The sequence below is a fragment of the Malus domestica genome, chromosome 02 (genome assembly GCF_042453785.1).
Source record: "Malus domestica chromosome 02, GDT2T_hap1".
Lineage (NCBI taxonomy): Eukaryota > Viridiplantae > Streptophyta > Magnoliopsida > Rosales > Rosaceae > Malus > Malus domestica.
Genome location: NC_091662.1, coordinates 27,301,285 through 27,373,373, shown reverse-complemented (window position 1 = coordinate 27,373,373; position 72,089 = coordinate 27,301,285). Strand labels below are relative to the sequence as shown.

General features: G+C 38.2%; 2 protein-coding genes across 2 annotated transcripts; both read right to left on the bottom strand.

Annotated features, from left to right (window-relative positions):
• Positions 1 to 44,170: 44,170 nt before the first annotated feature.
• LOC103407143 (very-long-chain aldehyde decarbonylase GL1-4-like) lies at positions 44,171 to 46,517 on the bottom strand. Its single transcript, XM_070817434.1, has 5 exons — positions 46,418 to 46,517; positions 45,978 to 46,194; positions 44,905 to 45,280; positions 44,612 to 44,719; positions 44,171 to 44,370 (listed from the first exon to the last, which is right to left on the bottom strand). Exons 2-4 carry the CDS (start codon positions 46,136 to 46,138, stop codon positions 44,699 to 44,701), a joined length of 558 nt encoding a protein of 185 aa, XP_070673535.1. The 5' UTR covers positions 46,139 to 46,194; positions 46,418 to 46,517; the 3' UTR covers positions 44,171 to 44,370; positions 44,612 to 44,698.
• A 6,048-nt stretch (positions 46,518 to 52,565) lies between these two features.
• On the bottom strand, positions 52,566 to 59,027 carry LOC103406883 (very-long-chain aldehyde decarbonylase CER1-like). The gene is made up of 10 exons (XM_008345863.4): positions 58,953 to 59,027; positions 58,477 to 58,700; positions 56,304 to 56,536; positions 55,915 to 56,134; positions 54,869 to 55,244; positions 54,396 to 54,503; positions 53,956 to 54,156; positions 53,494 to 53,589; positions 53,096 to 53,269; positions 52,566 to 52,981 (listed from the first exon to the last, which is right to left on the bottom strand). The coding sequence occupies exons 1-10, from the start codon at positions 59,010 to 59,012 to the stop codon at positions 52,811 to 52,813; spliced, it is 1,863 nt and encodes a 620-aa protein (XP_008344085.1). The 5' UTR covers positions 59,013 to 59,027; the 3' UTR covers positions 52,566 to 52,810.
• Positions 59,028 to 72,089: the final 13,062 nt, after the last annotated feature.

The window sequence follows — 72,089 nt, the reverse complement described above, 5'->3', positions numbered from 1 at the left end:
TCATCAAAACTCCTGAATAGCTCGAGAGAACTACTGTGCAACTTAAGTCGGAATTTAAGATGAAAGATCTAGGAAAGACTTGATACTCTCGGTCTTGAGATAAAGCAACATTCAGATGGAATCTTAGTACATCAATCGAACTGCACCTAGAAGGTGATGCGCCACTTTAACGAGGATAAAGTGAAGCCTTCAAGTACTCTTATGGTCGTTCGATCGCTGATGCAAAATAGATACCTTCTATTTGAAGGAGGATGATGAAGAGATTTTGGAGCCGAAAGTTCCTTATCTAAGTGCGATAGGCGCCTTATTGTACTTAGCTCAATGCACTAGACTCGACATCTCATTCGCTGTTAATCTTTCAGCAAGATACAATAATGCACCGACACACAGACACTAGATTGGTGTTAAAGACATCTTTCGTTGACTTAAAGGTGTTGGAAGTATGCCCACAAAGCCACTCATTTGATGTAATAGCTTTTTGGAATACTTATTGTATTAAACTTTTATATGTTTAATGAAGGGCAAATCTTATTGTTAATCACTATTTATTGTATCATGTGTTTAAGCAATAAGGGCATCCAAGGAATGTATTTGTTCTAAGAGATAAGTGATCTAATGAGTTAGATTATCGAGACCTTTCTCTTATGTTCATTCCTAAAACGTTCCTAGCCATAGGATTGCTAATTGGGCATTGACAATCCGCTAAGGCTAGTATGTGTTATGTTGACTCAATCGTGAGTATAACTAGTCTCAAGTCATTTGGTGTTGGACACTAAGACAAACACATAGGTGCTCGAAAGAGTACTCGAGTTCACTGAACGACGATCAAAAGAGAGTTCGAACATACATGTCATGTATGAACTCTAAGGTTGCAATATGCAAAGTAGTCCTTTGACCTGAGGCATCATCGATGTCTAATGATTAGGTCCTTGATCTTTGATCCTGTCAACGGCATTCCTTTGGAGTGTCCACGGCATTGTTAGGGTCAAGCTATCTAGTCATGTAGGCATATGAATGCACAACAAGGGATCTCTAACCTTCCATGGTGGAGGGAGAATGCTCTAAGATATGATTCTAAAGTCTTTGGCCAAAGCAAATGAATATGACTTAGGAAGTTTGTTCCAAATCATATTCAAGGGAATCATATAGGAAAGTATCACATTGGATAGTAGACATGAAACAAACTATCACTTAAACAATGTGATTAAGAGTATTGTATTAGAGAAGGATCGTATTGCATTGTAGTTGTAACTGGATAGGTTCTCCAACCAATTCTACTTAGCTTGGGTAATCATGATATGCTGCTAGGCGTCACTCATGGTTTGTGGAAGCCCTAATGGTTATCAAACACTAATCAACAAAAAGGTAGAATTGAAATGTGGTTTCAATTCACAATCGATCGTTAAGAGTAACATCGCCCACTGCCTCGCTAAATAGAACCTAATGGATCGTACACCGAGTAAGGATGTATGTGAAGAAATTAAATGAGATGGATAAGCAATTAAATGGTTTAATTGAAGAATGGTCAAGATTAATTAATTAGTTAATTAATTATACGAAAGGTTCGTATTGGGCTTATATGTTGGTTTTGGGTTTCGGGGCCCAAAAGCGTTTTGGTCCACAAGGCCCATTATGTTTAAGTTGTATGACAACTAAAACAAAATGGGCAAATTAGCCCAATAACAAAGGATGGCCGGCCATTAGGGTGGATGGGCAAAGTTTGCTTAATTACAAGTTTGCCACTCACCAAAGAAAAGGTTATAAATACAACTTTATAGCTATTTTCTAATTAGGGTTCTTCTTGTTGAAATTGGGTGAAACATTTTCTCCATTTTCTTCTAAGGAGGCCGGCCACTAAGGGGAGGGACATCTAGCAATCTCTTCTTCCCTTAGTCATCCATATCATCTTCACAAGATACAACCTTGGTGAAGAGACTTAGAGACATCAAGCTTTTGGTGTTTTGGAGAACAAATCCTTTTTCCTCAAATCATCAAAGGAGCACTAAAGGGAGGAAAACACAAGGAGGATTCAAGGAGCTTGGAGGTGACTTGAAGGCCCTCCACTTGGGTGAATCCCTTGTGTAATCAAGGATGAGCTTCAAGGGTAAAGAATCACTAAATCTTTACTTCTCTTTAATGTTGTTAAAGAGTTTATTTTGGTTCACCATATACTAGGCTTTGAAAGTCATGGGTTTTATGAATTGTTTTTGGATGCATGCCTACTTTAAAGTGTTAATAGCTTGCATGTGTATTCAAATGTTCATACTTGTTCTTAGCTAGGACAAAATTTTTCCTTCAAGTGGTATCAGAGCCTAGGCCTAGTGTATGGTGAATCCTTTTGGGTTTTGTGATGTTCATATTTTGTGATTTAAATGTTGTAAATGTTACAAGCTTTGTTCTTGCTTTTGAATATATAAATTTTGCTAGAAAATTTAGCATCTCAAATGTTGTAGATGTATTTCATTTAAGCATGAATATTGGAACTAAAATTTGGTGCCATGAGTTTTGGGAAATTCGGCCAAATCCTTAGGGTGACTTTTTGGGTTCATGTTTGTCTTGTTAAAATGGTTTTAAGGTGACTTTTGGAACCCCTAAGTACCCTAGGATATTAGCCCTCTTTTGAGTGGTGAAAAATTGAGTTTTGGTGAATGAAAACATCCATGGAGCTATTATGAGTTTTTCATGTTTGTTCTTCATGTTCTTGAAGTTCTTGCCAAGAACAAAAAGTTTTGAAGTTTTGATTTAAAGGTTTTATGTTTTTCATAAAGTTTTGGTTTATTAATTTTGTATTATAACTTAAGGGTGAAGAAATGAAAATGTCATTAATGTTTACAAAACTTTTTCTTACATTTTCTTACAAGTCTTTAAAGTTTGCAAAGACTTTCTTCACCAACCAATCCACTTGCTTAAGTACTTTAATCAACTTTCAAAAACTTTTTCAAAAATTTAATTTTTCACTTGTTCACTCCAAATGGCCGGCCACCCCTAGTGGGGGTCCTTTTGGGGCCTTTTGTGCAATTAACATAAAGTTTTGATACTTTTGTGTTTTTTGCATTTTGGCCCAAAAGTTTACGTTTTTACGTTTAGGCCCTAAAACTCTAAAGGACAAATTGTTTTGATCCTTTAATGATGTTTTTACATTATTAAAATTTTGGGATCTAGTTGTATTTACATGAAGTTGTGGACTATTGTGTTTATACAAAGTGACCCAAAAGTTTTTGTATTTGCATTATGGCCCAATTGTTGTGGTCATAGTTTCCTTTTGGCCCAAATAAAATGAGAACAAAATTGTTTTGTCTTTTTAATGAGAATTGGATTGTCATTTCATTTAGTTCCATTTAGATCAATTCTATGGATCCAAAAACCAATTGTTTAAGTTGCTTTCTTAGTTAATGTGATTAATTGAGAAAAGGGTGATTATGAACCAAAGGCCTCGATAATTGAGCTATGTGATTGGCCGCTTTACATTATGAATGTTTGGGTTTTGGTAGTGTAGATTTGAATGTAATTTGATTAATTCAAGTTGTTGTAAATGGACATAAGTCCATCATTTGATTTGTGTTGTAAAAGGGCATAAGCCCTTATTATTATTTCATGTATTCCTTTTTGTTTATATGTATGCAAAATGGAATAGTTGGGTCCAACGCCCAATAGGAAATAACGGTTTAATTGGATTAAACGCGTAACTAAAATCAACAACTATCTACCTTAAACCCAAGGTCCAACACAAGGCTCGTGTTGGATCAAATCAAACGGTTCATAATCATCCTAAAACCTAGGCTCATGTTGGATCAAATCAAACGGTTCATAATCATCCTAAAACCTAGTATGACTATATAGTCCATATGAGGATGCAATGCATTCGTTAGTAGTTCTATATAGTCTCGCTTGTTTCTTCGAAATAGTGGGAGTATTATAAACTACTAATTCATATTAACTTGGACCAATGGTTGTGATAGGCCCAAGTTCTTTTAATGTGATTAAAATGTTTTGATGTAGCCCAAAACTACTCCCTCAAAACGAATATTAAGTTGATAAGCGAGAGATGCTTTGAACATCTCTTCGTAGGCCTTCCACCGTGGTGGGATCCAATCGTTTGTGACTCATGCACCGGCTTCACCCTATAATGATGAAGTACAAAGTATGTGCTTACATCCAGGAGGAACCCATAAACATATGATGAGGTGAGTGTAGACAACGAGTATGACCAACATGATATAATTCTGAGGTTGTGCTTGAACCTCTACATAAACTAAGCATGGTGGGAATGACTTAACTAAGTGCAATGGTGCCAACATGATATAATTCTGAGGTAATCATTCTCTAGAGGCCAAACAAGATGGGTAATTACAAGAGTTGTAAATGAATAATGCGTTATTCTCTCATCATTATTTTTGCTAACCAACATGATATAATTCTGAGGTGGGCTTGGTAATGGTGAGTCTCCCATAACCCGCTAAGAGTTCAATATAACTCTCGAATTCTATTGAGGGATGTGGAATTTGCCAAAAATAGTGGGTGGTACTATTTGATTCAAAGACCCAATCAAATAGTTTTTAAACAAACAATCTAATACGATTTCTGTTATGTTATGTAGTGAACGACATGCCTAAAATTATACCCACCATTATACTTGACAAAAGGGGCCTTAAGGGCCAACGTTTCCTTGCTTGGTATCGCCATATTGAGAATGTCTCAAAGGTGAAAGACATATTGTATGTGCTTAAGCAATCCCCTCCTCGTGTACCTCCTACGAAACTAGCTTCAAAGGAGGAGTGTCAAAATTATGTTAGACACTATGAGGATGACTTACAAGCCAAATGCTTAATCCTCACTTCACTTAGTGAGGAGCTTATGAAGCTACATAAGCACATGAACACTTCTTGTGCCATGGTTGAAAGTTTGCATAAGATGCATGACATTGAGACTAGTAATGTACGATTCTCAAATGTTTGTAGTCTAATGAATGCCAAGATGGCAAAGGGGGTATCGGTCCATAAACATGGACAAAAGATGGAAAAGATATTTAAAGATCTTAAAAGTTTAGGAACTTCCATCGATGGGAAAATGGCCCAAGACTTTTTCCTTGCATCTCTCTCGGATGATTTCACTAAGTTTATTGTAAACTATAAAGTGAATAGATTCGATCATTCTTTGAAAGAGATGATTGACATGTGCTATAAATTTGAAAAAGGTTTCAAAAGGGACAGTGGGAGTGAGAATGCAAACACAAGGAAAAGGTTGCATAAGAAGAAGGCAAAGAAATCCAAAGGAACATGCTTTCATTGTGGAAAGGATGAACGTTGGAAGAAGAAATACAGGGTGCACATTGCGAGCCTTATGACACGAACTTTTGAAGAGACTATTTCTGTCATAGAGAGTGCTTTTACAGTGAGCTCCAATTCCTGGATATTTGATTCAGGCGCTAGTCAACATATTTGCAATACGTTGCAGGGACTAGCAGGGAGCAGGTCACTGCGCAATGGGGAGATGGTTGTGCGAGTTGGGAACGGCACTAAAATCTCTGCAAAAGCAATAGGCACCTACATGCTTAACCTACCCTCTGGGGAAGTCCTGGAACTTAAAAATTGTTTATATTTTCCTTCATGTATAAAGAATTTGATTTCTATCTCTAAGCTTTTACGAGATGGGCACTCAGTATTGTTTGACAAAATGAGTTGCACTTTATACTTGAACGGTCGTATTATCTCTCATGGTAATATGATAGAGGGACTTTTTCACCTAGAGACGAATAGTGGGACGCACTGTATTGAAAGCGGGAATACCTCAAAACCCAAAAGGGCTAGAGAAGAAGTTAACCAAGAAAAGATGTGGCATCTTAAACTTGGACATGTGAACCTTGATAAGATTCGCAAGATGTCGAAAGATGGATATATCTGCCCATTAGGTAATGACCGGATGGGTACTTGTGAATGTTGCTTGAAAGGGAAAATGACCAAATCTCCATTTACCGGAAAAGGAGAGCGTGCCACTGAAATTCTAGGGTTAATCCACACTGACGTTTGTGGACCTATGTCTACTACGTCGAGAGGAGGCTTCTCCTACTATATCACATTCACCGACGATCACTCTCGGTTTGGCTATGTGTATCTTATGAAGTACAAGTCAGAATCCTTTGAAAGGTTCAAAGAATTCAAGAATGAAGTTGAGAAGCAAACTGGGAAACAGATAAAGACCCTAAGATCGGATCGAGGCGGTGAATATCTGAGTAACGAGTTCCTAGATTATCTCAAAGAGTGTGGAATTGTATCACAGTGGACTCCACCAGGAACTCCTCAACATAACGGAGTTTCTAAGAGGAGAAACCGAACCTTGATGAACATGGTTCGTTCTATGATGAGTTCAACTGATCTACCAATATCATTCTGGGGATATGCACTACATACAGCAGCTTATTTGCTAAATGCAGTGCCCTCTAAATCTGTTCCACAAACACCATATGAGATATGGTATGGGAAGAAGCCAAGTCTTAAACATCTTAAGATTTGGGGTTGTCCAGCATATGTTAAGAAACAAGATGCTGGAAAGCTTGAAGCGAGATCCGTTAAATGCTATTTTGTGGGGTATCCTAAACAGACTTATGGATACGAATTCTATCACCCTGACGACTAGAAAGTCTTTGTCGCCAGAACTGCTATATTCATGGAAGATGAATTCGTTCTTAAAGGAACTAGCAAGATAGAATTGAAAGAAATTAATGAGATTAATGATGAACCACAAACAAGCACTCGACAAGTTGACAACCCTGTTCCTGAACCCCTAACTCCACGTAGATCTGAACGGGTTAGTAAGCCACCTAAGAGGTATGGCTTAGACAATGACTTTGATGAATTGTACCTTCTAGGTGACAATGAAACAAAGGAGGACCCTAGAGACTACACTGAAGCAATGTCCGACATTGATTCAAAGAGATGGCAAGAGGCCATGAAATCCGAGATGGATTCCATGTATCAAAATCAGGTCTGGACTCTTGTAGACCTTCCAGAAGGTATTGTACCTGTTGGAAACAAATGGGTCTTCAAGAGGAAGATAGGTGTTGATGGGAACGTGGAGACTTATAAGGCTAGACTAGTAGCCAAGGGTTACAGGCAAAGAGAAGGGATTGACTATGAAGAAACTTTCTCTCCTGTAGCCATGATTAAGTCCATTCGGATTTTGCTTGCGATAACTGCGTACCATGATTATGAGATATGGCAAATGGACGTGAAGACGGCCTTTCTGAACGGCTACCTAGAGGAAGAGCTCTATATGACTCAACCCGAGGGTTTCGTGTCCAAGTCTGAAAAGACTAAGGTATGCAAGCTTCAAAGGTCCATTTATGGACTTAAGCAAGCCTCCAGGAGCTGGAACATTCGTTTCAACAATGAGATCAAAACGTTTGGTTTTACTCAAAACGAAGACGACAATTGTGTTTATCAAAAGGTCGTTGGGGATGCAGTTGTATTCCTAGTGTTATATGTAGATGACATATTACTATTCGGGAATGACACTGCAGTACTTTCTTCTGTAAAAGTGTGGTTGTCCAAAACCTTCCACATGAAAGATTTGGGAGATGCATCTTATGTACTTGGGATAAAGCTCTATCGTGATAGATCCAGAAAATTAATTGGATTATCCCAATCTATGTACATTGATAAGGTGCTAAGTAGGTTCCAGATGGAACAATCTAAGAAAGGTTTTCTTCCTGTTGGACATGGAATTCACCTTTCTAAATCCATGGAACCTAAAACTCCTGAAGAGATACGGCAAATGAGTTGTATTCCTTATGCTTCAGCCATAGGAAGTCTCATGTATGCCATGATATGCACAAGGCCAGATATTGCATATGCTGTGAGCATTACTAGTCGATATCAATCTAACCCAGGATCAGAACACTGGGGAGCTGTCAAGACGGTCCTTAAGTACTTAAGAAGAACTAAGGACATGTTCCTCGTGTATGGAGGAGCATCAGAGTTGCGAGTGGAAGGCTATACAGACGCAGATTTCCAATCTGACGTCGATGATAGAAGTTCCAACTCCGGATATGTATTCACTCTGAATGGTGGGGCTGTCAGTTGGAAAAGCAAGAAGCAAAGTGTAATTGCTGATTCCACGACAGAGGCTGAAAATGTCGCTGCAGCTGAAGCCGGCAAAGAAGCGTTCTGGATGAAGAAGTTCATCACTGAACTTGGGGTGGTTCCAACCATTACATCACCAGTAACTTTGTACTGTGATAATAGTGGGGTCATAGCTCAAGCCAAGGAACCCAGGGCACATCAAAAGAATAAGCATATTGACAGACGCTTCAATATCATTAGAAGATATGCTGCCGAGGGGAAAATCAACATCCTCAAAGTTGCTTCAGCCGATAACGTAGCAGATCCACTGACAAAGCCAATGTCTCAGATCCAGCTTGACCGTCATATGGAAAAGATGGGTATTAGATACATGGGAAGGTGGCTTTGAGTGCAAGTGGGAGATTGTTGGAAGTATGCCCACAAAGCCACTCATTTGATGTAATAGCTTTTTGGAATACTTATTGTATTAAACTTTTATATGTTTAATGAAGGGCAAATCTTATTGTTAATCACTATTTATTGTATCATGTGTTTAAGCAATAAGGGAATCCAAGGAATGTATTTGTTCTAAGAGATAAGTGATCTAATGAGTTAGATTATCGAGACCTTTCTCTTATGTTCATTCCTAAAACGTTCCTAGCCATAGGATTGCTAATTGGGCATTGACAATCCGCTAAGGCTAGTATGTGTTATGTTGACTCAATCGTGAGTATAACTAGTCTCAAGTCATTTGGTGTTGGACACTAAGCCAAACACATAGGTGCTCGAAAGAGTACTCGAGTTCACTGAACGACGATCAAAAGAGAGTTCGAACATACATGTCATGTATGAACTCTAAGGTTGCAATATGCAAAGTAGTCCTTTGACCTGAGGCATCATCGATGTCTAATGATTAGGTCCTTGATCTTTGATCCTGTCAACAGCATTCCTTTGGAGTGTCCACGGCATTGTTGGGGTCAAGCTATCTAGTCATGTAGGCATATGAATGCACAACAAGGGATCTCTAACCTTCCATGGTGGAGGGAGAATACTCTAAGATATGATTCTAAAGTCTTTGGCCAAAGCAAATGAATATGATTTAGGAAGTTTGTTCCAAATCATATTCAAGGGAATCATATAGGAAAGTATCACATTGGATAGTAGACATGAAACAAACTATCACTTAAACAATATGATTAAGAGTATTGTATTAGAGAATGATCGTATTGCATTGTAGTTGTAACTGGATAGGTTCTCCAACCAATTCTACTTAGCTTGGGTAATCATGATATGCTGCTAGGCGTCACTCATGGTTTGTGGAAGCCCTAATGGTTAGCAAACACTAATCAACAAAAAGGGAGAATTGAAATGTGGTTTCAATTCACAATCGATCGTTAAGAGTAACATCGCCTACTGTCTCGCTAAATAGAACCTAATGGATCGTACACCGAGTAAGGATGTATGTGAAGAAATTAAATGAGATGGATAAGCAATTAAATGGTTTAATTGAAGAATGGTCAAGATTAATTAATTAGTTAATTAATTATACGAAAGGTTCGTATTGGGCTTATATGTTGGTTTTGGGTTTCGGGGCCCAAAAGCGTTTTGGTCCACAAGGCCCATTATGTTTAAGTTGTATGACAACTAAAACAAAATGGGCAAATTAGCCCAATAACAAAGGATGGCCGGCCATTAGGGTGGATGGGCAAAGTTTGCTTAATTACAAGTTTGCCACTCACCAAAGAAAAGGTTATAAATACAACTTTATAGCTATTTTCTAATTAGGGTTCTTCTTGTTGAAATTGGGTGAAACATTTTCTCCATTTTCTTCTAAGGAGGCCGGCCACTAAGGGGAGGGACATCTAGCAATCTCTTCTTCCCTTAGTCATCCATATCATCTTCACAAGATACAACCTTGGTGAAGAGACTTAGAGACATCAAGCTTTTGGTGTTTTGGAGAACAAATCCTTTTTCCTCAAATCATCAAAGGAGCACTAAAGGGAGGAAAACACAAGGAGGATTCAAGGAGCTTGGAGGTGACTTGAAGGCCCTCCACTTGGGTGAATCCCTTGTGTAATCAAGGATGAGCTTCAAGGGTAAAGAATCACTAAATCTTTACTTCTCTTTAATGTTGTTAAAGAGTTTATTTTGGTTCACCATATACTAGGCTTTGAAAGTCATGGGTTTTATGAATTGTTTTTGGATGCATGCCTACTTTAAAGTGTTAATAGCTTGCATGTGTATTCAAATGTTCATACTTGTTCTTAGCTAGGACAAAATTTTTCCTTCAAAAGGTACTATGGATCTGGACTTGTTCTATCCCTACGGATCCTCGAGTGATGCTGCACCCCCTTATCTTGAATCGATTCTTGCCTTGTTGGTTATGCCTATGCACGTTACTTATTTGACCTGCACAAGGTGCATTCTCAAACGGGTTATGTCTTTACCGTTAGAGGCACCACAATCTCTTGGTGGTCAACTAAAGAGACCTTAATTGCCACTTCATCTAACCATGTTGAAATTCTTGCCTTACACGAAGCAAATCGGGAATGCCTCTGGTTGAGAACAGTTGTGGGCCATATTTGAAGCTTTTGCGATCGTTACCCCCTCGTTGACATCCAGATGACAATCTATGAGGACAATGCAACATGCACACCAAGCACATTGCGCTGAAGTTCTTCTTCTCACATCAACGCCAAGAGCATCAGCAGATTAAAGTCACGCAAATCCATTCATAAGACAATCTAGCCAACTTCTTCACCAAATCACTACCGAATGTGATGTTTCAGAAGCTTGTTCAAGGAATAAGTAAGCGTAAACTTTTTGAGTTGTAGCATTATTAGTTCTCTTTGGAATTATGTCAAACTTAGGGGGAGTATCCTAAATTATACTTGCTTGATATTAATGTACTCTTTTTCCCTACGATTAGGAGCATTTTTCCCTTTGGCTTTTTGCTACCTAACGAGGTTTTGATGAGGCACCCACCTTAGGTTGGTCATATCCCTGATGACGTCCCGTAGGCATTTCATTTGACTTTGCATCTTCTCACATATTTTTCCTTAGACTATGGGTTTTGTTCCTACTTGGGTTTTACCATAGCCATTGGGTTTTTTGTGAGACTTAGTTCCATATGCAAGTTCCTACTTTACTTTGAGACTAGCGTGTTCCCAGAATCAGTGCTGATGAGTTGACTTCCTCAACTCTACATGATGCCGAATCTACTTGAGTATTTACACACTCAAGGGGGAATGTTATAAACTTTGTATTTAAGTGTAATTGTCTAAATCCTTGGAGGATAATGATTCTTCCCTCTCTTATTACTATAAATAAAGGCACTGCGTAGGGGAAATAACACATCCTCTATACAATCCTGCAAACACATCTCTCTCTATTCTCTCTCTGTGCCGCCGACCCTCTCTCTCCCTGTTAAATAAAATAAGCCATAATAAATATTTGTGTATATTATAATTTTTAATAAAATATTAGATATAGTTGGAAAAGTTGGAAATTTTTCAGAAATTTTTTACATAGATGCCTAGGCACCGCATTACCATCACGATTCCCTTGGCCAACAAGTAAGGGTTGAATAATGACCCAAGACATGGGTGTCCGGCATCTCTACGGGTTCATTCAATGTTGACTCACATGATAGGTCAACTCATTCGTCTTAATTGCCCTATAACTACTCATAGATGGAGTAACATCTCCCTCGAAGTGAATGAAGCCTTAATGGCAGAGCTCTCAGTAAGTAATATTTTTTTTAATTTGAAATTTTTTTAATTTTAATTACCATAGATGATTACTAAATGATTGTATTTTGATAACTAACACTTGTTTTTTTTTTTAATTTTTTAATTTTATCTATTTCATACTAATTTCAATATCAACCTGGAAGACCTGGGTACGATGTACTACATTAATTGGCTGCAAACTACGAGATTCATAGAGTGGATGTTTGAGTTGTGCACCTAGTACATGAATTTTGCAAGTTAAGAAGAAGTTATGACCAATCCGCCCCATGAATTTGCAAATAGAATGGACTAGCGGCTTTACTGGTGCACAGCTAGTCCATTCTATTAAATATGTGAGAAGATGTGAGAAGATGCATTTAGTTAATTATTAATTAAATAAATTTGTTTAATATTATGATATAATATAATAACATTTAGTTAATTATTAAATTTAAAAAAAATTATTATTTTTAATTTAATAATTATCTTGCCCAACGACCCTGTTCGTCGGCCAACGATATCAAGTAATTATTTTTCGTCTGTTAAAGGATCACAAACCCAACAACATGGTTGTCAGTCAAAGTTAACAACAATTATTTTAAAAATAAATTTAGTTTTTGCACGACGACCTGCTTTTGTCGAGTAAAATGTTGTCCATCAGGCCTTTGCGGCCAACGCATACTTCCCTGATTGAGGTTCATCTCTATGTTCATTGGACAAGACCTTATTGCCTAATGAATATTTGTATCCGTAGGCAAAAATGTCTTACGACGTCCTTTGCACGACGAACTTTACCCGACGAAATTTCGTTACCTTACCATTGTCGTGACAAACGTTGGCTTATTTTCTACCTATGTCACATCCCGGTCCGGGCCCCCACCACATTCCAGGCTCGACTCCACCATAGCACGATATTATCCACTTTAGGCCCCGACCACGCCCTCACAGTTTTGTTTCTGGGAACTCAGACGAGAACTTCCCAGTGGATCACCCATCATGGGAACTCCGAAGCTAGTGAGCTCCCAAAAGGCCTCGTGCTAGGTAAAGATGGGAATATACATATAAGGCTTACAAGATCCACTTCCCTAGGCGATATGGGATGTTACAATCCATCCCCGTTAGGGGCCCTATGTCTTTGTCGACACACTTCCAGCCAGGGATTGGCTCTGATACCAAATTGTCACATCCCGGCCCGAGCCCTTACCAAATCCTGAGCTCAACTCCACCATAGCACGATATTGTCCACTTTGGGCCCCGACCATGCCCTCATGATTTTGTTTCTGGGAACTCACATGAGAACTTCCCAGTGGGTCAACCATCATGGAATGTTCTTGTGCGAACTCGCTTAACTTCGGAGTTCCGATGGAACCCGAAGCTAGTGAACTCCCAAAAGGCCTCGTGATAGGTAGAAATGGGAATATACATTTAAGGCTTACATGATCCACTTCCCTAGGCGAAGTGGGATATTACAACCTAAGTCGTTTTTTTGGCAGTGTATATTACAATCCAAAGTTAGAGATAGATTCTATAATTCGAAACAAGCCGAGCATTTCTACCTAGCTTGAAAATAAATTCTACCTTCAGCTACCATGGTCACAAAGTTAATCGTTCTGGTATTCAAAAAATTATGATATTTATGTGATTCGACTGGTTTCCGCCTTCTACTTCCTTGAAAGTATATCGAGTGTGCCAAATATTTTCTGTTGGGTAGTACGTAGTAGCATAGTACATATCAGTCAAGTTGTAGTGAGATGATTCGAGTAAGGATGGACAATGGTTCTGGGGGACGGGTAAACGCGGTTATTTACCTATAACCGTTTATACTCATACCCGCATAAGGATGGGCAAATACCCATCGGTTATGGGTAACTGCGGTTATCCGCCCATTTAAATTCAGCAGTTACAGTTATGGGTAACCGTTTAGATAATTACATGGTTATGGGTATAACCGTTTACCAGTAAAATTTAAATGGGCGGTTATGGGTATTAACCGCGGTTATAACGGTTACCCGTTTATTTTAATAGATGTATAAAATTAAAAAACAAAAAACTTAATCTGTAAGACGGTAACTTGTTCGTTCTCTCCATTAGGAGGTCAGGACTAGACTCCGTCCGCCGCTTGTCTCTCTCTCCTCATTGCTCCCTCTCATCTCTCTCCTCGCTTCATCTTACTATAGATTTCACATTTTGGGCTATAATGGTGATGTGCATCATAGTAGCTAGGTGATGAATCTAACTAGTATGTTTAATTCACTTTTAAATTGTTGCCATGGGAACCGATTGTGGACCTGTGGTACGAATACGATGTATAATCTGAGGTCACATTCACTAGTTATACCTAACTTAATGCGTTCTCTTCTAGATGTCATTTATAATCCTTCATACATATTTCCTACTATATGCCAACACCTATGGTTAAAAACATTTCTTTTGGGATACTAATTCAATTTATACGTTTCTTTTGTATGCCTCATTTGGTGACAACGAGTCGATGGGATTTTGTGATTGAATGTGCTTAAAGCATTAGTGTTCGAAAGTGTTTAGTTTTGAAATATTTTGGAGCTTTGAATCATCTAGTATTCAAGATAATGGCTACCTTGAGTTTTTAGAAGCTTTACTTTGTAATCATATGGATGTTATAATTGAATACTTGCTTGGGTATAGAAGAAAAATATGTCGAAAATACATGAATTTTCTTTCCAATATGCTTGCTCAAGTAATGAGAGGTATTTTGTTAGTAAAAAATCGATTATTAGCAAAAAAAAATGTAAATAGATGCAAAAAGGAGTAAATGGGTTAAAAAATGGATAAACGAGTAAACGGGTATGGATAAACAGGTATATGGTTACAGTTAAATGGGTACGCGGTTATGAGTGTGGTTAACCATTTATAAACGGTTATAGGTATGGGTATAACCATTTAGGCAATTATCCAACAGGTAAACGGTTATGGGTAAATAACCACGGTTACCCTTCCGCCATAACCATTGCCCATCCTTATTTCTGACAATGTTGGGATTATTGATCAAGGTAATCAGATTCGTGATTTGTTTCGTCAACATGATGAGTGTTTGTCAACTAAGAAGGCCTTGGAGTCAGAGTTATCCAATTCCATTCAGGAACTTTAAAAAATTGAAGTTGAAGAATTGCCTGTTAAAGAAGCAGAAGAGGTCGCTCGTGTTCTTCGTCATCAATATGATTCCGGAAGACTTTCTGTCAAGCATCGAGTGAGTGACCTGAAAGCTTGAATTAAGCGACAAAAGAAATTGGATGTAGAACTTCGTCAGTCCCGGATTGATGTGAATGAGGGGCTTCTCCCGGATGTTGAGCTTGCTGAAGCATTGAACAAATCTGCAGAAGAAGGAATTTTGAACTCAATTGCTTCCCTGCTCCACTTTTGCAGCAAACCGAAGTAGGATTCATGTTATTTTCCTTCTATTTCGCACTCCTGCTATTTGGGATATTTATGTCAGCTATTCCTCTTCTTTTTTTTCTTTTTTCTTTTGCAGACTCTTTTGAGCAAACTTGGTTGATAATAATGGGTTCATTGAACCTAGTATGTTTGAGATTTATTTGAATTTTTTATGTTTATTCAAATCATATTCCTATAACCATCTCCTTTGCCCCGTTTACGCTTCGTGTTCAACTTCAGCATGCAGTACTTATATATATATATATATATATATATATATATATATATATATATATATATATATATATATATATATATTGTATTCTACATAAGTGAACATCACCTATGCTTTGTCATTAAACTCTCGCATGCGAAGAGTTCAAACAAATGCCAGCATATGACAGTTCAAACAAATGCTTTTGCCGTTCTCAATTTAACATCACTTTTGGCGGCTTTTGCCTTGATAATTATTGAAAACGTTAGCATATGGCAGCTCAAACAAATGCTAATTCCCTTGGAGGAAAATATAATTTTTGATGAGTTATGGCTACATCTAATTTTGGCGATCAGATTGCTCACATACCCTGTGAAGAGATCAAGCCAAATGTAGTTTGTTTGTACCAGACTTGACCAACCCGAAACTACTGAGCACTGGTCAACGTTATACCATCAAGGACCCAAAAGAGTTTCCCTCCAACCAGGAGGCCAATCACAGCGTGACACGTGTCGACATCAGGAGCCAATCATAGCATGACACGTGTCAACATCAGAAGCCAATCACAACACGACACGTGTCAATGTCAACAAATCTAGAAACTCTCTTCTATAAAAGGAGATCATTCTCCCACAATATTTCCTAATGTCATTTGTACTAAATCATTCACTAGTACTTACTAAAGGAGAGCTTGAACCTCTGTACTTGTGTAAACCCTTCACAATTAATGAGAACTCCTCTACTCTGTGGACGTAGCCAATCTGGGTGAATCACGTACATCTTGTGTTTACTTCTCTCTCCCTATCCATTTACATACTTATCCACACTACTGACCAAAACAATCTAGCGAAGGTCACAAACTTAACACTTTTTGTTGTACTAAAGTCCTCACCGATTTTGTGCATCAACATTTGGCGCCGTCTGTGGGAACGACACTTATTCCCACTCTCTTCAGCTTTGTCAAGCTGGTTTCCACCATTCGTACACTCTCTTTTGACCAAGCATCCATCTCCAACATGGGGAGTGAAGGAAGCCACAGCACACGAATGACACCTTTCCTGCACCTAGTGCGAAGCAACGAAAGAAGGAAGGAAAGAGGGTTGCTCTTCAAGCTAAAGTTGATGAGCTAGAAGCTCAGAACAATAAGATAGCAATGAAGAATGAGGTCCTTCAGGAACATTATGAGAAACTCTTTAAGACGCTCCACGAAACTAGGCGTACTCAAACACGCGAGCTCGTTGCCCCTGTAGACATCAACCATCATTTGGGTGCCCCCCAACACGGAAGGTCACCTTCCTTCGACATGGGTATCCCTAATGAGGAACGAGCTAATCATCAAAACATTGATCAATATGAGACTTCTCTCAACCCATGATAGGAGCATATTTATGCGACTTAGTTAGCTTGTTTCTTGGCATTTATGTTGTTAGTTCCTAGTTATTTTATTATTTTAAGCTATTTTCGTGTGTTTAAAGGTCCAAAGGGCTAAAGTGGCAAGAAAGTGTATTTTGGGGCATTTTGGAGCAGTTCTGGGCTTGGAATGGATAGCACATGCATGGAGAAAGATGGATGGACGAATTTGAAGACCAAAAGAGACTAGGAATGTGCTAAGAAGATGAAGGAATTAAGTCATGAAGGAGGGAACAATTTGGAGCCATGTGTTCCCTTCCATGTCCCCTTGTTGCATCAAACTTTACCTTTCACTTTGTGTCATAACTTTCCCTTTCCCTTTCACTTTGTGTTATAGCTTTCCCTTTCCCTTTCACTTTGTGTCATAGCTTTCCCTTTCCCTTTCACTTTGTGTCCTAACTTTCCCTTTCCCTTTCACTTTGTGTCCTAACTTTCCCTTTCCCTTTCACTTTGTGTCATAACTTTCTCTTTTCCTTTCCCTTTCCCTTTCACTTTGTATCATAACTTTATCTTTACCTTTCACTTTGTGTCATAACTTTCTCTTTCCCTTTCACTTTGTGTCATAACCCTTCCTTGTCCCATTTGCCTTTCCTTCTCCTATAAATAAAAGCATTTGCCACACACCATTGGAAGAATCCATCCTTCACCAGATTTCATAAACCCATCCTTCAACACCATCCATAACCCCCAAAACTCACCATCAAACCTTGTGCCGCAGCAAGAAGGAAGGAGGAGAGCCCTTGGACGGGCTTGCCATTCGAGCTAGGATTGCTGGAACGTTTTAGGTGTAATCTTTCTTTTGTTTTCAATGTTTCAATTCAATAATCTTTGTTTTGTGAGTATGAGGAACTAAACCCCTCTTAGCTAGGGGGAATTCGAAACCATGTTCATACTTGCAATATGATTTGATTACATCCAGTTGTCATTCATAAGTTGTGAATTCTATTTACTTATGTGTTTGAAGTAAAACTGATTTGTGTGTGTTAGTTGAGAGTGCACGCTTAATTTTCATGCATAAATCTGATGCCTAATCGTTATGAACTTATATTCATAAGTAGTGAAGGTTGCTTGTCACAATTGCGTTAAGTAAATTCTTGGCATAAGTTTCATGCAATCCATAGTTACAAATGCCTCGTCAATGCTTATGATTTTCATAGAACTTATTGATATTTGCTCGTATCTTTATTATGCAATTCATGTAGGGAACTTGTGAAGAATGCTTTAGGTTGTTGTATGCAATTATCCAATTCAATGAAATTAGGAAAATCTGAGGGTTAATTAGTGCAATTCACAGTTAATCTGAGGCGTTGAGGATTCATGGGTATTGAAAAGCAACTGGAAATCATTTTGTTTGCAAGTGTGTCAAGGGTGGAGAATAACCTCCTAGCTAGCCTATCATCCATAGTTTTACCCCAAATTCGTCCAAATTTTGCTTAGTTTACAATCTGTTTGCTTTGTTTTCAAATTCACCAAAACCAAACCCCCCCCTCTTTTACTTTAGAGTGTCTAATTAGTTAGAATCTGTTTAGTTTGTGTTTTTAAGTGTTTTGAATCAATATAAAACCAAAATTCGTCCAAAAAGTGTGTTAGAGTCAGAAACTGCCTAATTATTGTTTTTAGGCAGTTTTGAGCGTTTTTAGCTTGTTTTGAGTCTTTTAAGTTTGATTTGGGTTCTTTGAGTCTAGTTAAGTGTTTTTAGCCTCTTTTTATATATTTGAGTCAGTTTAGAGTGTTTTAGCAATCCCTCATAATCCTCGGTTTAAGAACGATTCCTACTTATTCATACTACAATTGTCAACAAGAGGGTTTTAATTTGTGTGCTAAGTTAATTTTCGCATCAACCCAGCTGCTTCAACCTGAAGCAGGAGAAGTGGAGGAAGACACCTCCTTGTAGAAGGGTTGGAAGGATCAAAAGCCGTTTATCGTGACTGCCGAGACTTCCAAAAGCAACGTCGAGAGAATCCCCTCCACATATGCTCGAAGATCAATGACCCAAGGGTTTCTGAAAGACTCGGTCCCCTCCCACGATCTAGGCCAGCTGCCAATTTAGGGAAGGAAGGACAGGTCCCAGAGGAACATGAAGGTACAGGGGACTCTGAGGTATTCCGATAGACTCACCCTAGAAGTCAGTAAGACGAGTCTAAGGAAAAATCACACACCCTTGCTCAAACTTTCCTACTTCCAAGAGGCGATGGAGACTTACGAAAGAAAATCCCAGTGATACATGACTCCACTCAGGACCCCCTTGTCTTACAGCACATTGAGGAAGTAAACAAGTTGAAGGTCGAACGTCAAGCCGAGATACATGACTGGAACCAACCCAGGCCTGGCCCTCTCACAAGGAGGATCCTCAACACCCCCTTCAAGCGAAGACAAAACAAAAGCTTGGTTTACAACTCTATACTGGAAGGGAGGACCCAATTGAACACTTTAACTTCTTTGAGTCCACCATGGCATATCAGATGCATACTGACGAAGAGCGATGTCTTCTCTTCCCTTCCACCCTCTCTGGCGGAGCTCTAAACTGGTATTGCTGTCTTCCACCTGAGATAGTAGACTCATTTGAGGAATTGAGGAAACTGTTTGTCTTTCAACACATCTTCCAGACCGATCGCTTGCATTCTGTAAATGACTTGTACACTATTCGCCAGAAGCCGGACGAGTCACTACAAGAGTATGCCGGTCGTTTCAGTCATGAGTATTCTCGCTGCGCTAAGGCAGATGACAAGACCGCCCTCAAGGCCTTCATGGCAGGCCTACGTGATTCTTTCTTCAAGTACATGATCAATGCCAACACTTGGAATACTTACTCTGAGGTGATGGCACATGCTTACAACCATGCCTCCATTGAGGCAATGACATATCAAGGGAAACCCCTCACAGCCACCCTTTATTAGCAAGTAGGGAGTGGAAGCCAGATTCAACCAAATGAGAAGACCTCGACCTTCCAAACGGCAGCGGTGCCTCCCCCTGCCTTACTTAATACTTTTTCAAGTCAACAGAGATATCAATCTCAGGGAAAAAGGAAAGATTTCCATCCTCACCAGTTTCATTTTAGTAAAAGGAGTAAGGGACACTACCGCGATAACCAAGGGTATCGCCATGATAATCCCCGACCCCAGGCAGTCTACACAGTGGGTCAAGCACGTGCCAGGACAGCCCCTACCCCGAGATATAAAGCATACACACCTTTGAACGCCACATGCGTGGCCATTTACCCCAGCATAGCACACCTGATACCGAAGCCAAAGTCGAGGCACCTGGATTACAAGCCCACGAAGAACACGGGCACGTTTTGCTGCTACCACGAGCATAACGGCCATGACGGCGAGAAGTGTATCACCCTTCATGATCATATTGAAGCTTTGGCACGTGAAGGAAAAATTGATTAATTCTTCCTTCACCCTCTAAGGGGTAACCGTAACCAACGCCAGATGAATGTGATATATTCCATAAGTGGTGGCACACCCATATCTAAATCTTCCAACAGAGCCATGAAAAATAGTGAACGAGCTTTAAGGTCTGGCCTCCAAGTGTTTCACGTGGAAGACATCAGGGGAGGTAAGTATCAAAAGCCTAACTGTGATCCAATATGTTTCTACCCTGAGGAAGAAAGAGGTATCATCTACCCTCACAACGACCCACTAATCGTGGAAGCTCACATAGCTAACTTTGAAGTACGACGAATCCTGGTAAACACTGGGGCTTCGGTCAATATCGTGTTTGCTGAAGCTTTCAGGGCATTTAATGTAGCTGAACACTTGCTCGATCGATCGATTTCCCCTCTGATAAGCTTCTCCGGTGATATCGTGCAACCTTTGGGGAGCATACACTTACCTTTCACCATTGGTACAGGCCCTTACACAGCTACCATTACCACTAACTTCCTGGTGGTTGATTGCCCAACGGCATACAATGTCATCTTCGGTGCACAAGCATCAATGATCTCAAGGCCATGGTATCCACACATATATTGTTGATGAAATTTCCAACCCCCTATGGCAATGGTTACATCAGAGGAGATCAACTTAGTGCATGATCATGTTACAACACTTCGGTCAAGCAATACCACCTACCTGTGCCCAAGGAAACCCTTTCTATGCATCACCAAGTCATAAAGACCAGCCCAGACGAAGCCAACTTGGATCTTCACGGTGGTAATAGTTAACCCGACGATCCTCGAGATGACTCTTTCACCCAGCAAGCACAACCCCCTGAAGAGTTGGAGAATGTCTCTATCTCAAAAGATTATCCAGATCGCATGGTGAAGATTGGCACCACCTTGTCACCACCCATTCGGTTAACATTGATCTCTTTTTTGCAAGAGAACACTGAGGTCTTCGCCTGGTCATACGAGGACATGCCAGGCATCTCTCCCGATATCATCTGTTATCGCTTAAGTATTGACCCCAAGACCAAGCCAGTGAGACAGAAGCGAAGATCTTATGACGCTGAACGGTACGAGGCAATAAAGGCAGAAGTTGAAAAAACTCAAAGGCATAGGCTTCGTCCTTGAAGTCAATTACCCAACATGGGTAGCAAATGTGGTCCTTATTAAGAAAAATCTGACCAAAGAAAGTCTCTTGCTCCAAAAGGTCTTGTGGAGAATGTGTGTCGACTACACCAACCTAAACAAAGGATGCCCGAATGATAGCTTTCCTCTTCCTCTTATTGATTGACTTATAGACTCTACGGCAGGGTGTGAACTCCTGAGCTTCATGGATACTTACTCAGGATATAACCAAATCCTCATGAACCTTCCGGACCAAGAACACACAGCCTTCACTACTGACAGGGGACTATATTGCTATAAAGTCATGCCCTTCGGCCTAAAGAATACAGGAGCAACTTATCAGAGACTAGTCAATTCAATGTTCGCCTAACAGATTGGGAAGAGCATGTAAGTTTACGTTGATGATATGCTAGTTAAGAGCAAACATGCTGACCAACACATCGCTAACCTATCTAAAACTTTCATCATTCTGAAGAGGTATCGAATGAGGTTGAACCCTAACAAATGTGCCTTCGGCGTAGGCTCTGGCAAATTCTTAGGCTTCATGATAAGCCAACGAGGCATTGAGGCTAATCTCGAGAAGATCAAAGCAATCATCGACATGAAGGAACCGGTAACTTCAAAAGACATCCAGAGCCTTACTGGCAAGGTGGCAGCTTTAACTAGGTTCATCTCTAAGGCCACAGACAGATGTACTCCTTTCTTCAAAGCACTTAAGGGAAGTAAGAAGCACAGTACATGGACTGATGAATGTGCCAAGGCATTGAAGAACCTCAAAGACTACATAAGTAAAACCCTTCTGCTCTCCAAACCTGAGGTTGGTGACACTCTCATTATCTATCTGTCGGTATCGGCTTCAGCAGTAAGTTCTGTTCTCATTCGAAATGATGGTAATGTTGAACGGTCTGTCTACTACCCTAGCAAGGCCTTACAAGATGCAGAGACACGATACTCCAACATTGAAAAATTGGCTCTAGTATTGGTCATGTTTGCTCGAAAACTTTGCCCTTACTTCCAAGCACACTTCATCATCGTGCTTACCAATCATCTTCTTCGACAGATACTCTACAGTCCTGACACTTCGGGACGAATGATAAAATGGGCGATAGCATTGGGTGAGTTTGACATCTCCTACCAACCAAAGCCAGCTGAGAAGGGCCAAGCAGTGGCAGACTTCATATCTGACTTCACATATCCTGTTGACATTGCTTCTACGCCTAAAGAAGTGGTTGCATTACCCTTGGAAGCTCAGAAAATAAAACCAACAGCCTTATCATGGAGTCTATATGTTGATGGCTCGTCCAACCAACAGGGTTGTGGAGCAGGACTAGTCCTTACGACCCCTGACAAAGTGGCGATGGAGTATGCTCTTCGTTTCAAATTCAAGGCGTCGAACAATGAGGCCGAATATGAAACCCTCCTAGCAGGCTTACGTTTTGTTGGAAATATGCCCTGAAAGTCAATCTTTGGAAGAAACCTTTCAGGACAATGAATGTGTGTATAGATGACTCTTATACATCAAAAGGCAAAGATACTAATTAGGACTATCTCAATAAACGATATATGTCCTAAATAGTGAATCCATGGACAATGGATCGATGTAAGAAGTAATCTAATGATGTTAGACTACAGAGACCTTCTTCACATAACCATCATGTCCAAAAAGGTTCCTGGTCATATGATTGTCAAAGGGATACTGACAATGCAAAGACCAGTACATACTGTGTCCCCTTCAATTGGAAGGATGGAAAGTCTCATCCCATTCGTGTAGTGACACTAAGACAGGAATGTAGGTGCTCATTAAGGGAATGAGTTCACTGAACACAATCGAACAAGAGTACTTGCATGGAGGTCTACTCACATGTCAAGAAAGTAACTCTAATGGTTGGAATAATGTAAGTAGTCCTTTGACCTGAGGCATCATAGTTGTCTTATGGTTAGGTCTGTGATCTTTGATTATGTCAAAGTCACTCCATTCGCAGGTGTCCACGACATAGTTGGGGTTAAGCCACTTAGCCATGGAGGCAAGTAAATGCGCAACAAGAGATCTCTAATCCTCGTTATGAGAGGAAGAATACTCTAAGATATGATTCGAGAATCTTCGGTCGAAGTATCTAGCGTAATAAAAGAAAGCATTCCTATACGACTCAATTGAATCATATAACATGGAATAATCACATTAGGGGTTTGACATAATATATCCATACCCTAATAGTGTGATTGAGAGTATTGTTTTAGAGAATGATCGAATTACATTGTAATTCCAACTGAATAGGTTCTCCGAACAAATTCTACATTAACTTGGGTAGCCATGATATATGGTTAGATGTCACTCATGGCTTGTGAGTTCTTCTAGATGATTAAATGTAGTCATCAAAGAAGAAGGTGAATTAAAAGTAAGTTTTAATTCACTAAGTGATTGGATTAAATATAATCAATTGGATTGGTGCCAATCACCTCATTGCCTTGCTAATTAGAACCTAAAATGATTGTACACCGATACACTCTTGTAGTGAGTAACTAATGGATGATGGAAATAATTAATTGGATTAATTAAGTGTTGTGATTAATTAGAAAGTCTAAAGAAATCATAAAAGCGATAAAAGATCGTTTTGGGCTTAAAGAAAAGTTCGGGTGTAATTGGGCCCATTGGGCCTAAACCCATTGGGCTTTTATTCAAGCATAGGATAACTTGAAATGATAAAAGCCTAAAGCCTAAACCAAACACATAGGGCCGGCCAAAGAGAGGGAAAGAGAAAGTCAAATTGTTGACTTGTTTCTTTGTGTTATAAAAGGAACTTTATAGTGAAAAAGTTCATTAGGGTTTTTTGTGTGTTCATTTCAACAAAAGAGAAAACAAAATATCTCTCTCTCAAAACACAAAGGGCCGGCCACCAAAGGGAGTTTTTAGCTAATCATTTTTTTCTCCCTTTGGTCATTCCTCCATCCATCTCACTACACTAGTGGGTGTGGATCTTTAGAGGTCTTCAACCTTGGAGACTAAAGGAGAACCAAGGAGCACTCATTCTAGCAAAGTGGAGGAAGCAAGGAGGGAGGCTAGGCTCAAGGAGTTCAAGGAACAAAGGGCTTGGAGGTGGTCCATCCTTGGTCTAAAGTCTAGATCAAGAGGTATAAAACTAAACCTACACTTTGTTCTTCACTAAAAAGTTTTGATGCATCTTATATAAACCTATGCATCTTGAAGGGGATTTGCATGACTATAGCTTTGATATTATGTGATAACATGCTTCCGTTGCTTATGTATATAAATTTTGAATTGTATATGCATGCTAGTCACTAGAAATCCCACATGAATCTCATTATTTTCCCTTCACGTTTGGCCAAACACCTTGGGGTTAAACGAATTGATATCTTCAGTGACTCCCTATTGGTGGTTAACCAGGTCACCAACAACTTTGACGTTAAGGATAGCTCCATGGCAACATATTTGGCACAAACACAATTATTGCTCAAGCACTTCCACTACCAGATCACCCAAATTCCTCGAGCGGCAAATAGTCATGCAGATGCTTTGGCTCGCCTCGCCTCAGTGGTGGAAGACAAGATTAGGAGAAAAATTTAGGTCGAATTGTTGGCAACACCAAGCACCATGGCTGCGGAAGTGTGCAACTTACAACAGGGGGATAGTTGGATTACCCCGATTTATAGATTCCTTACTCATGGCACCTTTCCAAATGACAAAGTCCAAGCTAAGCTGATTCGATACAAGGCTACCCATTACTTGATCATTAATGACCAACTCTACAAGCGGGGTTTTAACCTACCATACCTAAGATGCCTTACGCCCGCGAAGGCAGAAATTGTCCTTCGGGAAATACATGAAGGAGTCTGCGGAGGTCATGCTGGATCTCGATCCCTAGCACACAAGGCTTTTCACCAAGGATATTACTAGCCAACACTCCACCAAGATGCCATCAGAATATCTCGCTCATGTGATAAGTATCAACACTACGCAACTATTCCTCACTCCCCTCCCGAGCCGCTCACTCCTATGATCAGCCCTTGGCCCTTCGCCTAATGGGGACTTGATTTAATTGGCCCAATGCCTACAGGGAAGGGTAAGGTCCGCTATGCAATCGTTGCAGTTGACTACCTCACAAAGTGGGCTGAAGTAGAACCCTTGGTAACCATTACTGAGGCAAAAATATAAGACTTCGTATGGAAGAACATCATTTGTAAATTCTGCATTCCCAATGCGATAGTCACTGATAACGGGTGACAGTTCGACAACAATAAGTTCAGGATGTTCTGCTCTAAGTTCAACATCAACTTATGTTTTGCCTCCCCAGCTCATCCCAGTCTAATAGACAAGTTGAAGCCATCAACAAAATAATCAAGCGAACTTTGAAAACCACCTTGGACAAGGCTAAAGGTTGTTGGCCATAAGTTATACCCCAAGTTCTTTGGTCATACCGCACTTCGTATCAGACATCAACAGGAGAAACCCAATTCTCACTTGCCTTTGGTATAGAGGCAGTTGTCCCAGTTGAGCTTGAGCAAGCAACGTTCCGAGTCCAGAGCTGCGTGCAAAACGAAAATGATAAACAACTTACCCTCACCTTAGATCTAGTCGAGAAACACATAAACCAGGCTCACTTGAGGAATGTTGCCTACAAGCAGCGCATCTCCAACTACTATGACTCAAGGGTCAAACCTCGTTCTTTCAAAGTGGGGGACTGGGTATTGAAGAAAATATTACTCTGTGACAGAATCCTGAGTGAAGGAACACTTAGTCCAAACTGGGATGGACCATTTGAAGTTGTTGGCATCAGTCGCCCTAGCTCCTACAAGCTTAGAAGCTCCGATGACAAGACCCTTGGCCATCCATGGAACGCTGATCACTTGAAGTACTATTACAAGTAAACTCACATTGTACAAGTATTAAGCTTCAGCCGTTCAGCATCCTATGCAACGAAGACTATTTGGCATGAATTCAATAAAGAGGTGATTTAGACAACTCGGTCTTAATCCTCTTACATTCCTAGCTATGAAACACTCGGGTTCAAAGCTTCAACATGAATGCTTCCAACATGAAACAAAGTCTATGTCAACAAGACTATACAAATAAACAAACAGCTTCACAGTATATTTGTTCAATCATACATTCCAACACATTCATACATAAGCCAACTGTGCTTCGAAAGGGTTCAACATACTTTGTGTCATTCGACACTTGCTACAATGTGCCTCGACACCTTGCCCTTATTCTCACTAACCAGGTGATGAAATGTGAAGAATGAACTCATTTTCATGCCACCAACCAGGTGATGAAATGTACAACCCGTACTCTCCTTTATGCCATCAACCAGGTGATGAAATTTACAACACGTACTCTAATATCATTTGGCAACTTGCCATTCATACCACCAACCAGGTGATGAAATGTATAACCCGTACTCTCCTTCATGCCATCAACTAGGTGATGAAATGTACAACCCGTACTCTAATATCATTTGGCAACTTACCACTCATGCCACTAACCAGGTGAAGAAGGAACTCATCTTCATGCCACCAACCAGGTGATGAAATGTACAACCCGTACTCTTCTTCATGCCACCAACCTGGTGATGAAATGTACAACCTGTACTTTAATATCATTTGGCAACTTGCCACTCATGCCACCAACCAGGTGAAGAAGAACTCATCTTCATGCCACTAACCAGGTGATGAAATGTACAACCCGTACTCTCCTTCATGTCACCAACCAGGTGATGAAATGTACAACCCGTACTCTAATATCATTTGGCAACTTGCCATTCATGCCACCAACTAGGTGAAGAAGGAACTCATCCTCGTGCCACCAACCAGGTGATGAAATGTGATGAAAGGTGATGAAGGAACTCACCTTCGTACCACCAACCAAGTGATGAAAGCAACTCACCATTCATTCCACCTACCAGAAGACGAGTGGTACAAGTTGTACATGTGAACTCCTAGCATTCACAAATAATCAAAAACCCTCAAGCTTAACAACTCAACTAGGGGGAGCACTTATTCCCTACAAGAGTTATAGTCACCGACAAAGTCTTATTGCAAGCCAACAACAACTTCAGTGCATGACGTACGAAGATCAAGCTATTCTGCCCTCTTGCATCTGCTTCAGACGTTTCCCCTCTATAACAATGCAAACACTACAACTTGTAGAAAGCTTCACACATTCTTGATCAAAACAGTGTGAATCAAAACCAATTTATGGTGCCAACAAGAGCTTCATCAAAGGAGTTCAACCATAATTCTCAAAAGCTTCACACACTCTTGATCAAGACAATGTGAAGCAAAACCAATTTATGGTGCCAACAAGAGCTTCATCAATGGAAGGCAACCACAATTCTCAAAAGCTTCACACACTCTTGATTAAGACAGTATGAAGCAAAACCAATTTATGGTGCCAACAAGAACTTCATTAATGAAGGGCAACCACAATTCTCAAAAGCTTCACACACTCTTGATCAAGACAGTGTGAAGCAAAACCAATTTATGGTGCCAACAAGAGCTTCATCAATGGAGGGCAACCACAATTCTCAAAAACTTCACACACTCTTGATCAACTCTTGATCAAGACAGTGTGAAGCAAAACCAATTTATGGTGTTAACAAGAGCTTCATCAAAGGAAGGCAACCACAATTCTCAAAAGCTTCACACACTCTTGATCAAGACAGTGTGAAGCAAAACCAATCTATGGTGCCAACAAAAGCTTCATCAATGAAGGGCAACTACAACTCGTAGAAAGCTTCACACACTCTTTATCAAAACTGTTTGAAGCAAATTCAATTTATATGGTTCGTCCAAACCTTCGACTACTACAAGGTGTGGCTTGCATCACAATCTCTTGCTCAACAGTGTGGAAGCAAAATTTGTATATGTTGTCTCTCCCACATTTCCAAATTTCTAGTTTCCCAAAAAGAAAAAAAAATTGGGAAATTCAACAAAGCTTCATCAATGGAGGACAACTACAAATTCTCAAAAGCTTCACACTATCTTGATCAAGATAATGTGAAGCAAAATCAATTCATGGTACCCAACAAAGCTTTACCACAAAAGCTTCACCAATAAAAGCTTCATCAATGGAGGACAACTACAAATTCTCAAAAGCTTCACATTATCAAGATAGTGTGAAGCAAAATCAATTCATGGTATCCAACAAAAGCTTCAACTCCAAAGCTTAACCTACAAAGCTTCAACTCCAAAGCTTTACCTACAAAGCTTCAACACAAAAGCTTCACCCACAAAAGCTTCACCCACAATAGCTTCACCTACAAAAGCTTCACCCATAAAAGCTTCACCAACAAAAGCTTCACCCACAAAAGCTTTACCTACAAAAGCTTCACCCACCACAAAAGCTTCACCCACCAAAGCTTCACCCACCACAAAAGCTTCACCCACAAAAGCTTCACCCACCACAAAAGCTTCACCAACAAAAGCTTCATCCATAAAAGCTTCACCCACCACAAAAGCTTCACCCACAAAAGTATCCTATATCATGTTTTTTCCCTATCTTTTCTTTTGCCCTTGTTCTTACCTGCAAGACAAAGAGAAAGAGAGCAATCAGTCAGCACTTGGAATCAAGTTTCTAGTCAGGAACTGACTGCCTGGAGCCCCTTGCCTAATTACTTACCTGGCATTGCTCTTGAGTATTCATCTTTAACATCTTATGCTTCTAGAAAAGATACCACATCTGCCTGAGGAACAGATAGGGCAAGTGAGAAGGATACAAGGAAGCATGTGGAGACAAATGCAACAGAACATGTGTCGATTCATCTATTACTTCATCAACAGCAAAAGTATCCCATATCATCATGGTCGAACACACTTTTGATTTGATGGACTTGTTTTGACCCTCAAATTCTTGAGTCGGCCTTATACTCTGGAGGAAACTAGAAAACCCTTCAGCCCAATTCAAGAATAAACCTGTGGAAAGTTACCTCTTCAAAAGCAAAAGTATCTCATATCATCTCTTCTCATTTTTCTTCTCTTTATCCTTCCTGCTGCCTACAAGATAGGGAGAATGAGAACAATCAGCCTGAACTCAAAATTAAACTTCTGATCTGGGACTGATTGCTAGAAGCTCTGATTGCTTACCTTGTCTGTCACCTCTTTCGGCAGATCTCCTAGCTCGGCGACTTGGGGAACTCCTACTACATGGTTTGTATTGCGCTTGACCAAGCCTGAAACTACAAGTAAGCTTCAAGTGAAATTGATACATTACCTTGTGCATCTCTACCGGTTAAAGATACCACCCCTGGATAGAGGAAAAGTACTTCTATAGAATATGCCACCTCTACCTATGAGACAGATAAGGCAAGTTAAACGATACCACACTTTGGTACTTAGAAGTTTCGTGATTACTCAACGGCTTAGATCTTGCAAGTCCCCAACCGAGGAGCTTCCCTTACTCGGGAACTTAGAGGAGCACTGTTTGTACCATACTTGACCAATCCCAAAACTACTAAGCACCGGTCAACGTTATACCATCAAGGACCCAGAAAAGTTTCCCTCCAACCAGAAGGCCAATCACAGCACGACACATGTCGACATCAGGAGCCAATCATAGTGCGACACGTGTCAACATCAGAAGCCAATCACAACACGACATGTGTCAATGTCAAAACAAAGCTAGAAACTCTCTTCTATAAAAAGAGATCATTCTCCCACAATATTTCCTAATGTCATTTGTACTAAATCATTCACGAGTACTCACTAAAGGAGAGCTTAAACCTATGTACTTGTGTAAACCTTTCATAATTAATGAGAACTCCTCTACTCCGTGGACTTAGCCAATCTGGGTGAACCACGTACATCTTGTGTTTGCTTCTCTGTCCCTATCCATTTACATACTTATCCACACTACTGACCGGAGCAATCTAGCGAAGGTCACAAACTTAACACTTTCTATTGTACCAAAGTCCTCACCGATTTTTTGCATCAACATAGTTCATCCCTTGATTTCGGGAAAGTGGTTTTTACGGCTGTATCTAGTAATAAAACTAGACTACTTACGTACCCTGTGAATGGATCAAGCCGAACGTAGTTCACCCCTTAATTTTTGGGATTTTATTTTTTTATTTTATTATTATTTTTTTTTTTTTTTTTTTTTTTTTTTTAGCCGACCCCACTTAGTGGGAAAAGGCTTTGTTGTTGTTGTTGTATTATTATTATTTTTTTGTTTTACGACTGCACCTAACTTTAATGTTAGGCTACCTACGTACCCTTTTTGAGGGATAAAGTCATACGTAGTTCAAAGGAAAGGATTTTTTCCTTGCTTGCTTCCTCCATACATGTATCCCTCTCGAAGTTCGATAGGCACTGTTTATGCGTAGAACTTTTTCATGAGCTTTCCATTAACACATGGGTATATACATTTCCCATTGGATTTAGAGAGTTCGTAGGCACCTTTGGTGAAGACTTTGGTAACAACATACGGTATTTCCCATTTGGCTTCAAATTTTCCTTGCATCTTTCTGGTGATGACGACGGGTCTTCGAACGGTTAAGACTAAATCTCCAATAAAGAACGATCTAAACTTAACCTTTTTGTTGAATGCACCTGCCATTTAAGCTTGATAGACTTCAAGTCTTTGTTGCACTACAAGTCGTTTTTCATCAAGTGCTTCAAGTTCCACTAGCCTAATTTTTACATTTTCTTCGGGATCTATCAGTTGTGTGGCTACTCTTAAGGAAGGTAGTTGAATTTCCAAGTGTAGCAGAGCTTCTGATCTATACACCAGACTATATGGACTACATTGGGTGGATGTACGGACGGTGGTCCTATAGGGCCATAATGCTTTAGGAAGGCGTTCATGCCAGTCTCTTTTGTTTTTTTGCCACCATCTTTTTCAGAATGTTACACAACACCTTGTTGAAAGCCTTTGCTTGACCGTTGGCAGTTGGGTTGTAACTTGCGGAGAAGGCTTGTTGAATGTTGTACTTTTTGCAAAGATTGACCATGGCTCTACACTTGAAGTAGAGAATGTTGTCTGAGATTATTTTGGATGGGACTCCGTAGTGATAGATTATGTTTTTCTTTATGAAATTTGCAACATCTTCCGCTTTCACTTCTTTCAACGGTATCACCTTAGCCCACTTTGAGAAATAGTCCGTGCCTGCTAAGATGTACTAATGCTGGAGGGACGATTTTGGGGTTATCATGCCTATCACATCTAAACCTCATGCATTGAATGGCCAAGACAAGATGGTCGGATGGAGGGGCAATGGATTTTGGTGCTTGAAGTCTCCATGTATTTGACATTCCCAACATGATTTCACATGTTTCATCACGTCTTGAACCATTGTAGGCTAGTAATACCCAAGTCTCTTCAGCTGAGCTGCAAGCTTAGGTCCAGATTGATGGGTTCCGTAAATACCAGCATGAGTTTCGTAGAGAGTATGGGCTGCTTCTTCTTTTGGTAAACACCTTAGCAATAATCTGTCAAAAGACCTTTTGTATAATGTGTCATTTAGATACACAAATCGGCTGCCCTTCTTTGTACATCAACTCTTCCTCTGGGATTAGTTGGTAGTTTTCCATATTGAAGGTAGTCAATCAAAGATTGCCGCCAATCTAAAAATTCACCTACTTCCAGGACTATAACCGCATTGACTTCATGGTTTTCTTCAATCCGCTCTAATGTTGAAGGAAGTAAATGTCATTCTCCAACTATAATTTTAACTTCTCGTTCCTTAGGGAGAGTTAGAGATGCCGCTAATTTTGCCAACTCATCGACTTTGTTATTTTCAGACCTTGGAATGTGAGCAATGTTGATTTCTTGGAATTGTGATACCAAGTGTTTTGCTCTTTCATGATACAAGTTTAGATTTTCATTTTTCACGGCGTATTGACCATTCATTTGCTTGATGATTAGTTATGAATCACCATAAGCTTGAAGGCAATCAACATGTAGTTCGAGCGCAATTTCAAGTCCGATGATTAGTGACTCGTATTCTGCCACATCGTTTGAACATAACTCCATGAGCGAAAATGAATACAGGATTAGGCCTCCATATGGTGTGATGAACATAATATCTGCCCTCGCACCTTTTTTCCTTGCTGCTCTGTCGAAATAAAGTTGCCATTGAGAAATGTATGTCAAGAATACTTCTTTATCCGGCAAATCGCTCGGTAACTCCATGTTGTCGAGAACAGGATGAACTGCTAAGAAATCAGCTAGTGCTTGTCCCTTTATAGCTTTCTGAGAAACATACTTGATTTCAAATTCCGATAGTAACAATGACCATTTTACAAGACGACCGGATGACACTGGTTTTGATATCAAGTATCTGAGCGGGTCTTCTTTAGATATCAAAGTAATGCTATGTGATAGTAAGTAATGTCATAGTTTTTACACAGCGAAAACTAAGGCCAAGCAAACCTTCTCAATAGGGGTGTAATTTTGCTCTACCCCTACAAGCGTTCGACTTAAATAGTAGAGCGCATTTTCTTCTCCTTCTTCATTGTTTTGTGCAAGAATTACCCCCAGTGAGCGTTCAACTGCTACGATATACAAAATTAAAGGTTTCCCTTTAATTGGAGCCATCAACACCGGGGGTTTCAAAAGATACTCTTTAATGCTGCTAAGAGTGTTTTGACACGCGTCATCCCACATGAAAGGCACATCCTTTTTCATCAGCCTTGTGAATGGTTGACATCTCCCAGATAAGTTTGAGAAGAATTTTCTGATGTATGCCAATCTTCCTTGTAGTCCTCGTAGCTCTCGTAGGTTTCGAAGAGGTGGCATTTCCATGATTGCCTTGATTTTTGAAGGGTCAACTTCAATTCCTCGGTACCTTACTACGAAGCCAAGAAATTTTCCAGATGGCACTCCAAATGCGCATTTTAAATGATTCATCTTTGCTTTCGGAGTCTGTCAAAGACTTTCATTAAGCCAAGAAATTTTCCAGATGTCACTCCAAATGCGCATTTTAAACGATGGTGCTATGTAACATATCACTGAAAATGACTGTCATGGCTCTTTGGTATGTGGTTCTTGCATTTTTTAGTCCAAACGGCATTACAGTGTAGCAGTATATTCCTTTCGGAGTGCGGAATGCTGTAAGTTCTTCATCTTCAGGTGCCATTTTAATTTGAGTGTACCCTGAGAATCCATCCATGAAAGATAGAGCCTCAAAACTAGTTGTGGCATCTACCAATAATTCAGTTATTGGAAGCGGGAACTTGTTTTTTGGACATGCATAATTAAGATCTCTGAAATCTATGCAAACACAAATTTGTCCAATTTTCTTCTTTATCAATAAGATATTGGCGAGCCATGTAAGGTACTGAACTTCTCTGATAAACCCAACGTCTATCAGTTTGTCAATTTCAGCCTTAATTTGTACTTCAAGCTTAGGTCAAAAACGTCGTGATGCCTGTTTAACATAACGCCTTTCTTTTGGTATAGCCAATCTATGAATTGCCACCTTAGTGTCTAGACCAGGCATATCTTGATAGCCCTATGCAAACACATCTCAGTAATCTTGGAGAAGACATTTGTAATCTTCTAATTCTTCCGGTGTTAGTGATAGGAGCATATTTATGCGCCTTAGTTAGCTAGTTCTTATGCATTTTCGTTATGTTTTCTTCGTTAAAGTAGTCTGTTGAGCTACTTTCATGTGTTTTCAGGCTTAAAGGGCATATGACATAAAAGGATGCAAATTGGAGCCTTTTGGAGCAAAATTGAGCTTAGATTGGAAAGTACATGCTTGGAGCACAAGGAATGGACGAGTTTGAAGGTCAAAGGAGCTTAAGAAATGAATGTGAAGAACAAAGAATTCAGAATTAGAAACCAAAGTTTCTAAAGTTGGAAGTTTCTATTCTTGGAGGTTTCCATTTGTGAGAGTTTCTATTATTGGCTTTGGGCTTCTAGATGACCCATCCTTACCTCTTGGACAAGGCCGCACCTTCCTAGCCCAATTCATCTTGGATCCTCACTTAAGGCCGCACCTTCCTAGCCCAATTCATCTTGGATCCTCACTTAATGCCGCACCTAAACCCTAGCCCATTGCCTAATCTGATCTCCCTAATCTTTGCCGCACCTAGGGTTCTAGAATACTTGATTTCCTTACCTTGCAAGGCATTCTAGAAGCCTTAACCCTAGCCCACTAAACCAGCCGAACCCTAAGCCTTTTCCCATACAAAATCTGATTGTTTTAACCTATTTTCTGTTGGATTTGGGTTTCTAGAAACCCTAATCTGATTGCTAGGGTTTTTAAGTGCCTATATATACTCCTTTAAAGCTTTTGGCCGAACCTACCACTCCCCATCTAATTCATTCACGCCAAAAACCCTAGTTACATCCTTGCCGCAGCCTTTCACCCTAAAACTTCCATATTTCTGATTTCTACACCATGGCCGTGCCTCCCTAATCCTTTTAACCCTTCTACCCTCTTCCATAACCATCCATCCACCACAGCCGTGCCTTCCCACCACCATCACCACCTTGCGCAGCCACCAAAGGAGGAGAAAGAAGGAGTGTCGTGCAGTCCAAAGGAGGAAGACACCTTGCACATGCAATCTGCCATTAGTGGAGTGTTTGGAGTTCTTTCTTTCTTTGTTTCTGTTTCCATGTTTAATTTAAATTGTTGTTCAATTATGTTAGACATGTGGAACTAATTTCTTTATAGTTAAAGGTGAATTTGAAGCCATGGACATATGTTTTATATGATTTGATTTCTTCCAATTATGATTTCAGAAATTGTGAATGTGATTTACTTATCTATTTGATTGATAACTTGTTTATGTATGTGGGTTGAGGGTCGACACTTAATTTGCATGCCTAAACTTGATGCTAGGATATAAGGGAATTTCACCTAATCGTTATTAACTTGTATTCATAAGTAGTGAAAGTCGCTAGTCACGATTGTGTTAAGTAAATCCTAGGCAAGAGTAACATGCGTATCCCATAGTTATGAATGCCTCGTCAATGCTTATGATTTCCATTAAACTTAATGATCTTTGATATGTGTCTCTATCATGCGTATTCCATAGTTAGGGTCCTTGATAAGAATAATTTGGTTGTAATGCGTATTCCATTCAATTCAATGAATCTAGGGAAATCTGAGAATTAATTGGTGCAATCTAGTTAATTTGGGGCATTGTCATTCATGGTTTGTTGAAAGAGTAATTGGAGATCGAGTTGTATGCATATGTTCATGTGTGGATAAGGAACCCTCTAACTAGCTTCTCACCATTCTATTTAATCACAATCTGTTTTGCTTTACATTTGTTTTTTAAAGTTTGAGTTTTAAAGTTTTAATTTCGTCAAAATCATTCCCCCATTTATTTTAAAGTGTTAGATTAGTTAGAAATCCATTTAGTTGTGTTTTTAAGTGTTTTGAGTCAAGTCATAGTCCAAATTCGTCCAAACTAGTGTTAGGTACTCAAAACTGCCCAGAAAGTGGTTTTAAGGCAGTTTTGAGCCTTTTAGTTGCTGTTTTGAGTTTTTAGTTTGTTTAGGTGTTTTAAACCCTAGTTTTGCATTAATTGAGTCTAGTTTAGTGTTCTACATTATATTTTTATGTTCTTGAGTCAGTTTTACATTGATTAGCATCCCTAGTTAATCCCCGGTTAGAACGATCCCTATTTGCTCATATACTACAATTGTCATCCATAGGGTTTAATTTGTGTGTCAAGTTAATTTTCACATCAGTTAGTAAGGCACTTACAAATATAGGCTTGGGCTCGTCATCCGTTTCGAGATTGATTTCTCGAAGTTCATCCACAGTGGCTTGCCCTCCATCTTCTATTTGAGGTGGTGCCAGTTGAGCGTTGTCAATAAACTCGGTTGAGTTATCACCATTCTCCTCTTTTTCATCTTCAATGGTGACGCAATTTACTTGAGCAACATTACGAACCTCTTCTTCAATGCTTGATTCTTCATCTACTCATAAGCTTCACTTTTTAGAAGTGGTGGTGCATTGTTGAGGGTTCTGAAGCTTGCGCAAATACGACTTTGCCCTTTTTTCTTTTTGACAGGAAAACAGGTAGGGAACTGTCTAACAGGCTCAATTGGCTCGTTATCAGATTCCTTGCTTCTTTCTTTGCTACCAATCATGCTAACTTAAACAACATCTTGTTCCTCTTCTTGTGCATCATTATTTTTGTCTTTGTTTATCTTCACCTTTCTCTCCACTTTTTGCTTTTATGAGATTTCTTAGGCTGAGAGTTTGTGATTTTACCAAGTTGTTGGAAAACAGAAACTCGAGGTGGCTTGCTGTTGGATTCTTCTTCAGTCAACATTGCTTTCTCGAGATTAGTAAAGCCTTCAAACTCATGATTCTTTGTTTTTGAGACAAATGCTTTGAGCATTCCATTTCCTTGGTGTATCGTGACATTGATAGCACTCCTTTTAGCTTTATGCCTCTTCAGTTTTATCTTTAATTGAGCTTTTGACGAGGACTCATTTCTTTTGAATGAAACAATGAAACCATGTCGACCACTATTCCTTTGCAAATTTGTTGAGACTACCAAATTGCCCCTCTGAATTAATTGATTGATTCTGTGCAGAGGCTTCATGTAGCTGGTCATGAGTGGTTTAAATGCATTTTGGATTTGCTCTATTGCCTTCTTTTCAGGTTCTCTTCGATCTTTTAACGGGCGATGGAGAACTACTTTTCAGGATTTTAGAGCTTTAGAACTCGCGATTTTGACTAGTCTCAATGGTTTTGCCTTTTCCACAGCTGATGATTATGATTCTTTCTACACCACTTCATCTTTTGTTGGTTGTGAAAAAGTGACTTTTGACTGTTTGTAGAATTTTGCATCTGCGTAATTCACTTCCTCACCCCTAAATGGGTCGGTGTCCGCTAGAACTCTCTTTACTTCGCCATTCACCAAAAACTTGAAGCACTGATGGAGTGTAGAAAGAATGACACCATATGTATGAAGCCACGGACGTTCTAATAAAACATTGTAAGATATGTTAGCATCGATTACATGGAAAAGGGCGTCGGAATACAACTCTCCTATCTCCATTTATAATGATATCGTTTCCATTGCTTTTTGTCCGACTTGATTGAAGCCTTGAATAGTTAGCATTGATGGTGTCAGTTGACGAACATCCATCCCCAAAGCTCGAAGTGTTTGAAGAGGAAGCAAGTTTACTGTTAATCCACAATCAAGCAAGATTCGATTTATTGATGTATATCTCACCAATCCACTGACGTACAATGGCCGATTATGATACTCGTCTCCAAGTATAAGGTCATTTTCGTCAAATGTGATACTTGCGAGGCAGCAAGCGTAATACTTTGGCGACGTTGCCACTTCTATAAATTTGAAGCTTGTTTCAAATACTTCAGGACTTGTCAAAGACATGATAATTGCTTCTCTAAGCTCATTTGACATTTTTAGAGCATCGTACACACTGAGAAGAGATGGGATGCATTTAAGATAGTCGACGATGTCGTATTTGCCATCTTGGGACTGTAGTACATCTTTAGCATGTCTCTTAAAGGTACTTGCTTTTGTGGTTGAGACTGAAATTTCTACCGCAGGCTCCAAAGTGGTAGTGACCGGAACCTCTCTTGCACTTAGTTTATCGGAATGATTGACTGAATCAACTGCTTCTTTACCTCCTTTCTTGTCCGCAGACGGGATCTTTTTACCAGAGCGTAGAGTTATTTCATCTACCTCATTATCGTTATGGATTTCACATAAGGTCGCGCGACAGTTTCCAATTTCTTCCACACTTCCCTTACTCTTAAAAAGTTTTGGAAGGAGGTAGTCTCCGAGGGTTATTGGTGCTCTGAAATGTTGTTTGTACTCATCGTCTTGAAAGACTCTAGGCCCTCTTTGAGTACTTTTCTTCTTTTTCTTTCCATCATTTGAGGGTGGTCCACTCCATAATTTTTCTTTTGATCGCCTTGTGGAAGAAAGACGTTTAGCGATCTTTTCACCTTCTTTTCACTGACGGTTTACCACTCATCTTCGGATTCGAGTGATGACTTCGACGAATCTTCCCAAACATCAAAACTTGGTGCCGTTATGAGCTCATACAGAGTTGAAATTTTGGGATTTCTGAAACGAGGCATGTTAGGATAAGCATGGACAACTGTGGTTTCATTATTAACATGGAATCATACAGGGATTGACCCTTCTAGTAATGGAGTGGAGGGTGTTGATTTTCCTTCGATCATGTTGGACGTTGCCATTTGATGTTTCGAGGATGAATCCACCTCGATCTCATGCTTGTTGATCTTTTCTTGAATTATATCTTTAAGGATATAACAATCCTCTATCGTATGGCTGATGAGTCGATGATACCGACAATACTTTGGATCATCGATCTTATTTACTTCAGCGGGACGCTTTGGTTTAGGAAGCGTGATCATCTTTGCTGCAACAAGTTCATCGAAGATAGTTCCAACATCTTCATCATCGAAACTATATTTAACTTCTTTTCTTTCCTTAAGCAAAAGCCTCCTCGTCCCTTTGGTTTCTTCTTTTCTTTTTACATTGTCACTTTTCTTGTCTACTTTGACAAATGTCGCCATAGAATCTCCCTTCTTTGGAATTCTTTTGTTATCTCCTTTCTTGGTGTCAAACTTATTTTCTAAGTCTTGGATCATCTTTCCAATCACATTTTTCCGGGACATTTGCTTCTCTACATTACTTGCCTTCAATACCAACTCGTCAAAAGTTCGAGGCTCCGCAATTCCTACAAATGTTGCAATCTCGAGGATGAGGTTATTATAACATATTTGCACTGCCGAAAATTCAGAAATCTTTTCCATGCATTGTAGGTTAAGACTCCTCCATCTTGTGATGAATTCGCTCGCGCTTTCTCAAAGCCTTTGTGTTGTTTGAGCCAAATCCATTAATGTGACTTTTTTCTTTGAACTGACGAATTAAGCTAGAAAAGGTCTTTGCATATCATCCCATGTTAGAATAGATCCTGGCTCTAATTGAGTATACCATGTGAAAGAAGACCTTTTGAGTGACTGAATAAATTGTCGAACCAATAAGGGATCTAACTGCGATGTTTCCCCACAAGCTGAGTAAAAATGAGCTAAGTGTTCTTTAGGAGAACCACTTAAACTGTCAAATTTATCAAAGCTCAGTTTTTTATACCCTCAGGTAAAAGGCACTGCTTCATAATGAGTTAGACAGGGCTTCCGGTATTCGAGACTTGGTGTAGTTAAAGACATTTGAAATTCACGAATCTTTTCAGCAAAAATTGCATCGATATCTTGATGCGTGAGCTGGCCACCGAAACTTTCTCCTTCTATTTCTTTCCTTGGTCTATCTCCAACATTATTTATGCTAGCTTGAGGGCTAACTGAGATGCTAAAGTCACAATTTCAGCTTCATTATCAGCTACCAAAGTTGCCATTTCTGCTTCTTTTTCTACTAGTTTCCGTTGCATTTCTTGTAGTTGTTCTTCTGTATTTGATGCGCCAGTCATCAGAACTTACATGTTCTTAGATTCGACGTCTTCATTTATCTCCAACCTTTGGAATTGAGTCATTACTCTAGGAATCTCTTCCTGGGAAAAAGATTTGTTTCCTCCAGGAGTGTCTCCAAGGGAAGATGAACTCTCGGGAAAATGGACTGCCAATGCTCGAGCCCTTGCACGTGTGATAGGCCCCTCGAATTGAATGTTGTCACCTTCCTTGACAAGTTCATAGGCCTTGGCATTTTGTTGAACATTTCTGGGCACATTGGCATAGTTTCTCCATCTTCCTCGACAGAGGTCATCATGACCGTCTTCGTTGTAGGTAGAGTGATCGGGATTGTTTCGATCATGATTTGAGTGATGACAGGAACCTTGGTAGGCAATGATGATGACACTTTGACGATTTTGCATCGAGGCACCTTGGTGTCTTTAGGTGAAATAGCTCCAAGAAGCTTCCTTGAGACGATTTCGATATCTTCAAGTACACGCTCCCTAGCGATCTTTTTCCTAAGAGCTCATGCCGCTTTCTTCCTTGCATTCTACGGGGCGTTCTTGGATGGGCATTTCTTCGACCTAACTTTGATGACTTTGACAACCACCTTGCATGTCTTTGTCGCTACCTTCGTCTTCACCATGCTGCAGTTAGTTGATGCTTGATTGATGGTGAAGGAAATTCGGTGACTAGCATGCCTTCCATGTCCAAGTTTGGATTCAGCAGCAGGGAGTTCATGGAAGTAAACAGTAACTTGTGACGCCGTGCTTCCTATTTACAAAAACCAAAAAACATAGCACATTAATTATCTTCGAATTTAGAGATGAAAGGGAAAATGAATCCCACCGGGCGTGCCAAAAATCATGTTGAGCAAAAATTGTACACAAATATGTAAACAAGTAATTCACTCGACACAATTTCACCCTCATTCATTTTTTGAAGAGGGTTTTATTAATTTGAGTTTGACGCATTCTAGGCTAAGCGCCTATTAATTACAACCCTTCTTTTGGGAAATGAATACCCTTTGATTCTAATAAATCTTAACCTGAGGATTTCGGCTTTTATTTGATTTTGTGACTGCATCTAGGTAGAACCCTAGATTGCCTACATACCCTCATTGAGGGATCAAGTCACTCGTAGTTCCTTATGTATTTGTTGGGGTTTGATGCCTTATGCAGTTTCAGCTCCTACAAGCAAGGAGCACATGATGCCTTGTGCAGTTTTAGCTTGTGCAGGCAAGGAGCACATGATGCCTTGTGCATTTTTAGCTTGTGTGGGCTAGGACTTTGAACCATTGGAGCGTATGCAACTTCGTGCCATTTAAATCTTGTTACGGCTTCGTGCCATTTGATACTTGATACGGCTTCGTGCCATTTGAGATTTTGTTGCGGCTTCATGCCATTTGATATTTGACTTTTTCTTTTGCTTCGTGCCAATTGGGACTTGACGTGGCTTTGTGCCATTTGACATTTGTCGTGGCTTCATGCCATTTGACTACTTCAAGAATTTAACAGGAGCTTGATTCATTTTTGACGTAATGCAAATCCACTAATTTGAGGTGATACGTCCATCGAGTTTTGTACTTTGAGATGGCTTGTGCCCATACTATTTGAAATGATTTGTGTTCTCATTGTCTCTGTGCTTATGTTGCAATTGTTGTTGACTCGATGTGACTTAAATAGGTGCTTAAGTCTAAAAAGTCCACTTTGGTGAGGATGGTGGGCCCACGGGCTCAGTTTGCATTTAGCTTATCAAAAATCTTCCTCATATTTTTGGAGGCAGATTGTCTACCCTCCTGTTTGGGTGCCCTTCCCATCCCCTCCTATTTGTACGGTCACGGTTAAGCCACGTCAACATTTTATATTCCTATTGCTTTTTGTCTTGGCTCTTATACAAGTGGTCTTCCTCCAGAAATCATTTCGATATTCTGGGCTTCCGCAGATTTCATGGTATTTCGAATTTCTACTTGGATTGGGCAACAGTTGATTTCTAAGTGAGGTTGGGTAAGGTTTGGTGGAGTTCAAACTCTTTTGAATTGTTCCAATTTATCCTTTTTTTTTCTCCCTAAACCGTATAGGCTTTTTTATGCAGGTTACGAGCTCCCTTTTCTTTATGTTGCACCACCTTGCTTGTGCTCTTTTTTGTGGATCAAAAACTCAAAACGAAGAGGGGTGGAGATCAGGTAGGTCATCCCATTTTCGTTTTCTATGTTCTGGGTTTTCGGATTGGGGGTAATGAACTTGATTGGGTTGTAAAAACCCTTCTTGTTTTTGTAATGGTAGGTGATAAGCCTAATTTGATGTTGGTGGCTTCTGTAGTCTAAATTTATTTAACTTTTCCTTTATCATCAGTAGCTTTCAGTACCATTTTGACTTTGTTTTTGACATGGTTGTTGGACAAACTATTTTGTAGTACTGAGTTTGTTGAAGACAATTGTTGATTCATGGCTCCAAAGGTGAGAATTGCACTCTAAAGTTTGCAGGACACCCTCATTTCTTTTTGCTTCTATTTGTGTGCTGCCTTCCTTGCTTAATCAGAATAAGCACTATACATTTCCATTTGAATGTCTCGTGAGTGGTTTTATAATAACCGTACTCATAGTAGTTTTATCCTGCTTGATTTTCCTTCTCATCAACACTAGTCATCCATAAAATTTTGTCCTCAATATCCATGAGTAAATATAGCTTGATATTGAAGTGTTTTACACGGCATGTTTCCTCAAACATAGTTGCACCATTTTTCAATCATAGCAGCTACTTTTGACATCTTAGTCAAGTATAACTACTGTCAGTACCCATGAGTACATATAGTTTGATATAGAAGTGTTTTACACAGCATGTTTCCTCAAACATAGCTTCACCATTTTTCCAAACACAGCAACTACTTGTCCTTTTGTTTTTGGAATCCAGCAACTTGTGTTTTTCCTTCTTTGTACAACATAACTTTGAATTTTGAGCTTTTGTAGATAGCTATTGTCAAGGCACTTTGTTGCCATTCTTTCATATTCTTGCCCCCTGCTTTAACTTTTCTTTTGGTAAAGTCCCATGCCTTAACTTTTCTTTTGGTAAAGTGACTTTGGTCCATCTTTGATATACTTGTACAAACATCATCAACTTTGCTGGAGCTTTACGAGTATAAAGGGAGACTTCCTCTTTTCCAATTTCTCATTTTCCTTGGACTCTTATCCCCGATAGGTTTTCATAGAATTTTTAGCCATAGGCATCCTCCATATCTTGTACCTGTGAGTAGCAAAGAAAACACCAAACATAATAATTTCTTTCCTCTTGAGTTGCGTCTTTGCATATGTTGCTTCCTTGTTGTCTTACTTCTTAGAGACTTAAGCTTAGAACTTTGAAATTGCACCTGACAATCTGGCAAGGGGGTATAGACCATTTAGACTTGGTTGGAACTTCATGGGGTGGTCTAGGCCACCCCGAAGAAATTCATGGGATTCTGGAGATTATTTCTGTTGTAGTTAGTGTGGAGTTGGTGGATTGTTCAGAGCCTCCACCTCCATTTGTTTGGTGCAGGAGAATGGCAAGCAAAGAGACAAAAGCCAAAAAAGGCTAAAAGAAAGATTAGAGAAAAAGAATATCATTTGCCGGGGATCTTTGCTTGTTGTTCCCCTTTTTCTTTTTTTTTATTTGTTTCTCTGCGGTGGTCTCTGCTGCAATGCTTTTTGTGTTGCTATCTTTTTGTTCTATCTGTAACATAACATCAAACAAGAGAAAAAGAATAATTTTAACAGAACTTGTTTCATACCTGGTGATGAATATTCTTCTTTGGTTCTTGCCTCAAAAGCACGAATGGTTGAATTCCTTGTTCTCTTCTCTGGCAGCACTTCGTTGCTTTAGGTATTTTCTCTCAAAGTTTCTCTTATTTTCTGTAGAGTATCCCCTTTTTCTTTGTTCCTCCCTTCTTACTGCAACTGATGCCTATTTATAGACATCTTAGGAGGGTTCTAGAGCTCTTACGTGGGGGAGATAGAGGCCATGTTTTTTTTCCGCCACTTTCTCTTAACCAACCCCCCCCCCCCCGCGTACTGACTCCACGTTTCTTTTTATTGCAAAAAATGGGGGAGCACCTGTTTTTGCACGTTCCCCCTCCCCCTTTTGTAGGAAGAAATACATATTTTATTTTTATTTATTTATTTATTGATGCTGATTTGTATGTAAAGCCCATCCTCATCTTTTGGGCTGGATTACATTTTTGTTTTGCCTTGTAGTTTGACCCAATTTGTATAAACTCTATATTTTTTTATATGTTATATATTTTTATTGTTCAACACAATGGTCCCACATCGCGTAACAAAGTTTATATAGGAGTGATGATAAGATTTAATGTATGTAACCTTAAAAATCAAATACATTTAATAAGTGATATATATTGAATTCAACACGGTAACATGATCGTGGATAGTAAGAATGTACTAGTACAAAAGTTTTCCTCTATTCTTATAGGGGAGCTAGAACCATGACATATGAATTTGATACCTATAAATACATGTTATTTAGGGTTTAGGAATGCTCTTTAGGATTACAGCAACTGCTAAGCTACTTCCATCCACAACCTAGATTTTGAGATGAGGATGCCTTTGAACATAGAGACCACCATATCTATTCAGATCCTCACCCTGCATGCAAAATTTTGCAGTCAGAAGGTGGTGAAAGATTAATTAAGGGTGGGTTTCATGTAATCAATTTTGCAGAATATATAACAGAGTGGATCTCCTGGAAATAACCAAATTTAGAAAAAATTATAACTGAAGAAAAACATAAGAATTAGACATAACGACTAGAAAGCGAATTCAGATGAAACATTAACGAGACTATGAAAATATATAATTCACTCAGATATTGAAGGTAGAAACTGGCCTGATTCAAGAGGCCGAGACTTATAACTTTGACACCCTTTTTCTCAGCTTGAACAATGGCTTCCTCAATCAAGCTATTGATAGCTCCTTACTGGAATCGAAAGTAGTACTGCAATATTTGTATAAACAAAGCGCAATCATATGAATAATGTCTCTGCCTAAATGGTCTATTAAAACTAAAGTTTCAATAACAAACTAAATAAACTTTTAGTGAAAATTCAACTATATTTTGGTGTATACGATACATGAGAGCATACTCGAACTTTTAGATGAAAGAAAAAAAAAGGTTCTCACTTGCAAAGTGTATTTGGGTATAACCCAAGTTTGTAATCCGAGCTTGTTAAAACGCTGCCTCTCAACCACAAATGTACGACCACAGATCCGAGTTAACACCATGTACCACAATGTCACAGGCCACATCAACCACAGGTACCATTTTGATGTGTGGGGTATAGAGGCCAAGGAAGCAAACCCTAGCGGTAGATGATAGATGGATTCCGGTGTTGTTAGATGGGTTAGATGAAGGATATCTGGCGATTCCTCCTCTCTCTTGAGTGAAGTTTCATAGAGTGAATCAGCAGAATTGTCCACGGTGCCATATACGTAATCGTAGAATGGCATGAAGAGACAGTAATTGGTTCGGAATTGTGTGTGATGCAAAAAGTGAAAACTGTACACAAATTATATAATTAACTAAATTAATCATATATTATAAAGGTCTTCAGTTGATGATCTCTTAAATTGCTTTAAAGAATAAATCAACAATAGTTTGTTCATTTCAAGAATTAGAATTATGAGCTTTGCATAGATTAAGAGTTGGAATAAAGTAAGTCAGAAGGTGTAGGTATATGTCATAATTATAATAATTTTTAACTTAGTTGTTGATTGGCACTAGTGTTGGATTTAGCTAGCTATATAATTTTTTCATACATTTATATGTACTTATACATGAATATGGGTCTCTCAACTAAGCAGTTTATTACGCTTTTGGGTTGGATGCTTTAATATGGTTTCACAATCACGAAAGGTATACTCTCACCTTCATAAAAAGCGAACCAAAAAAGCTTTACGAGAATCAAACCCTAAACTTTTTATATGCTTAACAAAAAGCAAGAAGCTTGCTTTTAACATATAACATTAGTTGGGTTTCTTGCCCTAACAGTTCAAGATTGTGAGTGTGTCTAAAGTTTTGAATATGTATACGTCACTATGTATATACTATATACCCTCTACAAGTATGGAGATTTTTGTATTTAATATACATATATAAACGTAAATATATAGATACATCATACATACATATATGGGTGTGTGCACGCGCATGGAGAGAGAGAGAGAGAGAGAGAGAGAGAGAGAGAGATTCTTACGAAGAGGTATACATAAGATACTTGAGAGGAGGAAAGAGAGAGAAGAGATAGTTTGGAATGAGCTCAAAATTGCAGTGTCCCATGTTATTCATGAACTCAATATAAGTATAGCCAACACAGGATAAGACAGAAACTGTTCCCATGAACACAGTTGCTAGCATTGGTATTGAGAAGAGCAAGGAATATACTATGTGCTCCGCAAATGGGTGAATCACAGCTGCAATATAATAGCAAGATTACATAGATACAACAAAAAATGAAATTAATAATAATGTGGACAATTTGAACATTAGCCACGGAAAATTCTACAATATCCATTAAAAACTGGAGACTGGTACCGTTTTGTTCTATAAAAGTATACTGTACTCATCAATATATTCATGGTCCAACATTACGAAATAATGATGAGGTTATGAAATGAAATGGGGTAGCGGTCTTACAAGTAATAGGTTCAGTAACGGTTGACGAATGGTGATGAGAATGGTAGCAGGAGTAGAGGTAATGATGATGAAGTGCTCTGTGAAACCAATAGTAGAGGTACTCCACCAGGGCCGGTCCTGAGTTCTTGGGTGCCCGGTGCGAAAACTCAAAATGTGCCCTTTTTTATTACGAAAACATATGTTTAAAAAAATATATTTAACGAGAGCTGGAACCCAGTCGAAGCTGGGGAGCTAGGCCCTCACGCCCAAATTATATTACTTGAGAAAATATACAACGGGGGGACATAATAGTGAGATGCTCTTTACTCTTTTCATGTTGATCAAGCTTCACACCAAGATGTCTCCAATCACTAATTCCATCTTTTCAACTCAACCCAAGTTGATCAAGCTTCACACCAAGATGTCTCCAATCACTAATTCCATCTTTTCATGTTGATCAAGCTTCATACCAAGAAAATCTACTTTTCAACTCAACCCAAGTTCTCGAATTAGTGAGATGCTCTTTACTCTTTTCATGTTGATCAAGCTTCACACCAAGATGTCTCCAATCACTAATTCCATCTTTTGCTAACTCACTTTTTGAGGTAATTGTTTTAAACAATTTACAACAAAAGCAAAAGATTTTATCCAACTCTTTTGAGTACACGAGCCATTTCCTATCATAAATTTCACCCGTTGGTAATTTTCGATCATAGTAGTGTGAGGAAAATTTTCTAGAGAGTTTGTCCTTAGGATAAGTGAGATTAGTTTCTCGAATTGGTCCATTTTCTACAAATAAGGCTCTCATTTCTGCATTAAGATCATCCCAAATTCTTGGATCATAAATGTTTAAATGGAATGTAGGTTCGGGAGATTCAATATTTTCCTCTACACCAACATGATCATCATCAACATTTAAATCTATATCACCACCATTTTCATGGTCTTGAGACCCATCACCAACATTTTCCTCTAAATCACTACCATTTTTATGGTCTTGAGACTCATCACCAACATTTTCTTTTAAATCACCACCATCATAACCACCAATTTCATGATCATGAGACTCCCCAACAACATTTTGTGACTTTTCACTAACATCATTTTCTCTCAAATTTTCAACCGACTCATTCTTTGTAGAGAAAAATTTATTAAGAGATCCTCTTAAACTTTCGGCAATTTCGTTATCCTTTGTTTTTTTTTCCTTTTCATATTACCAGAGAGTTGTTTCCTAAAAGACATGGATTCGATAATTTGTTTGCAAAAATTACCTACACATGATATAACAAAAATTTCCTATCAAAATTATCATTCCAACATATATTATATATTATAAAAACACTAACACATAGTCTAACATATACAAATTGATAAAATTGAACCTAAATATTGAGTTTAAAATGAAATCAAATAATTCAATTAATCAAGAATTCAATTCATCCACAACAACAATTATATACATCAATTATAATATAATTATATTTCTATGTCACTTACAACGTTTTATATTAAATTATGAATTGATAATTCAAATTTTAAAAATTAGTTACCTCAAAACTCAAAATGGTTGGTGATGAATGAATGCACTTGTAGTCAAATTTCAATACCCAAATAAATGGTGCTGTCTGTGCTGTCACGTTGAGAATAAGGAGGAGGCCTGGCTCCTGCTGTGCTGTCTCCTGCTGTGCTGTCTCCTGCCTGCTCACTCACATCAGTGCAGCAAAGGCACAGGGGAAGTGGCGGTGGGGAAGGGATTGGGGAACAAAGGGGATGGAGGATTGGGAAAAGGTTGGAAGTTAGTGGGGATTGGGGAACAAAGGGAGGGGGTGTGTGGGGGAATCGGGAAAAGGGTTAGAAATTAGGGTTTATGGGACCAAGAGTGGTCCCTGTATATAACTTTTTTTTTTATAATTTTTTTTAATGCATAAAACCTAGGCCCCTTTAATATGTTGTCAATCTTAGGCCGTCCCCCTATTTGAAAATTGGGCTCTAGTAATTTTTTTTTTTTATACCTAGTTATTTGGGTTTTATTATTTTGGTGCCCCTTTAATTTTTGGGCCCTGGACAGTTGCCCTTGTGGCACTGGGCTAGGGCCGGCCCTGTACTCCACAGGACCAGCATGAAGTAGAATTGTTAAAACAACTCCGTCTGTCCTCCAAAGTGGTACATTTTGAGCCCCAGAGAACAACCGGTTGGAGAGGTACATTAGGGCTCCATTGAACAATATTTGGTCATCCCTGTAACAAACAGGGTTAGTTAGATCTTTATATAGATCAAATTATTTATTCATTGCACTCAGAGTGTTGATTCTGTTTTGTATAATTTTTTCATGTCATCATTAGGTACACTATATTCTACATATACATAGTATACACATGGATACAAAAATAAAGGTTAATTATTTGATGAAGAACATTATTTATCATGAATATCATTACTTATATCTTTTCTAAATCTACACTTAATTATATACTAAGACATATATTAAGAGATCCATCTTTGTCAACTAAAAAATGTGAAGTGACTAATGTGTCATTTTTATGTTAATTGATTATGATATTAGTTTAAACAATCGAGAATGATACTGTAATTTCCCTAACAACCTTCTTTACCATGTCTATTTTTTCTCTTTTTATAATTGTACATATTTTGTAAAATTTTATCATCACATACATATAGCATGTGTACAAATATCTAGTTTGCATAATAAAAAGTTGAAAATAAAAATCCAATCTAAAAAGTCATGCATTTGTAAAATGGAAAATGCTTTTTTCAGATGTTCAAAAAGAAAATTTTCCCTCTTTTTAAAATTCTTAGAACTTTGTCATTTTTGAGGTAATACCAAAATACATGTATTTAGAATTTTTGCAGGTGAAATTTGTCTTCCCATTTGATAAAAAAAATGATAATAATTTAATTATATACCCTTGAGAATTATGAATGGAACTATTAGCAAGGGTAATTATTATGTGCGAGAAGACTTAATTAACCCTTGGATTCAAATTACTTGCTTAGTTCTCATTCCTCGAGACACCCTCAAGTACAACTCGAACCATCCCTCTTCAAAAGATCTAATTGCATTATAAGCACCAGTAGCTTCCCCACGCAAAGAGTTTGTAGCAGATCTATCATTCTTTATGTTCTCAAGTATTGTACAAGACGCGTCGTACATATGTATCAAGTCACACACTGAATCATAATGAGAACCCCAACGAGTAGCTCCAGGTCGATGTATAGTACCGATTTGATTAGCTCCTCTTCCTGTCTCAAGTTCACCAGCACCCACCAACTCTTCAATGTTCACTGTGTGTGCAACCTGCAGCTGAGTATGACTCTTTGGAGAAGTAGTAATAACATTCACAATTGAACCTAATGCTGAAAAGAATAACCAGATAACAGCTACTTCTTTTGATGCTGCAACTAATGCCAATTGCAGTTGATGAGCAAAACAATGCACATAATAAGCAGATGAACACTCTTTAATAAATAAAGATTGTAGCCCATTCCACTGACCTCACATATTACTCGCACCATCATAGCCTTGACCTCGTAATTTGTTTATAGGCAACTCATGGAAGGCAAGGACTTTTTTTATCTCCCTATGAAGTGTTGGTGCAGTAGTGTCTTCAACCCACACAATATCTAAAAATCGTTCTCGTAGAAAACCATCATTATCAACAAATCTTAAAATAATGGCCATGTGCTCTCTGTGAGCAATATCATGTGCTTCATCAACAAGAATACAAAAAACACCATCCCCGACTTCTTCACAAATTTTTCTTCGTACTATGTTGGCGAGAATGTTCAAAACCTCCTTTTGGATCATGGGCGAGGAATATTTGGTATTTTTTGGTGCATTTTCTAAAACAACTACAGCCACCTTATCATTAAACTTGGTTGTATGCTTTACCAATTCAATAAAATTCCCACGATTTTTCGAACCCATTGATTCATCATGTCCTCTAAAAGGACATGCTTGAAATGTAAGCCATTGAACACACCCAATTGTAGCCTTGAGTCTCAACCGATTCTTCAAAATTTCTTCTTTTGATTGTCGATTAATAACCTTGTCAACATTCTGAGATGGATTCATCAATTCCTCTACACGTGAAACACAAGTATTATTTAATGAAGATGGACCTCCAATATGAGAAAGAAATATACAATTCTTTCCGTCGTTAACTCTTTTCCAATTGTTAAACCCATCAACAGTTAGTGTCGGATGACTTGTTGGACCAGTCCCAAAAGGAAAGCATGGGAAACAATATACTCTATATGTTGTTGGAGAATATTCTAACCATGGAAATTGTGAAAACCAAGAATACTGAAATCGACGATATTGTGATCCAAACCGAGACCTAGGATACTCAAGAAGTTTCGGATGGTAAGGCCCAGCTTTGATATAAGCACGTCGAACTTCATCTTGTTGATTAATAGGATGCTCATATATTTGAATTCGTTTCCTCGGGTCTCGTTCCAATTCCAAAGAAGCATCATCAAAAACTTTTTCTTGAGGTTCAATTATATTAGATGTCTGGTGAGAATCATGAGGCAGCTCAGTTGATATTGGTGCGTTATCATTAGATGCAAAAGGTACATCACTCTCTAATTTATCACCATCATCTCTTCTTTTTTTTAAAAAAAAAAGAATCAATAGTTCTTAACCTCTTCATTGAACGTTAACCTAACAAATTGAACAACAATAATGCAAGTTTATATAATAAATTATATTTCTAAAAAATCTATCAGACTATCAGAAAAAATATATTAAACTTGAAATTGAATTTTTAAAGTACAAATTCTTAAAATTAAAGCAATAAACAAATAAAATCATCAAGACATAAGAATAAAGTGGTTAAAAACTTACCTATTGATAAGAAAAATCAATAAGTTTTCTCACTTGTATTGTATGCTCGGTTTTTGTGAACTGCAGTGCAAAGAAGAGACGTCGAGACGGGACAAAGGCTTTTCCAAAACTGAAAAAGGGTCACTGTGTTGTACCTCAAAAGTCGAAATAAAATAATAAACTAGTCTACTCCTAGGAAACCTAAATTAATAAAATATTAAATTTACTTTTTAAAAACGGATGAGATGACTACTCTACTCCTAGGAAACCTAAACTAATCTCTATACTACTCCCTAAAAACTAATCAAATAAATAGACTTAATGGGAAGTGTGTCAGTGTGTGTGTCTGTAAGATTTGAATTATAATAATAATAAATTTTGATATTGATTAAAGTAAATAATTTATTTAATATTTATTAACTCTTACTTTTTCTAAAAGTAGTCCTATTATTCAGAACTTTTACTTATTGGATGGGCTATAACAATTAAAAATAATAAAATAACCTAAATTATCAGTATTTTTAACCTTAAACAACTAAAACTCTCCCTATGCTAGAGCCCGCCCTAACCCTGTTACTAGCTCCGCCGTTGCAACTTTGCATTCTTAATTTCTAGACCAATCAAATAAGGAGCATGACTATAAGACTAAGTTTCAAGTCACTTGTAGCTCAAGTAATTAAGGATATTTATCTATATTCGAAGTTTTACATTCAATTTCCCCATTCTCACTACACCTTATAGAAAAAAGAAACAAACATGAGACCAAGTTTGTCTAATAATACCTACTAACAATTGTGGCACATGTTATATATGCATGTAAGCAAAATAGTTATTACATAAAAGCAAAATGGTAGTAGATTCCTCAATGGAAGATGCAAAATGCCTTAAGGGGACGTTGTATATTTGTTCTTGATCGGAAGCTCTCCAATGACTGGATGTAAATTAATCATCTTCAACCTGAAGGTGTATATAAAAATGTATATCTACATCTTAGAAGGTGGTTTCCGCAAGTTGTCGAAAAGAAAAATATATGAGATATTTACATCTCTCCCGTTGTAAAACTAATATTTACATATCCCGGAGGTGTAAAAGTTTTTTTTTTTTTTTTTTCCGAGCAAACGATATTATCTACATTAAAGGAGTGGGGGAGTGGGCTAAGCCTCTCACAATGGGCTAGTGTAAATGTATTTTTTTTTTACATCTCAAATTTGCATCTCTTTATTGAAGATGCTCTTATAATAAGGAAGAGTAATAAAATAGGGTATTGAAAAGTATTTGGGAAGAGATTTTTATTTTTTAATTAAAATATCTTCTGGTACATGATTATCCAATATGTTATACTGTTTTATTTCATAATGGTAAATTTGAGAAATAAGTACTTGGAAGGGATTTTTAGAAAAGATCGACAAAGTCTCTTCTCTTACACACAACTGATGATATAATATAACGAAACAAGTGGTTCGATCCCATAGTTTGTTTATGGTAGATAATAGCTAAAGCTTGCATGAAAATTTGTCCATAGCTAGCTAGCAACATTTTCATGAAGTGGCAAATAATCTTCATTATTTTTACATCGGTTGAGTGGTGACAAGTGGGTGGAAACCATGTCGAAGACTTGCTTGCCAAACTTTGTCAGTGTCGGACATGGTGTAACCACACTCATGCTCCTTCCAACCTTCCAAGGCATGCACTATGCCTGCTATACGCCATGCACTCATCACCCTTCTTGGCAACCAATTCTGAGATATAAAAAAATAAAATTATAGGTCAATCTAATTTTCGAATTAAACAGAAAAAAGTGGCAATGAAATTAAAAAAATTATTATTGTTTTACTTATTAATTAATTGCTTACCTCACAAGAGTAAATATTCTCAAGAGATGAGGGAATCTTCATCGCTGGGGTATAGTGGTAGAAGCAGTCTTTGCGCAGTTTTTTTGGTGGGAGTTGGGAGAAGGGAACAAATAATGTTCCTCTTGGGGCACTCAACTGCTCTTTTTCTGTCAATCCATCTCCAACTAACCAAATCTGAAAAGTTGACTTGCATATATAAATTTCAATATTACAATATAAAAAGGAAATTATTATTAGTCTTCTAAAATAGTTATGTTGAACTATTTTTCTTTTAATGACTAGTGGAGTGCGTAATCAATTTTTTTTAGTTTTAATAACAACTCTCAATATGAAATATTGTTTTAAATTGAATTGCATATCATGGGTAAAAAGCAAAATACATAGATGATAATTGATACCTTGTGTGCATAACTTTCTGCAAGAACCAAACTACTTTCAGTGGCACTCAATGATTTGGTGAGCTTCAAATATTCATCTTCGTGTAATGTAGCTACCTGAAATAAACTCAATGCATATAAAAGATGAGTAAAATAGCAATACTACAAACACCAAGTCTAATATCAACTCTTACACCAACTTCGTCATATTGTATGAGTCATTTTTACATGATCACATAATATCAGTGGTCCCACATCACACATCACGTAAGAAAGTTTATATAGGAGTGATGATAATACTTAATGTATGTAACCTTAAAAAACAAATACATTTAATAAGTGATATTGAATTTAACACGGTAACATGATCGTGGATAGTAAGAATGTACTAGTACAAAACTTTTCCTCTATTCTTATAGGGGAGCTAGAACCATGACATATGAACTTGATACATATAAATACATGTTATATATATTTATTTACCTGGATACCCTTCTGGTACAAAGCAAAGGCAAGGGCATAAGCAACCTTTGTGAGGTTACCTCTGAAAACAACTTGAGTTGTCCCTTTTGGAATGCTGTTTAGGATTACAGCAACTGCTAAGCTACTTCCATCCACAACCTTGATTTTGAGATGAGGATGCCTTTGAACATAGAGACCACCATATCTATTCAGATCCTCACCCTGCATGCAAAAGTTTGCAGTCAGAAGGTGGTGAAAGATTAATTAACGGTGGGTTTCATGTAATCAATTTTGCAGGATATATAAGAGTGGACCTCCGGGAAATAACCAAATTTAGAAAAAATTATAACTGAAAAAAAACATAAGAATTAGACATAACGACTAGAAAGTGAATTCAGATGAAACATTAACGAGACTATGACAATATATAATTCACTCAGATATTGGAGGTAGAAACTGGCCTGATTCAAGAGGCCGAGACTTATAACTTTGACACCCTTTTTCTCAGCTTGAACAATGGCTTCCTCAATTAAGCAATTGATAGCTTCTTTCTGGAATCGAAAGTTGTACTGCAATATTTGTATAAACAAAGCGCAATCATATGAAAAAAGTTTCTGCCTAAATGGTCTGTTAAAATTGAAGTTTCAATAACAAACTATATATACATTTAGTGAAAATTCAACTATATTTTGGTGTATAAAATTCATTAGAGCATACTCGAACTTTTAGATCGTCGTACCCAGTGCACAAGGCTCCCGCTTTACGCAGGGTCTGGGAGAGGTGAATGTCGGCTAGCCTTACCCCCATTTATGGAGAGGCTGCTCCCAAGTCTCGAACCCGAGACCTACCGCTCATGGGCGAAGGCACTTGCCATCGCACCAAGTGCGACCTCTATACTCGAACTTTTAGATGAAAGAAAAAAAAAGGTTCTCACTTGCAAAGTGTATTTGGGTATAACCCAAGTTTGTAATCTGAGCTTATTAAATCGCTGCCTCTCAACCACAAATGTACGACCACAGATCCGAGTTAACACCATGTACCACAATGTCACAGGCCACATCAACCATAGGTACCATTTTGGTGTGTGGGGTATAGAAGCCAAGGAAGCAAACCCTAGCGGTAGATGATAGATGGATTCCGGTGTTGTTAGATGGGTTAGATGAAGGATATCTGGCGATTCCTCCTCTCTCTTGAGTGAAGTTTCATAGAGTGAATCAGTAGAATTGTCCATGGTGCCATATACGTAGTCGTAGAATGGCATGAAGAGAGAGTAATTGGTTCGGAATTGTGTGTGATGCAAAGAGTGAAACCTGTACACAAATTATATAATTAACTAAATTAATCATAATATTATAAAGGTCTTCAGTTGGTGATCTCTTAAATTGCTTTAAAGAATAAATCAACAATAGTTTGTTCATTTCAAGAATTAGAATTATGAGCTTTGCATAGATTAAGAGTTGGAATAAAGTAAGTCATAAGGTGTAGGTATATGTCATAATTATAATAATCTTTAAATTAGCTGTTGATTGGCACTAGTGTTGCATTTAGCTAGCTATATAATATTTTCATACATTTATAAGTACTTATTTATGAATATGGGTCTCTCAACTAAGCAGTTTATTACGCTTTTGGGTTGGATGCTTTAATATGGTTTCACAATCAGCAAAGGTATACTCTCACCTTCATAAAAAGCGAACCAAAAAAGCTTCACATTGGAGAATCAAACCCTGAACTTTTTATATGCTTAACAAAAAGCAAGAAGCTTGCTTTTAACATACAACATTAGTTGGGTTTCTTTCCCTAACAGTTCAAGATTGTGAATATGTGTACTTAACTATGTATATACTGTATACCCTCTACAAGTATGGAGATTTTTGTATTTAATATACATATATAAACATAAATATATAGACACATCGTACATACATATATAGGTGTGTGCGCGCGCGTGGAGAGAGAGAGAGAGAGAGAGATTCTTACGAAGGGGTATACATAAGATACTTGAGAGGAGGAAAAAGAGAGAAGAGGCAGTTTGGAATGAGCTCAAAATTGCAGTGTCCCATGTTATTCATGAAGTCAATATAAGTATGATAGCCAACAAGGGATATGACAGAAGCTGTTCCCATGAACACAGTTGCTAGCATTGGTATTGAGAAGAGCAAGGAATATACTATGTGCTCCGCAAATGGGTGAATCACAGCTGCAATATAATAGCAAGATTACATAGATACAACACAATATCCATTAAAAACTGGAGACTGGTACCGTTTTGTTCTGTAAAATTATATATTATAATCATCAATATATTTATGGTTCAACATTACAAAATAATGATGAGGTTATGAAATGATATGGGGTAGCGGTCTTACAAGTAATAGGTTCAGTAACGATTGAGGAATGGTGATGAGAATGGTAGCGAGAGTAGAGATAATGATGGTGAAGTGCTCTGTGAAACCAATAGTAGAGGTACTCCACAGGACCAGCATGAAGTAGAATTGTTGCAACAACTCCGTCTGTCCTCCAAAGTGGTACATTTTGAGCCCCAGAGAACAATCGGTTGGAGAGGTACATTAGGGTACCATTGAACAATATTTGGTCATCCCTGCAACAAACAGGTTAGTTAGATCTTTATATAGATCAAATTATTTCTTCATTGCACTCAGAGTGTTGATTAAGTTTTGTTTAATTTTTTGTCATCATTAGATACACTATATTCTACATACACATGGATACAAAAATAAAGGTTAATTATTTGATGAGGAACATTATTTATCATGAATATCATTACTTAAATCTTTTCTAAATCTATAGTTAATTATATACTAAGACATATGTTAAGAGATCCCTCTTTGTCAACTAAAAAGGGTGAAGTGACTAATATGTCATTTTTATGTTAATTATTGTGATATTAGCATGATTCTAAAAGGCGCTACGCGCTAGTCTAACAGCGGGCTGGAGCCTAGCGACTAGGCAACTAGGCAGGGCCTAGGTGAACTAGAGGGATTTAAGTAAATATATTATATTTCGTGTAAATAAGTGTTTTTGTACATAAAATATATGTAATTACCTCATAAACTACAAAATAGAATGACATGTATATTATGAATTATTGGAATATAATGAAAACATGAGGAACAAGCATATAATGTGTGGTCATTTAAGTATTTAAGTCTCTTACAATTTACTGGAAAAAAATAACATGCAAAATGAAAGTTATCTATTTTCTGTCTAAGTAAGTCGCAACCTAGGCAGGTGCCTACGCGGTTTAGGCGGGCGCCTCAGCAGGTCTAGGCACTCTTTCTTAATTTTCAAACACCTAGGCATTAATCGAGGCGATGGCCAACCGCCTAGCGCTTAGACGGGAATTTTTAGAACAGTGGATATTAGTTTAAACAATCGAGAATGATATTGTAATTTCCCTAACGACTTTAATTACCACGTCTATTTTTTCTCTTTTTATAATTGTACATATTTTGTAAACTTTTATCATCACATACATATAGCATGTGTACAAATATCTAGTTTGCATAATAAAAAGTTGAAAATAAAAATCCTATCTAAAAAGTCACATGTATGTGTAAAATGGAAAAAATGCTTTTTTCAGATGTTCAAAAAGAATTTTTTTCCCTCTTTTTAAAATTCTTAGAACTTTGTCATTTTTTAGGTAATAGCAAAATACATGCATTTAGAATTTTTACAGGTGAAATTTGTCTTCCCATTTTATTAAAAAAATTATAATAATTTAATTATATGATGTAGTACCCTTGAGAATTATGAATGAAACTATTAGCAAGGGTAATTCTTATGTGCGATAAGACTTAATTAACCCTTTGGATTCAAATTATTTGCTTAGTTCTCATTGCTCGAGACACCCACACCCTCAAGTACAACTTGAACCATCCCTCTTCAAGAACAACTCGAGTACTTGTCGACCCATATTTCTTGTCTCAATTATTATATTTGTGTGCTGGCATATTACTCAAAAGGTGTCGATATGGGGTCGAGTTGTTCTTGGTGGGGGCTCGAGCAAAAGGAACTTCGCAAAGTGTTTGAATACAATTAACACCTGAGGTTAATTAAGCCTTTTTCTGACAAATTTTGCCAACAACTTGGAAAAGGAGGCAAAAATCGCTTTGACCCTCTAAAAATTGTATTTTCCAAATATTCCAATCTGATTTAGGGACGCTTAAGGACTACCATACGAACACTAACAAATCACAAGCAAATCAATGGTAAGCTAATAAATCACTATAGACAAGTGGTAAAAAAAAATTAATAAATCACTATAGACACACAAAATCACTTTACCGTTGACATGCTATATAATGAAAGATCTCAAAGAATGAGAAGAAGATGAAAGTCACAATACGAAAACTTATAGATTAAAAAAACTTATATATTGGTACCTAAATATAGGTATATACAGATAGAAAACATAAGAACGAAGCTCAGATTATAAGGAAACTTAAAATTTATTAAGCAGCTGTAAAATAGATAAATTTATATAAAATAAAATGTAAATGAAATCCCAAATGCACTGACCAGTTTCTTTCTCTGTCAACCTGATCGAATTCAAGACCCTTGTCAAGAATTCGACCATTGCCTTTGGCTGTTCGATATCGAGAAAGAGTGATCCATATCTGGTTGTGGATCATCCTCCAAAGCATAAGTGGAAATATGAGGATGTAAGCTATATCTCTATCTTTTCCATCATTCATCATGAACAACATTGTGCTGTGAATGACCCAAGGAGCCATGATGAGGTACTGCAAGTGAAAACCCAGCATGTATACATGACAGGTGAAGTAATTAATAAAGCAAAATATAAAACAACTTGAAATGTACAATGATGATGCTGATGATATATAATGTTCAATGACTAAACCCTAACACACTATATAGCATGATATATATATATGTGTGTGTGTGTGTGTGTGTGTGTGTGTGTGTGTGTAGGAATGCAAAAGAGAGAGAGAGAGAGAGAAAGATGGAACAATAATAATCAGGTAAGAAAGTGCCTTAAAGCTTCCAAGTGGTTTCCATGGCCAATCAGTAAGAATTCCAGGCATAGAAGCCATATTCTATGTTGATTTTTGCAGTGTACTGGACGGGTTTATATATAGGCAGTTTCTGTGGACTTCTTGATCAAGTTTTTAATTTTCATTGTGTTGGATTTTTTTTTTTTTTTTCTTTTCTTGGGAGATGAATTTTGTTTGGTTAGCCGAATGTAGAAAGAGGATGGGGTGATAATTTGATTGATTTGGTAATAAACTTGGGGAAATGATTTATGTGCTTTTTTTCCCATTAATTCTTTTTTGTATTATTCAATTCAAACTAATTAAAAAAATTAAAACTTTATTTGTTTAAATATTTTGATCAAGGTCCTTAGCATCATTTAAGATATTTAACTCATGTATTTATGCATTTAATGTCCCTCAAATTATGAAATTTAACTAAATTCAAATAATATTTTTAAAATATAATAAATACTTAAAAATCAATAATAGAGTAATATTGTTCTTCAAAAAATTATAGCAAAAAAATAATGTACCCACATAATTATTAACATATTTTCAAAAATTACTATTGATATATTTTAAAACATAAAATAAATACATATAATTAGCATGGGTACATTTAGCAAAATTAAAAATGGGTACAAATAAATTTAAAAAATATGGGTACAAATAAAAATAAAAGTTTAAAATATATGGGCAAAAAAAGAAATTAATATATGGGTACAAATTAAAGCTGAAAATAAAATTAGTACAAATTAAAAAAAGGGCTGCAAATTAAAAATGGGTACAAACTAAAAATAAAAATATATGATAAAAATTTTAGCCATAAATATAAATATATTAGATGTAACGTTTCTAACACTAAACGAATGTATTTAGAAATAAAAAAAATATTTTATTATTGAAATAATTAATAGCTTTTATTAAAACCTAAGGACCTTAATCAAAAATTCAAAATGAATAAGGTTTTAATCAATAGAATAGTAAAAAGAGGGATAGGAACCTAATTTCTCCTATAAAAATCTCTTCCTCATGCAGCCCCAGCACCGCTTGAGGCAGTAGCGTACTTTTAACTCTTCAAAGGATACCCCAAAATAGAGCCAATGACACCAAAAAATACATACATATAAATTCAAACCCTAAGTTGGAGGCGTGCCATAAATATTAAACATGAATGGGCAAGCATGTGAAGAAAAAAAAAAGTGAGTGAAAATTAATTTCCTACATTGTTAAAACAATGGCACATGTGTCACTTATACTACTACGGTCTAGTAGTATTTTTCTTCACTTGTAAGTGAGAGGTCTTAGGTTTGATTCTCGTCAAAAGAGAATTTGAACCACATTATTGCTAGCTCATTGTGAGGCTTAGTCCACTCTCTCACTCTTTTAATGTAAATAATATCGTTTATTAAAAAAAAATGGTAAATTACATTTTACCACCTCAGGTTTGAGGTCTATTGCAACCTCATACAACATCTTCAAAAAATTTACCAAAAAAAAATAGCAGTTGAGGTATGAAAGTAAAATGTTTTGAAGATGTTGTATGAAGTTGTAATTGACATCAAACCTAAAGTGGTAAAGTGTAATTTACCCAAAAAAAAATGGCACAAGTACATAGTACTGGACTATTGATATCCACCCACCCGGTCTTCATTTTTCACCGACCATTTAATGAAGTTTCAGTGACAAGGACCGTATACGCCTCCCTGCACTTTCGTTAAGTCAACTTAAACAGTCTTAATTCTCGTGTCACTTTTGTCCACCTTCTACGATCCTTCCTTAAGTACCAAATAAAATCCATGAAATAATTACACATCATCCAGTTAATTCACCACTTTCGAATTATATTATTTAAACCCCTAAAATTCAATACCAACCCCGTCCCATTTTCTTTATTTCTTTTTGTTTGGACCCGATTTTACATCATCGACCCAAGTAATCGAGGTCGTTGAGTGAGCATGGTTCTTAACTGTTGGTTGAGAAAATTAAGATAATTTGCTATTGTTGAAAGATTATATTATGGTTTTTAATCATAATAATTATCTTTCAATAAATTATCTCAATTTTCTTGTACAAAATAAATGGGACAAAAATCATAGCCCCAATGAAGAAACAGGTGAAACAGTCCGATTTAATTTGGCTTTGTTAGCAGTGTACCGTGTGGATTAGAGCAACTCAGCTTGGATTCTTATCACGTGGCATAACATAGGATTTGCAAGGCTTGGATAATGGTGAGATAGGAGACCTAAGTAGGTTGGGTTATTTATGGATGTTGTTAGATGAATTGAATTGATGATGGACTTCTTCTTCTTTTTTTGTCAAAGAGTAGATATTATTAAATACGAATTGCAATGTTTACATCAAACACTAGAGTGTTGAACAACCACTCAGGCTCAAACTCATCCCAAGAATGCACACCCCCCCACACGCGTGACATAAGATGCCACAAAATGCCACAAGATGCGTAGCCTCATTACAAGCACGAGAAGTGTAAATAAACTCAATAGAACATAATTGTTGCTTAATAAGATTAATATCCCACAAAATAGCTTCCATGGTTGCTAGCTATATAATTATAATTATATATATATATATACACAATTGGTGGTTGCCGTACAGTCAGCATATATATATATATATATATATATATATATAGATATATATAATTGGTGGCTGTTTAGATGAACGTTATTTGTTCAAATCCAAGCATGCAGGTAATCTTGGGATTCGATGTGATAAGACTAAACACAAGGATCGAATTTGGTTGCATTTTTTACTAAGTTCAGAGTCTTGGGAGTAGTAAGGCTTATCCGAGACTCAAGTCAGTGGAAGAGTTTTAATAGCTTGGGAGTCTTTATCAGCTTATCAACCAGCGAGTACTCATCCCTATAAATACAAGACACCGTGCAACATTTCAAGCTCTCTCCAACTCAACATACAAATTGCCCTGCGCAAACTCTCGCTCTACGCAAAACTTCTCAAGAACCTTGAGATTTTTATTTTCTTTTTCGTTAACACATCTTCAGTTTGGATAAACAGCACTATGAAGGCAACCGGCGAACACCTTCAGTTTGGATAAACAGCATTGTTGCTATAGAATCAGCCAATCGCGGAGCACCTTCAGTTTGGATAAACAGCACTACGTCAAGGCCGACTGATTATCTATCCAAGTCTCGGTCTAGAAGGATTTTCAAATCCTTATTGGTAAAGATCATCTCATTAGCCTTCTCGGCGAAGTAAGGTGTTACGGATTACTAGGCTTGGTGCATCGAACGTCGAGTTGTTTTATGATTGGATACTCCCAAGTGGGATTTAGAGTTCGTCATTCTGATGACCGAACTACGTTTACGATTAAGACGCACATTTGCTTTAAGTACTTGTGCCTGTATAGTTAAGTGTCGATTCGACGTGCTTATACTTTTACAAATATAATCACTGTGACCGAATCTGGCGCCGACGGTTTGTGAACTTCGCAAGACTAGTAGCCTTGTCTTCAGGCTCTAGAACCCAAAGGCCGAGATGTGTTCCTTCCTTGGCCGCAGTCGCAAGATCAAGAAGTCAGCATAGCGCTCAATGCAACATCAACAAATTTTACTCCCCGGCCGAGCTCGGCTGTCAAGTTGGCACGCCCCACACACAACCAAATAACGTAGTTAGCTCATTAGTTACTCGACCTACGCGCCACGTAGGCTTGATAGTTTTTAGTGTCAACACTTTTATAATAAATAGCCTGTTGTGGTCTATTTTTATCTAACAAAATAGAGAGGGCAGGCGGTAGTGGGAGAGAGAAGAGAGATGTGTGTTTGTAGAATTGTAGGGGAATGTGTGTGTTTTTATCCCTCCTACATTGTGCCTTTATTTATAGTAGTAAAGGGAGAGAAGATATTCCTTCTCCTCCAAGTAATACAAGTTGTAATAGGAAAGGATAACTAGAATCAAATCTAATCTAGGATTTACACAATCATACTTATTCTAGGAATGTTTACAACACTCCCCCTTGAGTGTGCAAATACTTAAGGTAGATTTAGCATCATGCAGAAGTTGAGGAAGTTGACTCCTCGGCACTGATTCCAAGGAACAACGCTTATTCTCAATAAGGTAGGAACTTGCATAAGTAGTAAGTCTCACTAAAAAAAAAACCCTAAGGCTATGGCAAAAACCCAAGTAGGGACAAAATCCATAGTCTAAGGAAAAATGCGTGAGAAATGCAAAGTCAAAAGAAACGTCTACAGGACGTCATCAGGGATATGACCAGCCCAAGGTGGGTGCCTCGTTAAAACCTAGTTAGGTAACAAAAACCCAGTGAGAAAAATGCTCCTAATCGTAAGGAAAAAGAGTACATTAAGATCAAGCAAGTATCCAGAAGATACTCCCCCTAAGTTTGACATAATTCCAAAGAGAAATAGCAAAGTTACAACTCAGAAAGTTTACGCATACCAATTCCATGAACAAGCTTCTGAAACGTCGCCTTCAGTAGTGATTTGGTGAAGAGGTCGGCCAGATTGTCTTGTGATCGGATTTGCGTGACTTCAATCTTCTGATGCTCTTGTTGTTGATGTGTAAAGAAGAACTTCGACGCAATATGCTTGGTGTTGTCTCCTTTGATGTAACCCTTCTTGAGCTGTTCGATGCAAGCTGCGTTGTCTTCAAAAATCGTCGTCGGGGCATTAACGGCGGGATGAAGATCACAGGAGCTTCGAATATGGCCCATTACTGCTCTCAACCAAAAGCATTCCCGAGTTGCTTCATGTAAGGCGAGAATTTCAGCATGGTTAGACGAAGTGGCAACTAAGGTCTGTTTAGTTGACCTCCAAGATATTGCGGTGCCTTCAACGGTAAAGACATAACCCGTTTGAGAATGTGCCTTGTGTGGATCAGATAAGTATCCAGCGTCGGCATAACCAACAAGGCGAGAATCAACCCGATGAGCATAGGGTGCGGCATCACTCGAGGATTCGTAGGGATAGAATAAGCCCAAATCCGTAGTACCCTTAAGGTAACGGAAGATGTCTTTCACGCCAGTCCAATGTCTACGTGTTGGTGCATTGCTGTATCTTGCCAAAAGATTAACAGCGAAGGAGATGTCGGGTCTAGTGCATTGAGCTAAGTACAATAAAGCGCCTATCGCACTTAGATAAGGAACTTCAGGCTTCAAAATCTCTTTATCATCCTTCTTCGGACGGAAGGGATCTCGCTTTGCATCTAGCGTACGAACGACCATAGGAGTACTCGAAGACTTCGCTTTATCCTCATTAAAACAGCGCAACACCTTCTGGGTGTAGTTCGATTGATGTACTAAGATTCCATCCAAACAATGCTCTATCTCGAGACCGAGACAGTATCGAGTCTTTCCTAGATCTTTCATCTCAAATTCTGACTTCAGGTGCGAAGCAGTTCTAGCGAGCTCTTCAGGAGTTCCGATCAGATTCATGTCATCGACATATACTGCAACAATCGCAAATCCGGAATGTGACTTCTTAATGAACACACAAAGGCATAGTTCGTTGTTCACATATCCCTGACTAGTCAAATACTCACTCAGACAGTTATACCACATTCTTTCGGATTGTTTCAAACCGTATAGTGAACGCCTCAGCCGAATTGAGAGCGTGTTCTGGGGTTTGGAAATATTTGAACCAGTCAATGTAAGTCCTTCGGGAACTTTCATATAAATTTCCGTATCAAGATCCCCATAGATATACGCGGTTACTACGTCCATCAGCTGCATATCCAATTTTTCGGAAACTACCAAACTGATAAGGTATCGAAAAGTAATCACATCCATAACGGGTGAGTAAGTTTCGTCATAGTCAATCCCGGGGCGTTGTGAGAAACCTTGTGCTACATGACGAGCTTTGTAACGCACAATTTTGTTCTTTTCATTACGCTTCCGAACGAAAACCCACTTGTAGCCAACGGGCTTCACATGTGGAGAAGTAAGAACTACAGGTCCAAACACCTTACGTTTCGCAAGTGAATCAAGTTCGACTTGGATTGCTTGTTTCCAGTTTGACCAATCAGCTCTACGTCGACATTCATCAACGGAACGCGGTTCAATGTCATCGCTCAACATGATCTCAGTAGCTACTACAAATGCTAATGCATCGTCGACAATCATCTCATTTCTACGCCACACATCATCTAAGCTAGCATAATAGACCGAAATCTCACGATTCTCGGGAGGAGGATTCGTCTCTTCAAGGACGCTTCCATAATCTAGAATTTCCTCATGAGTTGGGTAAAATGAGTAAGCGATAGTCGGATTCACGGTAGGCTCTTCAGGACCTTGTGCCGTGGTTTTCCTCTTCCGAGTGTGTGAATCCTTTGAACCAAGGGGTCTACCACGCTTTTGTGTAGGGGCAGATGATTGGCTAGCTGCTAATGTACGTGGATCACCAGAATTGGCGTCCCGGGCTTCCAGGAGGGTAGTCCGTCGTACATTTAGTACATCTATCTTTGCAGGCGTATTCGCAGCTGGAATATGTGATCTTGTCACGCGCGCTAGATCGGTGAAAGCATCTGGCATGCTCTGAGCTATGCTCTGAAGATCTAATATGCGCTGCACTTCAGCTTCAAATTGAGCGGTGCAGGGATCTAAATGAGACAAAGTGAGAGTCATCCATGATAATTCGCGTCGTTCATTCGGAACGTTGACGTTCTTATCTCCCCCTAACGGCGGGAAGACTGTCTCATAGAAGTGACAATCCGCAAAACAAGCGGTAAACAGATCGCCTGTCAAAGGTTCTAAGTAACGAATAATCGAAGGAGAATCATATCTGACATAGATTTCCATCCTTCGCTGAGGCCCCATTTTTGTACGTAAGGGCGGCGAAATCGGCACATAGACCGCATAACCAAAAACGCGCAGATGCGATATGTCGGGTTCGCATCTGGTGACCAACTGAATGGCACTAAATGGTTGTGTCGCAACAAGCCTCAGGCGGACCAACTTTGCTGCGTGCAATATTGCATGGCCCCAAGCAGCAATCGGGAGCTTGGTACGTATGACCAATGATCGAGCAATCATTTGTAAACGCTTAATGAAAGCCTCTGCCAGGCCGTTCTGGGTGTGAACATGGGGTACATGATGTTCAACTTCAACCCCAACCGACATGCAATAGTCATTAAAAGTTTTAGATGTGAATTCTCCAGCATTATCCAATCGAATAGATTTGATCGGATAATCAGGGTGGTGAGCCCTGAGCTTGATAACCTGAGCCAACAGTTTGGAGACTGCAGCGTTCCTTGTGGACAACAAGCACACATGTGACCAACGTGTAGAAGCGTCAACCAAAACCATAAAATATCTAAATGGTCCGCAGGGAGGTTGAATCGGTCCACAAATGTCCCTCTGAATCCGTTGTAGAAAAATGGAAGGATTCGAACGAATCTTGTCATAAGAAGGCTTAGTAATAAGCTTTCCCATAGAACATGTTTGACATGCGATTTCATGGATCGAACCTAAGCTTCAGGTTAGTGGATGCCCGTGTGAAGTTTTGAGGATACGGCGCATCGCTATTCATCCAGGATGTCCCAAATGATCATGCCAAAGTGTAATTTCGTGCGCGGTCCCTGTGGTAAGGCCGGCCATATAGTGGCATTCGATGGGGCGTATGGTCGTAGTATACAGACCACTCGGGTTACGCTCCATCTTCTCTAGAATACGCTTCTGGCCATATTCGTAGGAAGTTACGCACAGAAATTCAACTCCGTTTTCTACGTGGGTTTCAGCGTGGTAATTGTTATCTCTAATGTCCTTGAAACTTAGTAACGTTCTTCCGGAACGTGGAGAATAGAGTGCCTCAGTAATGTTCAAGATTGTACCATTGGACAACATTATACATGCCTTACCGTATCCTTCTATCAGGTTGGATGGGCCTGAGAGGGTTGTCAGAGGTGCATTCTTAGGTACGAAGTTAGTGAAATAGATGCGTTCACGCAAAACAGTATGCGTGGTTGCACTATCTGCTAGACAACTAACTTTCCCACTAGTCATACCTAGAATGAAAAATTAATTTGAATTGGTCACATGCATAAAAGTTTATAAAAACAAGTATCAATTCAAAATAATTTCATTTATTCAAGGATTAAAACTGAATATCCAAAATAAATCGCCAACTAATAATCCAAAACATGAAGGAAAATTGTTCAAAATCAACCAAAAAACAAGGTGGGGTGCGGCCACTATGTGGAATTCGGCCCCAATTGTCTTATTTCAACTAAAAAAAAGTCTATGTCTAAGATTCTAATCTTCCATAGGAGTGGTATCCTCCTGAAAGTCAGAAACCTCCATCTTTGTAGTCTCCGGTTCGTCCACTTGCATGAAGTTTGATTCAAACTTCTTACGACAAGAATGATATTCATCTACAACCTTCTTGGGAGCACGACAAATACGGGACCAATGGTCCTTTGAACCACAACGATAGCACATATCGTCATTCATTGTGGCAAGTGCTTTGCCCTTATTCTTGAAGTTCGGGGCCTTAGGAGCGAGGTTTGGGCGCTTCTGGGCTTTGTTTCCTCCCTTGGATGAGCCTTGACTCTGTTGACCTTGGTGGGATGGCTTTTGGCCGCCCTTACCACGCCTCTTTTGGCGTTTTGGGTGCTGATTAGTGCTATAATGTGTTTCAGGCACAGCAGTAGCCCCAGTAGGTCGAGCTTGATGATTCTTCATCAACAGCTGGTTCTTCTTTTCAGCAAGAAGTAAAACAGAGATCAAATCTGAGAACTTAGTGAACTTCTGAGCTCTATATTGTTGCTGCAGGACAATATTAGAAGCAGAGAAGGTCGAGTAGGTCTTCTACAAGAGATCATCTTCAGTCAAAGTTTCATTGCAAAACTTGAGAAGTGATTGGATTCGACAAACTTCAGAATTATATTCATTCACAGACTTAAAGTCTTAGAAGTGCAAGTGCTGCCAGTCGTGTCTTGCTTCAGGCAAGAATATGTCATTTTGGTGATCGAAACGATCAGCCAAAGCGACCCATAATGCACGTGGATCCTCCTCAGCAAGATACTTAGTTTGCAGAGCGTCATGAATATGTCTTCGGATGAAGATCATAGCAGTGGCTTTTTCAGCTTCGCCAACAAGTTCAGTTGTTGCTTCTGCAATAGCAGGACGCAAGTTCTTGGCAGTGAGGTGGAGCTTCACATCTTGAACCCACTTGAGGTAGTTCCTTCCAGAGACCTCCAAAGCGGTGAAGTCGAGTTTGTTCAAATTCGACATGTTCCTATCACAAATAGATGGACAAGATGTGGTTAGTGTAATGGAGAAAAATCAATCCATTCACATAGGAGTAGAACATACAGGTTCTAATAGACATGTATTGGTTTAATTTTGCATGAAAAACTTCGGGTTTTCATGGGTGATATGTTTAAGAGAAAACTTTAGGTTTTCAAACAAGGCATGTTTATAAGAAACTTCGGGTTTCAAAGTAATTATGAACTTCAGGTTCATATATTCCTGTAGGCAAACACAAATATATATGCAAACAAATATGCAACAAATATATGCAAAAATATTGTATAATGATAATTGAATTAATTTATTTGGTCTTCGGGGCCAAATTAAAGTGTGGGTGAAAATATAAAAACCCATATTATTTAAAAATATTAAATAATAAAATCGCGGGGCCTAAAAATATAGGCCGAGAATCCCCGGGTGTAGGCTGCAAGCCCACGGGGTGAGAAGGGAATGGACTACTGCAGGCAGACCCCCCCCAAAAAAAAATTTCTTTCCGCGCGCGGGCCACTTGAGGTTGACCCAAAAAAACAAAAAAAATTTCTTTTTTTTTCGGTTTGGGCCGCAGCAGGCGAGCCCAGGAAATAAACAAACAAACAAAAAATTTTGTCTTTGCGGGCTGGGCCGCTGTAAGCGAGCCCAGCAAAAATTTGTTTTTTCCATATGGGGCTGAGAGACAGAGCCCGGATAGGGCTCGGGGAAAGGTCCAAAAAAAATCCCAGCCGTGCTGGGTGTGCTTGGCAGGGGAAGAAAACCGGAAAAAGGTGGACGGCGCCACTGCAAGTGGTCATGTCGAGGTTGTTGAAGCTCAGAGTGAGTCACGGTTGTCGTGGACAACCACGGAGATAAGGAAATCTCAACGTATCAACAACTATAAAACCCTAAAAAAAATTGAAATCGAATTAAAAAAATCCAACGAGATTCCGGTGAATCTCAGTTCAATTTGAAATGTGGGACGACTTCTAGTCGTCGGCGACGTGAACCAGAGGTTCAAAGCAATGGCTGCAGGCCATGTCGTGGCCAATGGACACCATGAAAGGTGTCGAGGTTGGTTTGCTGGGGACGCGATGGGCGTCGGGCTCTCGGCTCGGGAAAGCATGGGGATGCAGGCTGCAGGCCTTGCAAGAAGATGGGCTAGCCATCGCAGGTTGTGGGCCTGGTTGCGTTGTAGCCTTGCGTGATGCAAAGGCACGGGTTCGAAGAACCCTAATTCCCCAATCGCAAAAAAAAAAAAAAAAAAAAAATTAATTCAATTATATTATATGCATGTATAATTCTAATGAATCACATATTTACGTTGATGCATATGCAAATAATAGTTTCAATGCATGTACATATGTAAGATTCAATTCATGGCAAATATCAAATTCACATAATTGTAGCAATTTTGGTTATGAAGCATACACAATTTATGTAGAATCTAAAATACGTTAAACGTAAAGTTGGGTCATGCATCATGGTGAATGTTCATGCTATCAGGGCTTGCAAAATATCGAGTTAAAAGCCGTTGTTTGGAAAGAACCTGATTGCGTGATGATATGGATGAACTGGTTTGATGCAGAAAAAAAATCTCCAACGTCAGATTCCTAAGCGCAGCGGTAGGAGCGTGCTGATAACGTATTGTGGTCTATTTTTATCTAACAAAATAGAGAGGGCAGACGGCAGTGGGAGAGAGAAGAGAGATGTGTGTTTGTAAAATTGTAGGGGAATGTGTATGTTGTTATCCCTCCTACATTGTGCCTTTATTTATAGTAGTAAAGGGAGAGAAGATATTCCTTCTCCTCCAAGTAATACAAGTTGTAATAGGAAATGATAACTAGAATCAAATCTAATCTAGGATTTACACAATCGTACTTATTCTAGGAATGTTTACAACATAGCCAAAATTAATACAATCTTATTGAGGCAAAACTAAAATACATGAAAATGCAAAAGAGCACCAAACATAAGTCAAATGTATTCTACGATCTTCTCTTTATATTTACTTTTTACTGTCTTTATTGTCAATCGTTACAAAAAAGTAATGTGAGCCGTGAACGGAGTTAGAAAAAAAAAATTAACGGGACAACCTTACCCTCTAATTATACGTGAGGATAAAATATCTTCTATATTTTACATTGCTTTTCTTTTTTTTTTCTTTTTTTATTTCTCAAACTTCATTAAACTACAACTTGTAGGATTTTTTTTTTTTAAATGATGGCCTATTGAGAATATAAACTGAAATCAACGATCTCTAATTCGCGGATGTAGATACCAAGTAATATATTCATGATGAACCGTTCATTTATATGATATGTTTGGAAGATAAAATGATATCCAATTCGAATGATTTTTTGTAGAAGTGATCTTTAGTTAAAGATTAATAAACTGAAAGATTTCAACTGTTGATTTTATTTAGTTAAAATACATTATACGCAAACAGAGGAATATGTGCATCCCCACATGAGGGTATCCAAGTATTATCCATTATTTAAAGTAATTCAATTTTTTTTTCAAAGTGGTAAATTCAAGTTACATATGTCTTGCTATGAAACCTTTGATTGACAAAAAAAAGAAAAAGAAAACTAAAGGTCGGTTCTATAACTGTTTGCATTATGACAGAGAGGAAATACATAGAGAGAAGAAGGGACGAAGAAGAGTGGACAAAAAATAGTAAACCCAAAGTCTATTTAATAACCATTTCGTTTTTTATTTTTTATTTTTACTTTCTGTATTGAAGATATGTGAAAAGTAGTATATAGGGGAAAAAATGATGTATAAAGAATGGTGATGGGAGAGAGCAACAAAAATAACGGACGAATAAACAAAGACAAAATCTTAAAAGTGAAAACAACATATTTTTTAATAATTTTTAGCTTTCATTTTATGTGTTATTTTTCTTGAATACTTATTCTATATCTCATATTATCCTTCATCCCATGTCTTGATCATTTCTTCCCTTATGTATTTTTCGTCTATCATTAACAAAAAAAACAAAAAGAACTAAAATAGATATTAAACGAATAAAAAATAGTTCTAAATCATATCCAAGAAACCTTTGTGATGAGACCCCAAAGTTTTTGCCTTGATGACACAGATTGCTACGGTAACTGAAAGGGTGTGAATCCCTACCCAAGTCCTAACATTGCGCCCTCCTAAACGGATCCATCACACACGATCAACGTGTCGAAGAACATGCCGATCAACACCCACGCAATTAATGCTCGCAAAATCTCAAACGTGGTTAGGTTAATGAAAACAATGTATTGCTGCTATAATAAATTCTAACTGCATTTTCTCTTTAACTTTCCATTCTTCCTCTCCTGCATGATATTCAGAAAATTAAGAGAAGAAATTATTTCTCACATTTAATATAGTATCATTTCGGGTAGTATGGTTGGACCAACTTGGACGTGGGAAAATAGTTGGAGAAACACCGGTGAATACTATACCAGCGATGTACAATCCCTAAAAATGCGGTCAAATTTATGAATGACATATCAACTACAAGGTACTACAATCTTGTATCAACGACATATCCTCATTTATCAACGACATATCATTTAAAAAATTCAATAAAATTGTCAATATGTCAACGATGTATCATTTATTATTCGGTTTTTCTCTTTCTATAATATTAATTTTAAAGTGTTTACCACCATGGTGTAATGTTATCAAGAGCTTACATATGAAGAAAATTTTCTTTTACCGTAACTTAGTATGGTTTTGTGGTAATCTCCTTCGCTTGTAGATGAGAGGGCTTAAGTTTGAACCAAAGTATTATTGTCATATCCCTAAACAAAATGTATTCGTATATGGTATGGCAAGGGTATACTCAATTTGTACGTTATTTAAAAACCTAATTCGTTATAAGAAATTATGAAAAGATAGACTGCATTGTGTATAGACAAGTCGGG

Bases quoted from the DNA above. Each gene is read 5' to 3' on its own strand.
- LOC103407143 (XM_070817434.1), bottom strand. From the start codon at position 46,138: ATGCTAGCAACTGTGTTCATGGGAACAGTTTCTGTCTTATCCTGTGTT. The intron at 45,281-45,977 runs GTAAGAATCTCT...ATTTGTGTACAG, and splicing joins TATCTTATGTATACCTCTTC to TTTTCACTTTTTGCATCACA. The intron at 44,720-44,904 runs GTGAGAACCTTT...CAAATATTGCAG, and splicing joins TACCCAAATACACTTTGCAA to TACTACTTTCGATTCCAGTA.
- LOC103406883 (XM_008345863.4), bottom strand. From the start codon at position 59,012: ATGGCTTCTATGCCTGGAATTCTTACTGATTGGCCATGGAAACCACTT. The intron at 56,537-58,476 runs GTCAGTGCATTT...TGTTTGTTGCAG, and splicing joins GTTGACAGAGAAAGAAACTG to GGATGACCAAATATTGTTCA. The intron at 56,135-56,303 runs GTAAGACCGCTA...ATTATATTGCAG, and splicing joins CGTTACTGAACCTATTACTT to CTGTGATTCACCCATTTGCG.